General features: G+C 45.7%; 1 protein-coding gene across 1 annotated transcript; it reads right to left on the bottom strand.

The window, feature by feature from the left end:
• Positions 1 to 12,431: 12,431 nt before the first annotated feature.
• On the bottom strand, positions 12,432 to 70,851 carry ttll12 (tubulin tyrosine ligase-like family, member 12). The gene is made up of 14 exons (XM_038780762.1): positions 70,602 to 70,851; positions 61,203 to 61,363; positions 58,952 to 59,150; positions 57,976 to 58,135; positions 46,778 to 46,911; positions 45,839 to 45,915; positions 44,751 to 44,867; positions 38,458 to 38,652; positions 36,552 to 36,663; positions 33,504 to 33,658; positions 28,752 to 28,833; positions 23,853 to 23,921; positions 21,080 to 21,218; positions 12,432 to 13,745 (listed from the first exon to the last, which is right to left on the bottom strand). The coding sequence occupies exons 1-14, from the start codon at positions 70,791 to 70,793 to the stop codon at positions 13,594 to 13,596; spliced, it is 1,944 nt and encodes a 647-aa protein (XP_038636690.1). The 5' UTR covers positions 70,794 to 70,851; the 3' UTR covers positions 12,432 to 13,593.
• Between the last annotated feature and the right edge of the window lie 1,238 nt (positions 70,852 to 72,089).

The following is a 72,089-nucleotide window of genomic DNA, read 5'->3' as shown; positions in this document are numbered from 1 at the left end:
GGACAGTGACCCAGGGCCAGGATTCAAACTCGGGTCCTCAGCACCACAGTCCCAGTGCTAACCACTGTGCCACATGCCACCCTCAGTTAAGTTTATGGTCAATGAAAATTTCCTGCATGTTAATGGTAATAAGATTGAAGGTCAAGGAAAAACAGTTATATTCTCTATGATTGCAGATGACCATTGTCTGGTACTTGTGTGACTTTAGCATTAAGAAAATGGAGCTACTCAAATGAAGTTACTGTGAAAAGCCCCTAGTCACCACATTCCGGCGCCTGTTCAGGGAGGCTGGTACGGGAATTGAACCGTGCTGCTGGCCTGCCTGGGTCTGCTTTAAAAGCCAGCGATTTAGCCCTGTGCTAAACCAATCTGGTTAAGCATTCTTAACATTTAATGAAAAATCCAAACACCTGATCTTAACCAATGGAACTACGACACGGGATTTCATGCTTTTAAACAAAAACTATATTTTCCATGAAAGACTGAAACAAAGCAAGCGCTAGTAACTTAACAATATGGGTTGCAACTACTTTGTTCTGATTGCCTTCTCAATACTTCACATCTGGTTTAGCTCACCAGGCTAAATCGCTGGCTTTTAAAGCAGGCCAGCAGCAAGGTTCGATTCCCGTACCAGCCTCCCCGGAATGTGGCGACTAGGGTCTTTTCACAGTAACTTCATTGAAGCCTACTTGTGACAATGTGATTTTCATCTAATTTAGCTTTCTTTTGCTACATGATTCTGTGAGGACCACTAAGCTTCACCTGCATTCCATGCAGTGAATGATGAAGTTAGCTTTCCACTGCTTACATTGGACGTCTACTGTCATTTACTCTGGCTATCTTCTCTCAGTGAGCTGCAAACTACATATACCAGGTCGCTGAACCACGCTCAGGTTCTTTGTTCCTTGCGACTGTTGATCCCAGGTTGTCACTGACTAGTGCCTTCCGATGTCCGATTCTTGTACTCTTTCTTTGAGATAGTCCGTTTGCACGTTATCTGTTAGCCATTGGCGGTTAGCTATTTCTGCATGGTCAAGCAGTTTGTTGACCGCACTCTGGACTACTTCCTCTTGTCAGAGGTAGACATAATGTCTTATCTGCTTTCACAAGACATTACATTGTTGTCTTATGACCTGCAAGGCCAGCAGATGCCATTTTGGTTTTGTCGAGCCGGACTCAAGCTCTGAGCCTTCAACATGTTTTTGCTTCAACTGCCAACTCGCGCATGTGCAGTGGCCTTCTTCCCTGCGACGGCCCCGACACCAAATGTCGCAGGGCTACTGGAATCGGCGCAGAGGAAAGAAGGCGGGGGGCAGAGAGGCCGGCCGCCGATCAGTCGGCCCCGATCGCGGGCTGGGCTACTACGAACCCTTCCCCCCCCTTCAACGCCGAAGTCCTACCAGCTCAGAGGATGTTAGGACAGCACTGGCGGGACTCGGCTTTTTGTTGACGGCCACTCGGCCCATCTGGTCTGGAGAATCGGCGCGCCAGCCCGTGCCGGAGAGTCGGCACATACCCCACCAGCGCTGCGCCGACCATGCCGGCACTGCGGAGAATTGCAACCCAGCGTCAGGGCACCGTGGCACGATTCAGTCCCGTTAGAGATTTATGGGTTTCTATGAAATCCCTTCATTCTTCTAAACTCCAGCGAATTTATTCCTAACCGACTCAATCTCCCCTCATACTTCAGTGCCGCCATGCCAGGAATCAGTTTGGTAAACCTTCGTTGCTCTCCCTCTGTAACTAGAACATCCTTCCTCGTATAAGGAGACCAAACCTTCACACAATATTTCAGGATGAGAAAATTCCGCGAAGCCTGGGAGGGGTGAGAGCGTGTACAGATAGAACGGTCGACCTGGCTCTCCATGACAGTCACTATCCTCACCACGGATGAAGCTATGCTCTCAAATGCCTGGGCATGGCAGGATTCATGGGCTGCGGGGAGTCTGCCATACCCCATTATCCGCCGTCTTTTCCCCTGCCTCTTGTCATGAAAGCCTGGGCTTTTTTAGTGGTCAATTCCAGCCCTACTTGACCTAGAGTCGCAACACAAATAAAATAAGATGTTATTTTAAATACCCGAGGACTTTGATTGAGCCTAATAAACTGCAGTCACCTATTTTGTAACTTTAACAGCAGTAACCTTATATTATGTACAGTATTATAATTATACAGACAGGGCAGCACGGTGGCGCAGTGGGTTAGCCCTGCTGCCTCACGGCACCGAGGTCCAAGGTTCGATCCCGGCACTGGGTCACTGTCCGTGTGGAGTTTGAACATTCTCCTCGTGTTTGCGTAGGTTTCACCCCCACAACCCAAAGACGTGCAGGATAGGTGGATTGGCTAAATTGCCCCTTAATTGGAAAAAAGTTAATTGGGTACACTTAAATTTTAAAAATAAATAATTATACACAGAAAATGTAACAATCTAATACCCCTTTCCTAACATAGCCTTCCCCCCTTCATAACTACCGCCACTCTCTATATACATACATACACACAGACAAACACAGAGGGGACGGTGAGGTGGAAAGGAAAAGAAAATATAGATAAAATAAAAGGATAAAGTTATTTGATGCACTGGAGTAATATACGGTTATTATCTCTCCAACGTTTAGTTTTCAATTAAATACTTTTTCCTTCTAGGTTTGAGATAGTTTTCTCTGGCAAGGTTTTCTGTCTTCTCTGCAGACTCAATATCATTCCGAGTTCTCAGCAAAGCATGTGCTGGGCACTCATTGCTTTCAGAACAATAAAGCAGTCCTATCACTTCAGCAAGCAAGAGCGGGAGTGTTGCTTTCACTTCCAAGGTCAAAAACGCTCCTGCCCAGTTCTCTCAGAAAGCATCACGCAGGTACCAATCACTGACCGTTGTCAGGCCGAATGCTGTCGACGGCCAATCCACCAGTTGCTAGTTAACCAATCGATCAGAGTCCTTCCAAACCTGGTTCTAAGATCCACTCAGTGCCGAGGAGTCTAACTTCTCCTTTCCAAAAACAAAACCAGGGAGCAGTGTCCTGACGAGCAGCCTGCTTAAACTTTGAGTCTTCTGCTTAAAGACACATTCCAATTATAACTTAATACAAAAGAAATGGGAACAAAGGAAACAGGAAAGGCTCATACTCTGCTGCAAGTTCAACAGCCTTCTTATGGCTGTGACCATAGGCCTGAAATTCGTCTTTTGGTTCATATCTTGGCTGCAGCCTGGTCCTTGGATGGTGATGACCGGTGGTAGAGAACAAAAATAATCAGATTAAGATGCCCAGTCGAAAACTTCATATTTCATCGCACCCATCAATAGAATCCCAGTGCAGAAGGAGGCCATTCGGCCCATCAAGTTTGCACCTACTCCCCCCGACGGTTTGGCCTCAAAATGCCATATGGGACTAACACTGATTACGCATTCACTCTTCTGGCACACCTACGCACTTGCACAGTACATTATTATTTTTAATTTTTTTATTGGGTTTTTGAACCAAGTATATTTGTCGTTATGTACACAGGATATGATATATATATTAAGAAAATAAGGGCACACACACACACAAATCACAAAGGGAAAGAAAAAAAAAGAAAAAAGGTAACGCGAGAGAAATACAAAATCAATTATTTACACACATAGGTAGGCATCTGTTTGTTGGGGGGGGGAGGAGACTGGGAGGGGGTGTTGGGGGGGGAGGGGTTAGATATACATTTGGGTGCCGGAGACAATTACGGAGGGCAGTAATCGAATGGGTCTGGTGCTGGTGTTGTCGCACAGTACATTATTGATGGTCACACAAGAGACTCCCGTGACACTGGCACTTACCCTGTGCATCAGAGCAGGGCAGGTAATTGCCCAGTTTCCTGCACTGGATCCAGCTTTGGCGGGTGATGCCACGGTTGCTCACTTTCTCTGCCACCTCCGTCCAGGGCACCTTGGGTCTGGCGGGACTGCCTTCTTTTCCCTCCACCGTTTTTCCTCATGGCCTGAAGGACAATGTGCAGGGGGCATTGCTGAACTGTGCGTCTGCTCGGCCACGACACTCAGACATTTCTACTAAGATGATGCCATTCTCATCCAGTGGTGCAGTGTCCAGGCAGTGATGGACGGCCGTCAAAAAGCGTCTCCACCGCTAAATCTCTGTTCGATGTGCACACCACCAGCACTTAGAAGTTTAATTATACTCACGTGGGAAAAGGTAAAAAGGAAATGGAAGCGGTGCCCAGTTCCAGTTACCATGTCAGGAACATCAAGCTGTCGACAAAATCCAGCCAATGTCTCTTAACTGGTGTTCCAAGACGAAACGTACTGTGAGCAGTTTTGGTCCCCTTATTTGATATTATCTCACTGGAGATGGTTCACAGAAGGTTCACTAGAATGATCCCTGGCATGGAAAATTTTGCGAGGGCCATGAAGAATCCAGCACGAGTTGAAGGATAGAAAGAAATAACATTTATTTACAATAACATATACACAACTGCAGCAGCAGCAACTTCCCTTGCTGCTCACTCTCCTCTAGCTGGTTACAAACTGGCCAGCTTTATTTATGCAGGGAATCTGCTAATGATTTCTCTCCCCCCCCCCAAAAAAGATTTGGGAAGCTCATACTCCCAAAGGATTGTGGGATTGCCATTAGTCCCCAGCCAATGGTAAGCAGGCAGGTTATAACATCCCTCCCCCTCAAAGTCCAAGGAATCCACCGAAGACCCTGGCGAAGGAGGGCGTCGGACTCGTTTGGCTGCAGGCCGGACACCATTTGCACGAGGCGCTGGATCGGGCGGCGTGCAACGAGACGGAGAATGGCGCTTCCGTGATGAACGGCGTAACGGTCCGTGGGCCTGAGGATTCCCCTTCTGAGGCATCCTGTGTCTCCATCTCGGAGTCGGAGTCCGCTGCCTCCATCATCTCGGCGTCTCTATCTCCACGCGGTTCTGCAACAATCTGCGCAGGCTTTGAGTGCGGCACCAGAGGAAGATTGTGAGGAATACTTTCCACTGTGTCTGGTCTCTGTGGCTGTAGAAATGAGCTCCGTGGGCAGGGAATCTTTGGAAGGGATGGTCTTTTGGACCGAACGTGGTCTACATGCTTGCGCTGGAGATGACCCTGGGCTTGCACCTGGTAAGAGATAGGGCCCATTTGGCAAAAACGATTACGCCAGGGACCCACTGGGCACCACCAGAAAAATTCCGAACGAACACTAGGTCACCAGGCGCAAACTGCCGAATCGGCCGTGCCGAGAAAAACCATGTCCCTGCCATTCTGGTGTGCGGCGTACTTTTGCGCCAATGTCCAGGAAAACCATGCCAAGGTGGGTACAAAGTCTCCGGTCCATTAGGAGTTCTGCGGGAGCTACCCCAGTTACCGCATGTGGGGTGATCCTATATGAAAACAGAAAAGGAGCCAGTCTCGTATCCATCGACCCGGAAGACTGCTTCTTTAGTCCTCGTTTCAATGTCTACACTGTGCTCTCCGCCAACTCATTTGAAGCCGGGTGGTATGGGGCAGTGCGGATATGGCGTATGCCGTTCATCTTCTTGAACCTCGCAAACTCCTCACTTGTGAACGGAGTGCCGTTGTCCGTGACCAGGACCTCGGGGAGGCTGCCATGTGTACTGAAAGACAAACGCATCTTCTCGATTGTTGCGCAGGACGTTGTGCCTGGCATCTTATGCATCTCTAGCCATTTAGACTGGGCATTGATTAATAGAAGGAACATGGATCCTTGAAAAGGGCCAGCAAAATCCGCATGCAAGCGCGCCCAAGGCCACCCTGGCCGGAAGCTTCTGATGCTCCTGGCAAATGGAGCACTTTTGGGCCACCTTCTCAATGTCGGTGTCGAGGCCTGGCCACCACATAACTCCGGGCAAACATTTTCATTTTGGTCACACCTGGATGCCCATTGTGAAAGTCTCTCAGTATCAGCTCCTGTCCTTTTTCCGGGGCAATCACACGCGTCCCCCACAAGAGGATGCCGTCCACGCTAAATTCTGACAGCTTGGAGTAAAATGTCCGCAACTCGCCTGGGAGCTGTCTACGCTGCCCACCATACAGGACTATGTGCCGAACCTTTGACAGGACTGGCTCTGTCTGGGCCCACTCAAGGATCTGTGATGCCATGCCAGGCAAGGTGTCCATAAAATTTAGGGTTGCAACCACCTCACCAGTCGTGGGGGTCAACATGGGCCCGGTCGATAAAGGCAATCGGCTCAGTGCGTCGGCATTTGCTATCTGGGTTCCTGGCTTGTGCTTCAGAGAATACTCGTAGGCTGCGAGCAACAATGCCCAGCGCTGGATTCATGCGGAAGCAATGGGCGGTATTGGCTTATCCTCTCGGAAAAGTCCCAGCAGAGGCTTATGATCAGACACGATAGTGAAGTAGCGGCCATACACATACTAGTGGAAGCGTTTCACCGCAAAGACCACCGCCAGGCTCTCCTTCTCGATCTGTGCATACTTTTTTTCCGCTGCAGTCAATGTGCGGGAGGCGAAAGCTATCGGCTGCTCAGCCCCGTTCTCAGTCTTGTGGGACAGGACGGCCCCAATACCATACGGGGATGCATCACATGTGATGAGCAAAGGCGTTCCAGGATCATAGTGGGTTAGTAACCCAGACGATGACAATTGTAGTTTTACCCGCCGGAAAGCGGTTTCTTGCGGCTGACCCCAAACCCAGGTGTGATTCTTCTTTAGCAGAAGGTGCAACGGGGCCAGTGTAGTTCCAAGATTGGGGAGAAACGTCCCGTAATAGTTTACGAGGCCGAGAAAAGAACGAAGATGCAAAATTTTAGTCGGGGCAGGGGCCTGTTGAATTGTGCGCACTTTCTCTGTGATGGGGTGCAAGCCTTCACAGTCCACCCGATAACCCAGGTAGACTACTTCCTTCACCTAAAGACGCATTTTATGCGATGTTAACGGACTCCAGCTGCCAAAAAGCGTTGAAGGAGAGCCTCCAAATTTTCCAAATGTTCCTGCTCCGACGTCCCTGTAATCAAAGCATCATCTAAGTAGACAGCGACACGCCGTTACCTCTCAAAATGCCCTCCATGATGCGTTGAAAAATAGCGCAGGCTGAGGATACTCCAAAGGGCAACCGTGTATATTCGTAGAGGCCCCGATGTGTATTAATCGTTACATATGGCCAGGAGGCAGGGTCCAGTTCCAATTGTAGGTAGGCGTGACTCATATTTAATTTTGTGAACGAGAGTCCGCCTGCAAGCTTCACATAGAGATCCTCTGTGCGAGGCATTGGATATCGGTCGAGTCGGGAAGCCGTATTCACTGTAAGTTTATAGTTGCCGCACAAGCGAACTGTGGCATCTGGCTTCATTACAGGTACAATTGGTGCTGCCCAGTCAGCAAAACGGACGGGCCTGATAATACCCAAAGTCTCCAAACGAGTGAGCTCCCCTTCTACCTTCTCGAGCAAGACGTAAAGCACCGGGCACGCCCGGAAATAGCGCAGCGTAGCTCCTGGCTCGACTTGGATACGGGCTACGGCCCCTTTTATTTTCCCCAAACCAGGCTGGAATACATCTGGGTATCGTCCGAGCACCGGAGTCAGCCTTCCAGAAACGATAAGTTGGAAACGCCCCTCCTGGCATCCATAAACAACAGGGGTCATTGTTGTTCCTGCAATGTCCAATGGTTCCCCCGTGTAGGTGGCCAACCTGGCCTGTGTGTCGGTTAATGTAAGGGTCTGTATACCCTGCTTGATGCGGTCGAATGTCCTCTGGGCGATCACGGTGACCGCTGCGCCAGTGTCCAACTCCATTTCAAGCGGGTGACCATTGACCCGTACTGTCATCTTAATGGGGGCCACACGGGGAGCTGCCACACAATGCAGCTGCAGGCAGTCATCCTCCATCTCCACGTCCTCTGGAGTAGTCACCGCAGGTTCATCCAAATGGAAGGTCGGGCCCCTGGGCTGGACCCAGTTTCTGTCGGAACGACAGCGCCTCTGGCGCCCCCAAGACGGCGTCCGCGACGGGGTCGGCGCCCACAAGACTGACACGGACATGGCTCCTCATCCATTGGTTCTGGAGAAGGCTCCCTTTGGGGAGAAATGTCCGACGGCAACTGGCATCGATCCGGACGTCGCCTTGCCCAACGTACCGCAGGGTGCGGGGGAACGCTTTCTGACAGAAGGGGTTGCGCCCCAAGGCATGCACCTCCATTCCCTGTAGCTCCTGCACTCCCCGTTCTGCGCTCTCTCGGGACAATACTGTTTGAATGGCCAGTTGAAAAGTCAATGTTGGCTCAGGTAACAACTTACTCTGGGTGGCCGCATTGTTAATACCGCAAACCAAACGGTCGCGTCACATTTCTGACAAGGTCTCACCATAGTCACAGTACTCCGCAATCCTGTGTAGTCTGGATAGGAACTCAGCAAGGGATTCTCCTGGGGTCTTCTCAGCGGTATTAAACCGGTAGCGTTGGACTATCGTGAAGGGGTTGGATTAAAATGTTGCCCCACTATGTTCACAAGTTCATCAAACATTTTGGTGTCCGGCGCAGCTGGGAACGTAAGGCTCCTAATCACCCCAAACGTATGCAGGCCGCAGGCGGTGAGAAATATGACCACCTGGCGCTCATTTTCGGTGATGTTGTTTGCCCGGAAATAGGAACGCATCCTTTGTGCGTACTGGTTCCAGCTTTCCAGCGCAGCATCAAAAACATCCAAACGTACATACAGAGGCATGGTGTAATAGAAAACAACTTCCAACCTGTATCCAACAAAAATCCAGGGAGGTGGCTTCAGCAGTGTAGACAGCTATTCATTTTAACCCTCATCGCCAGTTTTGTGAGGGCCACGAAGAATCCAGTATGAGTTGAAGGATAGAAAGAAATAACATTTATTTACAATAACATATATATACAACAGCAGCAGCATCTTCCCTTGCTGCTCACTCTCCTCTAGCCGGTTCCAAACTGGCCAGCTTTATTTATGCAGGGAATCTGCTAATGATTTCTCTGCCCCTTCATTGGGGAAGCTCATACGCCCAAAGGATTGTGGGATTGCCATTAGTCCCCAGCCAGTGGTAAGCAGGCAGGTTACAACAGAAGGATTGTCTTCTGAGCAAAGGTTAAACAGGTTGGCATTCTATCCATTGGAATTTAGACGAATGGGAGGTGATCTCATTGGAACATTTCGGATTCATAGAATTTTCAGTGCAGAAGGAGGCCATTCAGCCCATCGAGTCTGCACCGGCTCTCTGAAAGAGCACCCTACCCAAACCCACACCTCCACCCTATCCCCATAACCCAGTAACCCCACCCAACACTAAAGGCAATTTGGATTGGATTGGATTTGTTTATTGTCACGTGTACCGAGGTACAGTGAAAAGTATTTTTCTGCAAGCAGCTCAATAGATCATTCAGTACATGGAAGAAAATGGAATTAAACAAAATTCAAGAAAATACATGAGAATACATAATAGGGCAACACAAGATATACAATGTAACTACATAAGCATTGGCATCGGTTGAAGCATACAGGGTGTAGTGTTAATGAGGTCAGTCAATAAGAGGGTCATTTAGGAGTCTGGTGACAGCGGGGAAGAAGTTGTTTTTGAGTCTGTTCGTGCGTGTTCTCAGACTTCTGAATCTCCTGCCCGATGGAAGAAGTTGGAAAAGTGAGTAAGCCGGGTGGGAGGGATCCTTGATTATGCTGCCCGCTTTCCCCCGGCAGCGGGAGGTGTAGATGGAATCAATAGATGGGAGGCAGGTTCGTGTGATGGGCTGGGCGGTATTCACGACTCTCTGAAGTTCCTTGCGGTCCTGGGCCGAGCAGTTGCCATACCAGGCTGTGATGCAGCCCGATAGGATGCTTTCTATAGTGCATCTGTAAAAGTTGGTAACGGTTAATGTGGACATGCCGAATTTCCTTAGTTTCCTGAGGAAGTATAGGCGCTATTGTGCTTTCTTGGTGATAGCGTCGACGTGAGTGGACCAGGATAGATTTTTGGTGATGTGCACCCCATGGAATTTGAAACTGCTCACCATCTCTACCTCGGCTCCGTTGATGCTGACAGGGGTGTGTATAGTACTTTGCTTCCTGAAGTCGATGGCCAGCTCTTTAGTTTTGCTGGCATTGAGGGAGAGATTGTTGTCGTTACACCACTCCACTAGGTTCTTTATCTCCCTCCTGTATTCGGACTCGTCGTTATTCGAGATCCGGCCCACTATGGTCATATTGTTAGCAAACTTGTAGCTGGAGTTGGAACCAAGTTTTGCCACGCAGTCGTGTGTGTACAGGGAGTAGAGTAGGAGGCTAAGTATGCAGCCTTGCGAGGCACCGGTATTGAGGACTATTGTGGAGGAGGTGTTGGTGTTCATTCTTACTGACTGTGGTCTGTTGGTCAGAAAGTCAAGGATCCAGTTGCAGAATGGAGAGCCAAGTCCTAGGTTTTGGAGCTTTGATATGAGCTTGGCTGGGATTATGGTGTTGAAGGCGGAGCTGTAGTCAATAAATAGGAGTCCTTGTTTTCGAGATGCTTTAGGGATGAGTGTAGGGCCAGGAAAATGGCGTCTGATGTGGACCGGTTACGACGGTATGCGAATTGAAGTGGGTCAAGGCGTTCCGGGAGTATGGAGGTGATGCGCTTCATGATCAGCCTCTCAAAGCACTTCATTACAACTGACGTCAGGGCCACCGGGCGGTAGTCATTGAGGCATGTTGCCTGGTTCTTCTTTGGTACCGGTCTGATGGTGGTCTTCTTGAAGCAGGTGGGGACCTCGGAGTGGAGTAGGGATAGGTTAAAGATGTCTGTGAATACCTCTGCCAGCTGGTATGTGCAGGCTCTGAGTGCACGACCAGGGATCCCGTCCGGGCCCATCGCCTTCCGTGGGTTCACTTTCAGGAAGGCCGATCTGACTTCGGAAATTGTGATGGTGGGTATGGGTGAATTATGGGCTGCTGGGGCACTCGACAGCGGATTGTTGGTTACCTGCTCAAACCGAGCATGGAAGGCATTAAGTTCATCGGGGAGGGGTTTTGGATAGTGTCCAAAGGGCAATTTAGCATGGCCAATCCACCTAACCTGCACATCTTTGGACTGGGAGGAAACCGGAGGAAACCCACACACACATGGGGGGAACGTGCAGACTCCGCACAGACAGTGACCCAAGCCGGGAATCGAAACTGGACCTGTGAAGCAACTGTGCTAACCACTATACTACCGTGCTGCCGTTCTTAAGAGGCTTGGCAGGGTAAACTCCGAGTGGATGCTTCCCCTTCTGGGACATTAGGACCAGAGGACATAGTCTCAGAATAAAGGGGTGCCAATTTAAGACTGAAATTAGGAAGAATTTCTTCTCTCAGAATGTTGAGTCTTTGCTACAGAAAGCTGTGGTGGCAAAGTCCTAGTTTAAAGCTGAGATAGGTAGATTCTTGATCAATAAGGAAATCGAGCATTATGGGTAAAGGGCAGGAAAGTGGAGGTGAGGAACGTCGGATCAGCCATGATCCTATTAAATGGTGGAGCAGGCTCAAGGGGCTGAACGGCCTACTCCTGTTCCTATTTCTTAGTCTATAGTATACAGTAGTTCAGAATTCATGATGAACATTTCATTATTTCTTGTTGCAGAGACTTTTAATGTCTTTTCAAATGTTTATTTTCTTGAAGTTATTCACGACAGATTGGAGACACAGAATGTGACATTGCATTTTACCCTATATTGTTAATGTTTATTGATAAGCTAGCATTGATTTCAGTGATGTGAAACTACAGTTTTTGAAAACATTTCTGCCACGTTTGTTCTAGTCAGAGAAGCAATTCCAGGTACTTTTCAAGAAAATATTCATGCTGGACACAGAACCCTTTCCAACTTCAAACAGAATTTCAGGCGTCCACATTAGATACAGCAGACGCAGCGTAAAGTGGTCACTACCCTCTGTCTCAGCCACAACCTTGGCCACACAGTCCTGCTCATAACATAATCCATCTTTTGTTTACAGTCCATCTTCTTGGTGCTTAGGCACTGTTCCGTGCATCTTTGGGCCTTAATATAGTTGTCGCTCTAGAAAATAGAGCTAGGTTTCAAGGCAGGGAGTACGACTTGTAGCAGAGTGAGGGTGTAATGATATACGAGCAATAAGCTTTATTGAGCGCTCTCATGCACAGCAGAAATTGTGCACAAGGAAAGAATGAGCATAGCTAGGCAACAAACCTTAAAATAAATCAATGACCTTAATTGCCTTCAATCAGGAATGACTCACCCCAGACTAAAAAGGCAGGGAAACAATTCAGCTGAGGAGAGATGCTCGCGAAGGAACTGAGCACGAGAAGGGCTATGCTGAAAATTAATCCTTGCTGCTGTTTGATTTGTCACTGCTTGAATAGCCAACTGCTATGGATAAATAAACCTCACCTTTTTGACCACTAAGCCTTGGTCGGCCTACTGGGTCCTGGGCGTATTTCAGATTAAAGCAGGAAAAGGCACATTTCAAAAATGAACTACACAGATTTAATTTGTGATGTAGTTCTCAAGTAGTTCTCCGCGCAGGATCATAACTGTTGATGTAAAGTTAGCGCGCATTCCTGACCCATTACAGGAGAGATTGTTTCCTGTTTCCAACACTGACCACCCGACAGTGAAATAGTGCAACTCAAAAATTAGACCTCCAAAGTAAGGTCAATTAGTACTAAATCACTTAAATGTTCTCAGGCATAAAAAGGGCTCTTTTCATGTCCATGTGGAGTTTGCACATTCTCCCAGTAGTTTGCACATTCTCCCAGTGTCTGCGTGGGTCTCACCCCCACAACCCAAAGATGTGCAGGGTAGGTGGATTGGCCACTAAAATTGCCCCTTAATTGGAAAAGGATAAAACAGGGCTCTTTTCACATTGGTCCTTTAATTACTAGAGTGACTCCATCTCCGATATTGGTGTATATGAACCCAGGTCTCAATGAGCAAAAACACTAATCACTCCATTTCTCTTACTTCTTCAAAATAATAACAATAATCGCTTATTGTCACAAATAGGCTTCAATGAAGTTACTGTGAAAAGCCCCTAGTCACCACATTCCGGCGCGTGTTCAGGGGGGCCGGTACGGAAATTGAACCCACGCTGCTGGCATTGTTCTGCCTTGCAAGCCAGCTATTTAGCCAACTGTGCTAAACCAGCACAGGAACACACTCCTGAAGAAAAACTCACCCACTCCCCTTGTTTCAGTTTGGGACCATTGGTGGCTCAGGTCTAGATTCGAGCCACCTTCTAGTCGTCTCTCATTGTCCTGAAAAGTGACTCCTTTGAGACACACTGCATGCAGAATCTGGCTTCCAATCGCATATGTGGGATGTGCTGACTCAAAGTCAACTGAATGTAAGGCTATATTTGCCTCACAAAGGAGGTCAATCTCAATTGAAAAGCAAATCACGATAGGACAAGTCAAAAGAAAATGGGGAAAAAAAAACTCTTCCTTTCAAAAACACTCAAAACAAAACGATTGTATTGTTCAGAATTTGTTTAAGAACATACAGATCCGTCAGAAATTAATGTCCAAAGTCATTCAACGTTTGCTAAGTGATCAAAGCACCTTCCTTCACCTGCAAGATTTGCAGCAACTTCAGCAAATAATCCAAACAATTACAGATGTGATTGCTTAGCATTAGCTCAACCGAGTGACAGGGCAACCAGCCACTTCATCCAAGACGAGCACTTTGAAGATGTCATTGAAGAAGCTTGGGTGATATTTGCAGGCCCTGGCACAATCTGGGTTAAAATTCACCTCCAGAATTTGGGGCTGCATGATCAGTTTTCCTGTAAAAACAAATATCAAGAAAGCATTTTAAGTGTTTGCGCAGAGGCTGAAATACAATTTGAAATCCTTCAAGGAGGGGATCATTTATTGAAACCAGCAGAGATCCGTAAAATTAATATATTTAGTGTAACAGTACTTCTTGAAATACAGGATTTCCAATTATTCCAAGACTTGACTAGAATCAAAACCTCTCCCTTTGGTAAAAGCTACATAGAGCTACCCATATGTATAAAAAGGGTCCAGCAATATAAATATTGTCAAGAGTGCGTGTGTGTGGTCTTGCGACTTGTTTATAGTCACACAATATGAGAGTCTAATTGAGAACCGTTTCCCCTCTCTCTACCCCTAACCCTCCACTCAAGAGTTCAAAATGCAGATTTACATCTGGTGGAGTCAATATTATTCCTTCAAATCTGCCACTTCATGAATGACACAGAAAGCCTTCGATGTGTAAAAACAGGACTAAGAAAACAAATGCAAACTTCGTCAAGAGGCTGGCCATGCTGCTAGCGGATTATAGTTTTTGTTCTTCACCGACATTCTGCCCCCCTCCGCCGCTCCCAATTTGCACTCACCAGAATGTTGATCAATGCCATTTTCAACAGCGACAGGAGTGTTCCCCCCACCCCCAACAGAGGTCCTCACTCTTGTATCAGATAGATCAAAAAACTGTTATACGCAGTACACTTGGCAATCAAACATTGCAAAACATTTTGTAAACTATCGAATTAATCAACTGACATCGAATAGGTGCAAACACCAAACCAATCCACTGACCAACCAGGAAAGTGTGCACAGACAAAACCTGTGTATTACCGTTGCCTATTATGAAACTTATTAATTTGTCCCAATTTGTTGACTTTCCCCCAACTCCTTGCCCCTGAACTCGCCCCCTTCACCCTAACTCCTCTCAAAAAAGGTTGACTGAATATCGCAGAATGCCCTTAAAGTATCCATTCTTCCTGGGTGTCACCTTATTCAGTTCTACTGCTGGCATCGGGGTGAGAAAATGTTTCAGCTCACCGTAATCTTGTACCCCTGAAATGACTCAAGGGAGGACATGATGGGATGAATTAAGCACATTTTTTTAGCAGCTTCCTGGAGACTAAATGGGATCGCAGTAGGTAGGGGAGGGGCCAGCAACCTGTGGCTGCGTGTGACTCATTAACAACTCACCTGCGACTCACCACCACCACCATCATGATGGTTATTAAATGGCTTGTTTTGTTTTCTTAATTTTAAAAGACATTTTACTTGTGAGAAACTATCATACCATGAACAACTTTTTGTAAAAACCTTTGAAATGTTGCTGAAATGTCTCGGTCTGCCTTGTTTTTCAGTATTGTTAGCATCCGCACATTGTGTTTTCTCGATACTGTGTTTTCGTCGAAATTTCACAAATGGTTGTTCTGGTTATTAAAGGCTACTGACCCACCCTCTATGTATTCCCCAGGCCTTCCTTCAGTCAGTTGGACATTGACTTAAGATTAACTTCCATTCTTGTACTCAGCTCTTCCCTCATGCCCCTGTCTGCTAGCTCTCCAAAATCACCTGTTTTCCCACTATTCGCACAATTTCCCCCAACCAGCACACAATCAGAACTACCGATGATATTTAAGATCTTCATCAGATCAGCCCACAACATTCTCTGCTCCCCTCAAACAGCCCCATCTCTCAAGCCTTCCTTTGCCACAGCCAACCCTCACCGTTAGTAATACTTTGAACATATCAGTTATGACCTTACAACAATTTGGCATCCTGTTTCCCCAACGCCTGCTCACAAATTCTGCAATGCTGGCATTTGACCTTTCAACCTCTGGATGTTGGCCCAGTGTCATCACCATGACAACTGGACAGCAGCGGTGTCTGCCATGGCCGCTGGTGGTCGCATTTTAGAAACTGGAGCACATAATACAGACTAATATTGTAGCGCAGTACCGAGGGGATGCTGAAATGTTGGAGGCGCCGACTTTGATGGTCTCCATTAAATGGAGACCATGTCTAACTCAAGTAGATCTACATGAGTCATGCTACTCCAAGAGAAGTTGGGGCAGTTTTCTCGGTATCCTTCATCCAACCACAATACAAATCAGATAATCTGGCAACGAATGCTTGAAGAACATTCAGAAGTACATACTTGAAATGTCCTGATATTGTAAAAGGCATATCAACGGAATCCTATTTCTTAAATATACCAATTATTTGAAAGACTGGAAGAATATTGCTCACTACAATATTCTAGGCCCACAATACTCCAGGATGCTGATTAATTGGCTAGCTTGGATAATTATGTAACCCAGGAATGGTTTAATTTAGTTCAGGGCAACCCTGTAAATTGGTAGTCAGGCCCATCTGGGCAGGTAGTGAGAAGCTAACTAGTGTTCTTTGCGAGCGGGCTGCATGGTTTCAAATTGAAACACCACAGTCATGATACCATACACACTTGGGGGCTCGCAAAGGATTTCCTTTTTATTCCCCCAAACAGCAGTAAATCTCTTTTTCTTCTGGTACTTGCTCAAGTAAAGCTCATTTTCACTGCCACATCTCCCTTCCTTAGCTAGTATCTCTGTCTCTGATTTGTTGGGGTCAGTAGGTTTGTCTGTAATAATCTCCTTAAGAAATTGTAATGTCAAAGCTGGACATCAAAGCATGATGGTTAGCTTTGTTGAAATAAGGGGCAGCATGGTGGCCTAGTGGTTAGCACAACCGCCTCACGGCGCTGAGGTCCCAGGTTCGATCCCGGCTCTGGGTCACTGTCCGTGTGGAGTTTGCACATTCTCCCCGTGTCTGCGTGGGTTTCGCCCCCACAACCCAAAAATGTGCAGAGTAGGTGGATTGGCCACGCTAAATTGCCCCTTAATTGGAAAAAATAATTGGGTAATCTAAATTTTAAAAAAAGCTTTGTTGAAATATGTCATTTTGTCGACGTTGCTCTAAGAGTGTGTATGAAATCAGCCATGATGAGAAAGAAAGGGAAAGTTATGAAGGTGGACGAAGGCGCAGATATTCATCAATATAGGGGCACGGATCATAACATATTTTACATTTGTGAAAGATAGAAAAGATGGAGACTTGCTTGCAAAAAGGCAGGAGAAGATCAAACGTGCAACTGTAGAATTACAGAAGTTGTGCTATTAACAGAAATGTGAACTTCAAAACCTTTGGAAAAAAAGGAAACAGCTGCAAGGGTTTATATGTTGAGGCAAAGGGAGCCCATGGACTATCAATGGTCTCAAATTGATCCAATTTTATTGGTCAGGGCCAACTATGCCCTAATGTGGCATCGTAAGGGCCTCTCAATGGGGGCAAAAGGGGGTTACAAGACATCGCTGGCACATCTAGAGAAAGACGACAGACTATAGTCAATAGATTGGCACCCCTTCCACAAACATTCATTCCCTCTGCCACCGGTACACAGTGGCAGCAGTGTGTACAATTTACACGTTGCACTGCAGGAACTCAACAAGGCTCCTGAGACAGCAGCTTCCAAACACACGGCCACTGCCATCTAGATGGGCAAATGCAGCAGACATGGGAACACCACCATCTGGAGGTTCCCTTCAGGTCACTTACCTTCCTGAGCCGTTCCTGCTCTGTCACTGGGCCAAAATCCAGGAACTCCCTCATTAACCAGCACTGTGGGTGTACCTACATCCCGTAGATTGCAGTGGTTCAAGGCGGCAACTCACCACCACTTTCCCAAGGGTAATTAGGGAAGGGCAATAAATGCTAGCTTAGCGAACAAAACCCACATCCAGTAAATTAAGGGAAGAGAAGACAAGGAGATAGTGCCCCAGAGAGCTCAGAAGCAGGAATCGTCAGTCTTGCTGTATATCTATTGCTTCTAAGTATTAACTTTGTATTTCTTGTGATACTTAATAAACTCTGACTTGATTAAAGAACTTGAGCCCTACCATCTATGTCAGAATTAGTCAAGAACCCCGAGTGTGCCGGATTTTGGTGTCCTATCTCACACTGATTATCCATGATATCTCAAAGACATATTCCACATGGATTCAATCTGAAACTGCAACCTTTGATTTTCACATCCACTCAAGATTAGATATTTCTAGACATTCAGCATTCCTATTCTTACTGCATCCTGAGATGCACAATGCATCGACACATGCATTCTCCGTCTCTCTTCAGCAGCAGAAACTCACTGTCTCGAGCTGTCCGAGTTTACCGTTTCATTCCATCCTTCATCACTTGGCATTTTAACAGAAAATGTTTTGTTTCCTTCCTTTCAGGTGTGAAGGATCACAAGCTTCAACAGCTCTCAAGTAGTGACAACCGCCACCCCCCCTTCCCAGGCCAGATACTCTTCCCCCTTCACTCCTCTCTGACTCCATCCCTTCTTCTAATTTTACGTCTTGCTTGTATTCACAATACTTTCTGACCTTCCCCTCTCCGACCCCGGACAATCTGTCATGAATAAAAGCCTCAGCTTCATCCCTTTATCCAGCCCCACATTTCAACATAGCACAGTGGTTAGCACTGTTGCTTCACAGCTCCAGGAACCCGGGTTTGATTCTCAACTTGGGTCATTGTCTGTGCGGAGTCTGCATGTTCTCCCTGTATCTGCGTGGGTTTCCTCCGGGTGCTCCAGTTTCCTCCCACATGTCCCGAAAGATGCGCTTGTTAGGGGAATTGGACATTCTGAATTCTCCCTCCGTGTACCCGGACAGGCGCTTGCATGTGCCGACTAGGGGATTTTCACAGTAACTTCATTGCAGTATTAATGTATGCCTACTTGTGACACTAATAAAGATGTTTTCTAATGTTCTGACATCTACTTAGCAGAGACCGAATGCAAACTCTTTGGAACAGGCAGAGGCGGATTATTCTCAGATCAGCCATGCTCGAATTAAACAGAAGAGCAGGCTTGAAGGACCAAATGGCCTACTCCTGCTCCATGTTTGTCATGTTCCTCGTACCTCCCACTGGACACCCAACCATTTGTTCCAGCACGGTCACTGATTCAATTTCCTTCCTGCATGGTTTCATAGACCTGTAACCCCAAACCACTTTTACCTACTTCCCAAAATCCGCGAAGAGGACTACCAGAGTAGACCCATCGTTTTGGCCTCTTCTTTCTTCCCAACCCGATATTTTTCTTTCTTTGTCCACTCTCTTCCCACCAACATCCGTGATGCCTCTGATGTCCTCTGTCACTTATAACTTTCCAGTTACGTGGCCCCAAAAATCACCTATTCACCATGGACATCCATTCTGTCTTCACCTGCATCCCCCACCAGGACACCGCAAGAGCTCACCCCATCTTCCTTGAATAGAGGTTCAAACAGCCCCATCCACCACCATCCTCCTTTGTCTGGCTGAACTTGTTCTCACATTGAGGAATTTCTCCTTCAAGTCCACTCACTTCCTCCAAATAATATCCATATGCAATAGATCATAAAATTTACAGTGCAGAAGGAGGCCATTTGGCCCATCGAGTCTGCACCGGCTCCTGGAAAGAGCACTCTACCCAAGGTTAACATCTCCACCCTATCCCCATAACCCAGTAACCCCACCCAACACTAAGGGCAATTTTGGACACCAAGGGCAATTTATCATGGCCAATCCACTTAATCTGCACATCTTTGGACTGTGGGAGGAAACTGGAGCACCCGGAGGAAACCCACGCGTACACGTGGAAGATGTACAGACTCCACACAGACAGTGACCCAAGCCAGAATCGAACCTGGGACCCTGGAGCTGTGAAGCGATTGTGCTATCCACAGTGCTACCGTGCTGCCATCTAGCTATGCATGGCTTTTTGTGGCATTTTTTTTTGTTTAAGTTCTATTCCAGCCCTCTTACTTATCTCTCTTACTGATATGTTGATGATCGCTTCATTTCCTGCTCTTGTCCAGAACTGGAAAATTTCATTGACTGAGCTTCCAATTTCCACCCTTTTCTTTCCTTCAAATGACTCTTCTCTCTTTTGACTTCCCCGTCCCTAATTTCTGGGAATAGGCCATCAATCAATAGCGACAGTAAGCATCGACTCTCACAGCTACCTTGATTACAATTCCTCACCTCCATTTCCTCTGAGGACTCTATTCTATATCTCCATCTGCATTGCATACTGTTTGGATGAAGCAGCTATCCATATTAGACCTCTGATACATCTTCCTTTTTCCTGAACTGAGGATTCCACCTGGCCACCATGAATGAAAGGCCCATTCCATTTCCTTCATTCCCAGAACAATCATGGGTTCATCTTTTCCTCCCCTCCCACCCCATTAGCCTCCATTTTCAACAGATCATCCTCTGCCACCTTCAGAGTGATGCTACCGTCAAACAGATCTTCCCCTTCCCTCCCAGCTTTCTTAGGGACTGATCCTGCGGTGATATCCTCGTCTCAATCACTGCTAATTGCCACCCTTTCCTGTTGCATCTTTGCATGCCCATTTGCCTCCTCCCTGCTCACCATCCTGGGCCCCAACACTCCTCCCCAGTTGAAACAGCAATTTACTAGTACTTCTTTCAATTTTGCATTCTCAGTTCACAATGTGGGGAGGCTAATGGGTGACCACTTTGCAGAACTTCTCCATTTGGTCTGCAAGCACGAACCTGAGCTTCCAGCCCCCTGTTATGTTCATACCACACCATGCTCCCACTCTGACCTTTCTGTCCTTGCCCTGCTGAAATATATTCTGATGAACAGAACCTCACTTTTCAACTGGACACTTTACAGCCTTCCGGTTTCAACAGAGTTCAACAATTTTAGATCACAACTACTATTCTATTTTGCTTTGGTAGTTTGGTTTTCCTCTCATTTCTCCCCCATTTCTTTTACTTTGCTTTTGAACAGCAGCTATTCACGATCCTGCCATTTACACCTCTCTAGAAGTATCTTTTGTTTCTTTATTTGTCCCATTACCATCCAGTTTAGCCTTGCACCATGAAACATTTTGGCATTTAATCTTTCCTGCCTTGCAATCTATCACACCTTCCTTTTTGTCCTTCTTTCCACCACCCACCCCCCCCCCTTTCATTTGATCAAAACCTATTACATTTTTAACTTGCAGTTCTAATAAAAGGTCACATCTGAAACATTAATTCTGTTTCTCTCCGCACAGACACTTAAGTTTTCCAACAGGGATTTGAAGCGAAGTCGGTGAAAAACATTGCACTTCATTTTTCAAGAAAGTGGAGTTTCACTTATGTAGATTTCTTCTTAGTTTGGAGACATAGTTATTGGTAACATAGTTCAGCTCATATCAAGATGCCCAACAAAAAATATGCCGCATCTGGTTTGACTGTTCATTTGATGGCTGTATGGATCCATGACTAACTACAAAGATCCAAGGAAAAAAACACTTACCATCACTGTCTGTGTCCCATTTTAACATGAGATCAATAGCATATATTGCTCGAGATGATGGATAATTACAGACACCAAAAGGGGCAGGTTTAGCTGTCGCCACTTGAAACAGTTCAACAAATGATTTCAGTATTTCTTCCTGGTAGCAAAAATGACAAAAGTTTTTAAGAATCGACAAAGTAAAGCCACGAGGAAAGTGACTCATCTTTGGTTTACAACGGCATAATTATTTTCTGGAAAATAGTAGGTCACTTGCTTTTGCTCATATTAAGTCAGAGGCTACTGATTTTATGACAGTCACATTGAAACGTAGAACATAATGGACTGGAATTTGTTTATCATAGAATTTACAGTGCAGAAGGAGGCCATTCAGCCCATCGAGTCTGCACCGGCTCCTGGAAAGAGCATCCTACCCAAGGTTAACACCTCCACCCTAACCCCATAACCCAACCCTAAGGGTAATTTTGGACCCTAAGGGCAATTTAGCATGGCCAATCCACCTAACCTGCACATCTTTGGACTGTGGGAGGAAACCGGAGCACCCGGAGGAAACCCACGCACACACGGGGAGGATGTGCAGACTCCACACAGACAGTGACCCAAGCTGGAATCGAACCTGGGACCCTGGAGCTGTGAAGCAATTGTGCTATCCACAATGCTACCGTGCTAGTAGAGCATTTCATAATGTGCCCACTTTATAAGACCTTTTCTGCAGCCTGTACCTCAAAGAAGTTTTGTCCTGTAAGTTGCTAGAGCTGCCAAAATAGTGAGGCAGCATGCAGACAACAGGGTATCTGGGACCTGTGGTTAACAACTGATCAACTGTGCGTCTCTTTAACGAATTAAACTAAAGAATTGGGAAATAAAAGGAGATAGGACTGAGAACTAAAATGGGTGGGGAAATTCAATGGGCTGTAACTTCTAAGCTTCAGGACATCGCAACTGTTTGGGGGGGGGGGGGGGGGGGGGGGGGGGGGGAGAAGGAGAAGAGAGAGAAAGAGATCCAAAAGATGAGCTGCCCCATCCCGCCCTCTCCCAGCCCCCTCAAGAGGACTCCAGGTAAAGACCACATGTCAATTTCCCAGACTTCTCTTGAACCTTCAATGGGAACCATCCCAAAGTACCATATAAAACACAAACCTCTGATAGTTCTCTTTGATCTTCTCGCATTAATAGGTACCCAAAAAGGTTAGAAGAATCAAAAGCACTTCTAGCCTCCGGTTAACTGCAGTACACCATCCCAGCCCTCACCCCTACTCTGATGGCTACTCCAAGGAATTATGGGACAATATCAATCAGGTCCAAGTAGAGGGATAAAGAGGAGGGTTAGAAGAGAAAAAAGGATGACAACATTTTAAAAAATTCAATACCTCATTTCCTTAAAATCTCTAACAAATTATTATTACCTGAAGGAATGAAATCACATGTTTTTAATTATTCAATATCAGGGCCAGAGGTAGACTAGAAGTCAGGAACAATCACGTACGCAAAAGGATGCGTACAGTTTTAATTATCAGATTTCACTTTCAATTACAAATTTAATCTGCAAATTCAGCAACTTTATAAACTCACAGAATAAAGTTAGGAAGTGCTTTTTCTCAGCGAGAGGGTAGCGTAAAACTGAACTTCCCCTCTCAACTTCCATCAAAAAAACACTGCTGTGGAAATATATTAACATAGAATGCACATAGGATGCAGAATAAAAGGCAGCTATTAAGCCCATCATGACTGCGATGGTGAGTCTCATTCCCCCTCCTTTTCCCTTTAGCCCTGAAAATCTTCTCTTTAGGTGCTTATTCAATACTCTATTGAAAGCCACATTTGAATCTGCCTCCATCTGTCTCCAAGAAAGACATTCTAGATCCTAACCACTGGCTGCATACAAAGGCTTCCTCTCATTTTGCCACTTGTTCTTTTGTGAATCATTTTAGAAATTCTTCACTCTTTTTGCCCATCACTCTATGCTTTTACCTCAGTCTACATTCATTCCCACAATCATTGCTCTATTTCTTGCTGAAATTTGCCTCCAAATGTGTTCCTTTAATCTCCTTCTCACTAGTTGGGGGTTTATGGTAAACGACCAGCAATATAATATCTCCTTTTCTGTTGATTAACTCTAGCCAAAATAGATTCAATCTTTGAACCATCTGGTGTATCAACCTTTGGTATAACTGTGTTAACCTTCATGAATTCTCCTGTCAATATTTTCTTTCCCTATCCCTCCCGAATATGCTGATGGTAGGAATGTTTAATTCCCATTCAAGTCCATATTTAACAAGGTCTGCATTATGGCCACCAAATCACAACCTCACCTGGCAACTTTCACCTGTAAATTGCCAGTTTGATTTGCTACATTCCACTCATTAACATACATATTTCCAACACCATGATGATGGTCGGCTTAGCTTTTTTCCTTAAACACTTTTTGCATTATTCTTGGTCCTATTGTTTGTCCCTCATCGTTTTCTCTGCACCTTGCCTCTGCTGCAGGATTCTGATACCCCTCCCCTCGTCAAATTAATTTATACCCTCATACAGCAGTATCCGAGGATATTGGACCCAGCCTTATGCAGGCATAACTGTCCAGTTTATACAGGACTTGCCCCAATGCCGCAGGAGCCTGCTATAGCTTTTCACCTCAGCATGGTGCTGATGTTTCTTACATAACCAGATTCACGGCCTAGCTGGCTGTCCCGACACAAAAATTCAATGATTACATGTTAGAAATGTTTCAGTCATGAAAACCTGAAAAGATGCAGTCACTGGAACCCACCTCTGTTTTTTTCCAAGGATACTTGGGGTACTGCTTTTCAAACATTGGAATGAACTCATTGTAGTGAACCTGTGAATAATGAACAATTTAGTCATTAAGACCAGTGTGTCACAGCCAGTGTGTTAATACAGTAAAAGTAAAGATAGCATAACACTGATACTGTGGAGAAAGCCCTTCACTTTTGTTAGAACAACAAACTGCAATGGTATCAGATTACTGCAATCCCATCACTTCTCAAATTCTTTGGCATAAAACACTCGGATAATCGTTAACCTGTCTCATATTTCCACTCTCTCTCCATGTCATTATTGAGATTGGCGAGCTGTGAACTGTTGATAGCCATGTGGTTCTTCCCAAAGTTCTACTTGTCTTTTAATAGTCAGAGGCAAAATAAAATTACTACCCAATACAAGGCTCTGATTAGATCAATGCTGCAATTAATTTTGCAACAAAATCCCAGTGTTAACACATCACTAATATGATTTGGGATAAAGCAATTCTGTATTATCTTAATAATTTCTCAACTCCCGTGCCTAAAAAGCATTTGATCAGATGCTTCACATTAAAGATCATAAGCACCCCTTTCAGTCACACATTTCTTTCAGGAACATTTAGTCGCTGAATCAGCAGGAGAAAACAGACAAGTTAATGTTTCAGGCACCGGCCCTTTTTCAGAACTGAAAAATTGGGAGGTGGAAGAGGTGTATTAATGAATGAAAGAAATAATATGTGAATGGCCAAAAAAGAACATTGGAAGGATAAACGTGCATTAAATAACGGACAAAATAGGGCAGCACAGTGCGCAGTGGTTAGCGCTGCTGCCTCACGGCGCCGAGGTTCGTTCCCGGCTCTGGGTCACTGTCCATGTGGAGTTTGCACATTTTCCCCGTGTCTGCGTGGGTTTCGCCCCCAAAATCCGCAAGATGTGCAGGGTAGGTTGATTGGCAACGCTAAACTGCCCCTTAATTGGAAAAAATAAATTGGGTACTTAAATTTATCAAAATAAATAGATAAATATCGGTCAAAATGTACAAGGTACCGAAGAAATAAAGGGTGTGCAAATAGCTAGACTAGCTTGTTTGGGAAGGTGAAAACATTTAATTTCCTGGAGCTATGGTGAATAATTAAACCAGGCTTGTAAATGAGGGTATAGCTAAAGTTTGAAGTTACTGAAATCAGTGTTCAGTGCAGGTTTGCTGATTGCGCAGGTGAAAGAATTACTGTTCTTGAAGCTTGTATCAAGCTTCGTTGGAATGAAAAGAGGCCTGATAGGGAAACAAAAGCAGGTTTAGTGAGCTAGAGATAACCTGGGGCCATTCTGGTGGCAGAACAGAGGTGTTTTGCAACGTGGGCACGTTTTCAATGATGGTTTCATGTTGTAAATGCCGATGGGCCATTTGGCGAATGTAGAGGTTGAACGTGAAAGTCAGGGCGGATTCATCACGATTAAAAGGAGGTAGAGAAGGTCATGGCGGAAACCAGAGCAGAACAAATCAAGGCTCCACTAGACGGCAAGCTCGGCTGATTAAAAAAAAGGAATTCATTTCATGAGTTCTCGTGTAGGTGACAGAATCATCAAGAAAACTTGAGCATACGAACGGCGCTTGGCTCCTCGATCGACAGTTCCAACGCGCCACAGCAAACAATTGCACCGACCTCCTCAGAAGACAAACACGGGACACAACCGACAGAGTACCCTTTTGTCGTCCAGTACTTCCCCGGAGCGGAGAAACTGCAACATCTTCTTCACAGCCTTCAACACGTCATCGATGAAGCCGAACATCTTGCCAAGGTCATCCCCACACCCCCACTCCTTGCCTTCAAACAACCGCACAACCTCAGACCATTGTTTGCAGCAAACTACCCAGCCTTCAGAACAGCGACCATGACACCACACAATCCTGCCATGGCAATCTCTGCAAGATGTGCCAGATCATCGATGAGAGTACCACCATGGGTACCAACACCCACCAGGTACGTGGTCCATTCTCGTACGACTTGGCCAATGTTGCCTACCTCATACGCTGCAGGAAAGGATGTCCTGAAGTGTGGTATATTGGCAAGACCATGCAGACGCTGCGACAACGGATGAACGGACTTGCACAACATCGTCAGGTAGGAATTTTCCCTTCCAGTCAGGGAACACTTCAGCAGTCAAGGGAATTCGGCCTCTGATCTTCGGGTAAGCGTTCTCCAAGGCGGCCTTCAGGACGCGCGACAATGCAGAATCACCGAGCAGAAACTTATAGCCAAGGTCCGCACACGAGTACGGCCTCAACCGGGACCTTGGATTATGTCGCATTACATTCATCCCCCCACCATCTGGCTGGGTTTGCGAAATCCTACCAATTTACTTGGCTTAAGACAATTCACACCTCTTTAACCTGGAATTACCCCTCTCCCCGTCTGGACCTGTAAAGACTTAATTACCTGCAAAGACTTGCATTTAAGGTATCGTCTTGCAACTGACTTTGTCTATATATATTATATATGTTTCTGGAACCCACCTCCTCATTCACCTGAGCAAGGAGCTGTGCTCCGAAAGCTATTGATTCGAAAAACAAACCTGCTGTACTTTAACCTGGTATTGTAAGATTTCATACTGTGCTCACCCGAGCCCAACGCCGGCATCTCCACACCAAGAAAACTTGACTGAGACAAAGAAACGGGGAGAACAAAATGAGAGTGTTGACAGGTAACAGGATAACAAACTCCAGCTGGTTGGGTGAATCAGTGGGTAGGCTGTAGATGTTACTGGGAGGTCGACTTGACGAGACAGAGAGTGAAGTTCAAGAATGTAGAAGAGCAATAGAATGAAATTCTCAGGATTATTATGAGAACAAGCAACACCACAGACATCGATGTGACACAGAGGAGGTCCTGGAGGAAGGGGGTCTAGGTGGAACTAGAACAAGATCGGGAGGCTGTGGCCGAGTGGTATTGTCACTCGACAAGTAATCCAAAGATCCAACGTAATACTTTGGGGGCCCAGTTCGAATTCCACCGCAGCAGATGGTGAAATTTGAATTCACTAAGGATCTGGAATGAAAAGCCTAATGATGAAATCATTGTCGATTGTCGTAAAAACCCATCTGGTTCATTAATGCCCTTTAAGGAAAGAAATCTGCCATCCTTACCCAGCCTGGCCTACATGTGATTCCAGACCAACAGCAATGTGGTTAACTGCCCTCTGAAATGTCCTAGCAAGCCATTCAGTTCAAGAGCAATTAAGGATGGGCAATAAATGCTGACCCAAGTACTGCCATCTACATCCCATCAAGTCATAGGTCATAGAATTTACAGTACAGTTCGGCCCATAAAACAAACAAGACTGACAAATTCTACAAACAACAGCATACCTGGATCTGAGTAAGAAGTTCTATTCAAAGAAAAGGTGGAGGACACACATGTGTAGGAAAAATTACCATTATGTAAACTATCTAAATGTACCAAAATGGGTTTTTAATCTTGAAAGCTGCCCAGTTAATCTGGACTCGTGTTCAACTGAATGCTGGATAATGGCAAGGTTTCCACAGTGCAATTAAACCCACAAGTTTTTTAATCTAATTAAGCTGTAAAAAGTTAATTGAAACATTATGTATTATGTACAAACAAGGCATTGCTTCCTATGGTTGTAAAGCAATTTAGAAGTCTAAGATGGAGGGGAAAATGGCCTGCAGTCATGTCCTATCCCCTCAAAACACAATGGTGGATAGGCAAGGTGTGTCATAAAATAGAGATCTACTGACTGGCTGGAATAGTCAGGTCACTATCTCAGACATTCCAGAACCTTCAGTGTTGATAAAAATAAATTTACTGAAGAGGGAACACAATCCTTCTGATACATACGTCACCCGAATGAAGTTGAGTTTCTTTGCTGCAGCTAACTTCAATAACAAGAGACAGTTTCTCTTCTGGTGGTTTAGTGCAGGAATGTTAGTGAAGCAAGACACGCATACACGCGATACTGGATTTATTTAACCTACAACTGGAACAATAAGGAGCTTGCACCAAAAGGTTATAATAGACAGATCTCCATTTGCCGCATGATTTTAAATTCAGATTTTCTAGTAACATTGACCCAATTCAATGACAATTCCAAAAACGATATGCAAGACTGACTTGACAGGTGCAGGGAGCAGAAAATTTGAAGCATTTATTAACACAAGGACGGTGTCATGTCATAAAGGTCATGTTATTTTGGAAGCATCAGGAAGGTATACATATTACAATTGGAGAGGATGAAATTGCACAGCTGGACACGTTTGCCAGAGTATGGGAGTTGTGACGAAGAAATCAAAAGGAGGATTGGATGGTGCTTTTGGAATATTAAACAATTTCTGAAAGGTGAAAATATTTTGGCAAAGCAGAGGCAGGAGTTTATGAAGTGATAGTTGTTGGAACATGAGAACATTAGGTGAGCAAAAGGTTACTGACAGTAGAGATGGGTTGGTTGCAAGAAATACTAGGGACTATTCAGAATGCAAGACTGAAGAATAATTTTGAGACTTGGACATGAAACAACACTTGCACCAAACTTCTGAGAAAGACGACTGTCACAATTCGGCAAAGAAACATTTTGCTGCGGTTTTTGCTCATCATTCCAATCCAGCAACCCCTGCTGCATGTGCTGCGGAACACAGAGGTTGAACATAGTGGTAATTAGTCAACACTCAATAGCCTGCTCACACTGAAGATCAAAGATCACACAGATTGGCAGCTGGGCCAAGGCTCAACAAGCATCTACTACCTGGGATGGGAATCGCACTCCAATGAGGAGACCAGAGAACAATCGGCATGGTGGTGGGGTGGGAGAAGAGAAAAACAAGAGGAATATAGGAATCAGCTATGTTATTAAGATTAGCATTTCCAATCAAAATCAAAAATAATTTTTCTTACCTGCTTAAGCTGGGTTTCATCAGCATAGTTCATTACTGTAAAGTGCTTCTGATAATCATCAAAATGATCTAGTGAGAAGGATCTGGAAAATTAACAAAAGATTGTTCATACTTTTAAAATATCCCTTGCAATACATGGGTCTCTTTCTGTTTCACTGTGTTGGAGAAACAATGGATGGAATGCAAACTGTTAGGCAGTGCTGGGCATCCTGCGGCCCATTGGCATTCTGAGTGCGGCCCACAAGACATTTTGTTGACTGCTGCCCACACGCAGCGTTGGCACATTCCGCCGCTTTCATACACCCAGCTTTTCCCTTCCCAGTGGTATGACTGAAATGACATGTACTTAAAGCAACAGCAAGTGAAGGTGCTTACTGACTGCACACATCGACTGTGAAAGCCCCTGCATCCAATCAAGTGAATATAATTATTTTGTTCTTACCGCTTGAAGTTGATGCCAGTTCCATTAATATATGATTAAGCATTTTCTATATCCTATGATATATTCGGCATGCATTAAATTTATTCAATCTTATCTAAGAGTCATAGTTAGTGGACACACTCAATTTTTATTTTATCTCTTTTTAAATTTACAGTACCCAATTCACTTTTTCCAATAAAGGGGCAATCTACCTACCCTGCACATCTTTGAGTTGCGGGAGTGAAACCCACGCAAACACGGGAAGAATGTGCAAACTCCACACGGACAGTGACCCAGAGCCGGGATCGAACCTGGGACCTCGGAGCCGTGAGGCAGCAATGTTAACCATTGCGCCACCGTGCTGCCTGACATGCTCAATTTAAGTCTTGCAGCCAACTGAGATGAAGGAGGGATGGCCCACTCACGAATCTAGGTTGCCCATCACTGCTGTAAGGTCTCAAATTGCATGCGGTTTATATCTGATGATGGGCACTTCAAATTGAACTGTTCTCATTTTACATCGCTACATTAAATATTGTTACAATACCCTCGAGCCAGATAACTTTTAAAAAGAGATATGAATTTCCCAGCAACCAATGTATAGAATCACGTGACAAGATTTCACGTTTTAAGACTTTTACTGTAATCAAAATCAAGATAGACTAAACATTACCTAACAGGCAACTGACACACCAAACTAAAAAGAAAAGGTATTTCTCCATTAACTAACAGAACTGAAATATTTCACATGTCATTCTCAGCAGATGTATAACGTTCCTGGAAGATTTGAGTTCCAAATTCCTTGCGGCTTGTTCAGCAGGCTGCCACTTATCACACCTAGATCTTGGTGTCTTTCTGTCGGGCAATTTGGGGCCTCACGGTAGCATGGTGGTTAGCATCAATGCTTCACAGCTCCAGGGTCCCAGGTTCGATTCCCGGCTGGGTCACTGTCTGTGTGGAGTCTGCACGTCCTCCCCGTGTGTGCGTGGGTTTCCTCCGGGTGCTCCGGTTTCCTCCCACAGTCCAAAGATGTGCGGGTTAGGTGGATTGGCCATGCTAAATTGCCCGTAGTGTAAGGTAAGTGTAAGGGGGATTGTTGGGTTACGGGTATACGGGTTACGTGGGTTTAAGTAGGGTGATCATTGCTCGGCACAACATCGAGGGCCGAAGGGCCTGTTCTGTGCTGTACTGTTCTATGTTCTATGTTCTAATTGTATGGGAATTGTTTGAAGTTGGAGTATGTTTGTATTTGGGGGGGGGGGGGGGGGAGAGAGAGAGAGAGAGAGAGAGAGAGAGAGAGAGAGAGAGAGAGAGAGAGAGAGAGAGAGAGAGAGAGAGAGAGAGAGAGAGAGAGAGAGAGAGAGAGAGAGAGAGAGAGAAGAGAGACAATGGGTGGGAGACTATCCGGCATCAGCGATAGGGGCCACCAAGCTAGCTGGACGGGCGAGCTCACAGAAACGCAGTGGGGGATGTGCATATGTTCGGTTTATTAAAGGGGTTGGGTTACAGAGTGTTGTTATTAAGGGGGGTGGGGGGGGAGAAAGGGGTTAAATGTTCTGCTGACGAGGGAGAGTCTTGGGCGAAGGGGCTACCTGGAGGAGGACTGGTGGATGCATGGAACATGGGCTGAGGCGGGCCCAAAAAGGGGGATGGCTGATCGGCGAGGGAGGGTGCGGGGGGGGGGGCCAATGAGGCCCCCCAACTAGGCTAATCACCTGGAATGTTCGAGGGTTAAATGGGCCGGTCAAGGGGGCACTTGTGTTTGCACATCTTAGGGGACTGAAGGCGGACGTGGTAATGTTGTAGCAGACGCACCTTAGAGTAACTGACCAGATTAGATTGAGGAAAGGCTGGGTCAGTCAGGTCTTTCACTCGGGACTAGACTCAAAGACTAGAGGGGTCACGATCCTGATCAATAAGCGGGTGGTGTCTGAGGCGGGTAGAATCGTCTCTGATGTGGGAGGTTGGTACATTATGGTCAGTGGGAAACTGGAGGGGGTGTAGGTGGTATTAGTAAATGTGTATGCGCCAAATTGGGATGATGTGGAGTTTATAAAGAGGATGCTGGGGAAGATACCGGACCTGGACTCGCACATGTTGGCCATGGGAGGGGACTTCAACAGTTATTAACCCTGGCTTGGGCCGGTCAAGCTCGAAAACGGGCAGGGTGCCAGCAATGGCAAAAGAACTAAAAGGGTTCATGGAGCAGATGGGCGAAGGGGGGGGGGGGGGGGGGGGAATCCATGGAGATTTGGGCAGCCGAGGGTGATGGAGTTGTTCTTCTCCTCACACGCGCATAAAGTATACTCCCGGATTGGTTTCTTTATTTTGAGCACGGGTTACTCGGCGATCACAATCTCAGACCATGCTCCACACTGAGATGACCTGCAGGTGAGTAAAGACAGAAACCAGCGCCCACAATGGAGGTTAGATGTGGGACTTTTGGCTGATGAAGGGGTGTGAGTGGCTGAGGAAATGTATTCAGAACTACCTGCAGGTCAACAACACGGGGGAAATTTCAGCAGCGGTGGTCTGGGAAGCACTGAAGGCGGTGGTTCGAGGGGAGCTGATCTCGAAAAGGGCCCAATGGGAGAAGGTGGGCAGAGTCGGACCGACTGATAAAGGAGATACTACAGATCGATAGGAGGTATGCTGAGACCCCAGAGGCATAGCTTCTAAGGGAACAGCGGAGGCTACAGGCTGAGTTTGGCTTGTTAACCACAGGGAGGGCGGTGGAGCAGCTGAGAAAGGCAAAGGGGAGATCTACGAGTATGGAGAGAAGGCCAGCAGAATGCTTGCACAGCAGCTTCTAAAGAGGGAGGCAGCCAGGGAGATGGGGAAAGTAAATGACGGAGATAGGATCCTGGTTGGAGATTCAGCAGGGGTGACTAAGGTGTTTAGGAATTTCTACAGTAGGCTGCATAGGTCGGAACCCCCTACGGGGCCGGAGGGGATCAGGCACTTCTTGGAGGGCCTGAATTTCCCAAAGGTGGAGAGTTGGTAGAAGGGCTGGGGTATCTGATCGGGTTGGAAGAGATAGTGGAGGGTCTGAAGGCCATGCAGTCGGGTAAAGCCCCGGGGCTGGACGGGTACCCAGTGGACGTTTATAAAACGTTCTGTAGGATATTGTTCATGAGGATGTTCAATGAGGCAAAGGAAAGAGGGGTGCTGCCCCCGACGATGTCACAGGCCATGATTTCGCTGATTCTGAAGCGGGACAAGAACCCTGAGCTGTGTGGGTCCTACAGGCCGATATCCCTGTTGAACGTGGATGCCAAATCGCTGGCCAAAATTTTGTCCTCCAGGATTGAGGATTGTGTTCCGGACATTATTGGGGAGGACCAGATGGGGTTTGTTAAGGGTAGGCAGGTGGTGGCCAATGTAAGAAGGTTGTTGAACGTGATCATGATGCCCCGGAACGTAGGGAGGTGGAGGTAGTGATCGCAATGAATGCAGAAAAGGCTTTTGATCAGGTAGAATGGGAATATCTGTGAGAGGTACTGGGACGGTTCAGATTTGGGTGAGGCTTTATTGACTGGATCAGGTTGCTGTATCAGGCTCCTGTGGCAAGTGTACGGACGAATAGGACAACATCGGACTATTTTAGACTGCACCCGGGGGATGAGACAGGTATGCCCCCTCTCCCCACTGTTGTTTGCGCTAGCAAGAGACGTTGGCAATTGCTCGGAGAGCCTCAAGGGGCTGGTCTGGCGAGGTGGGTGGTGGAGCACAGAGTCTCACTCTATGCAGACGACCTGCTTGTTTCTATCGGACCCAATAAAGGGGATGGAAGCAATCATGAGGATTCCAGGGGAATTTGGCCAATTTGTGGGGTATAAGCTAAATATGGGGAAAAGTGAGATATTTGTGGTCCAGGCGAGGGGACAGGAGAGGCAATTGGGGGAGCTGCCGTTTAGATTAGTAAGGGGAAGCTTCAGGTATCTAGGCATTCAAGTGGCGTGGGAATGGGACCGGCTGCATAAACTAAATCTGGCCCGACTAGTAGACCAAATGAAGGACATAAGTCACAGCCACGTGGGAATACCATTACTTGCATGTTCCCCTCTAAATCGCGTACACTCCGTCTCAGAAACATATCTGTTCCTTCAATGTCACTGGATCAAAAATCCTGGAACTGCCTCCCGAGCAGCACTGTGGGTGTTGTTACGCAGACCGCTGAGCTTCAAGAGGGCAGCTAAGTACCACCTTCTCAAAGGACACACAACAAATGCTGGCCTTGCCGGCAAAGTCCACATCCCACAAACAAATTTTAGAAACAGCAACAGTTTAAAAATGTCCAAACATAAAAAAGGTAATTTCATCTTTTCATACCTGTTGGAAAAGCGGAGCCAGAATACATTGTATGCATATAGCTGCAATGGCTGGACAGAACGGAGGAGGATAATGTATCGAATGTCAAATTTAACCAACCCTTCTACATCTCCTCTATCAAACAGCACTGGATTCTCAATGTACTTGCACACCACCTGTGAACAATACATGCTGTATCATTGGTGTGAAAGTACCAAAACAGGAACGCTCTCCCTCAATTTTGTTCATCTAGTAAATAGTTATCTCATATTGAGCTGCAGTTTCCCCATTCCGAGGTGCAGTTTCCCCATTCCGAGCTGCAGTTTCCCCAGTCCGAGCTGCAGTTTCCCCATTCCGCACTGCAGTTCCCCCATTCCGCACTGCAGTTCCCCCATTCTGAGCTGCAGTTCCCTCATTCCGAGCTGCAGTTTCCCCATTCCGAGCTGCAGTTTCCCCATTCCGAGCTGCAGTTTCCCCATTCCGCACTGCAGTTCCCCCATTCCGCACTGCAGTTCCCCCATTCCGAGCTGCAGTTCCCTCATTCCGAGCTGCAGTTTCCCCATTCTGAGCTGCAGTTCCCCCATTCCGAGCTGCAGTTCCCCCATTCCGAGCTGCAGTTTCCCCATTCCGAGGTGCAGTTTCCCCATTCCGAGGTGCAGTTTCCCCATTCCGCACTGCAGTTCCCCCATTCCGCACTGCAGTTCCCCCATTCCGAGCTGCAGTTTCCCCATTCCGAGCTGCAGTTTCCCCATTCCGCACTGCAGTTCCCCCATTCCGCACTGCAGTTTCCCCATTCCGAGCTGCAGCTTCCCCATTCCGAGCTGCAGCTTCCCCATTCCGCACTGCAGTTTCCCCATTCTGAGCTGCAGTTTCCCCATTCCGAGGTGCAGTTTCCCCATTCTGAGGTGCAGTGTCCCCATTCCGAGGTGCAGTTTCCCCATTCCGAGCTGCAGTTTCCCCATTCCGAGCTGCAGTTTCCCCACTCCGAGGTGCAGTTTCCCCATTCCGAGCTGCAGTTTCCCCATTCCGAGGTGCAGTTTCCCCATTCCGAGGTGCAGTTTCCCCATTCCGAGCTGCAGTTTCCCCATTCCGAGCTGCAGTTTCCCCATTCCGAGCTGCAGTTTCCCCATTCCGAACTGCAGTTTCCCCATTCCGAGGCGCAGTTCCCCCATTCCGAGGTGCAGTTTCCCCATTCCGAGCTGCAGTTTCCCCATTTCGCGCTGCAGTTCCCCCATTCCGAACTGCAGTTTCCCCATTCCGAGCTGCAGTTTCCCCATTCCGCACTGCAGTTCCCCCATTCCGCACTGCAGTTCCCCCATTCCGAGCTGCAGTTCCCCTATTCCGAGGTGCAGTTTCCCCATTCCGAGCTGCAGTTTCCCCATTCCGAGCTGCAGTTTCCCCATTCCGATGTGCAGTTTCCCCATTCCGATGTGCAGTTTCCCCATTCCGAGCTGCAGTTTCCCCATTCCGAGGTGCAGCTTCCCCATTCCGCGCTGCAGCTTCCCCATTCCGAGCTGCAGTTTCCCCATTCCGAGCTGCAGTTTCCCCATTCCGAGCTGCAGTTTCCCCATTCCGAGCTGCAGTTCCCCCATTCGGAGGTGCAGTTTCCCCATTCCGAGCTGCAGAATCCCCATTCAGAGCTGCAGCATCCCCATTCCGAGCTGCAGTTTCCCCATTCAGAGGTGCAGTTTCCCCATTCCGAGCTTCAGTTTCCCCATTCCGAGCTGCAGTTTCCCCATTCAGAGCGGCAGAATCCCCATTCCGAGCTGCAGCTCCCCCATTCCGAGCTGCAGTTTCCCCATTCAGAGCGGCAGAATCCCCATTCCGAGCTGCAGCTCCCCCATTCCGAGCTGCAGTTTCCCCATTCCGAGCTGCAGTTTCCCCATTCCGAGCTGCAGTTTCCCCATTCCGAGCTGCAGCTTCCCCATTCCGAGCTGCAGTTTCCCCATTCCGAGCTGCAGCTTCCCCATTCCGAGGTGCAGTTTCCCCATTCCGAGCTGCAGTTTCCCCATTCCGAGCTGCAGTTTCCCCATTCCGAGCTGCAGCTTCCCCATTCCGAGCTGCAGCTTCCCCATTCCGAGCTGCAGTTTCCCCATGCTCTCCAGTAGCTCCCCAGATTGATGTTCTGACTGACAACTGTGGAGCATATCATTAACCCGCTCCACAAGCACTCTATCCAGAACAAGTCGATGGGTGATGATCCAACAACTCGTACTGATATACTGACTTGAACGTAACAACACATCCCAAAGTGCTTCAGAGAAGCATCGTCAGACAAAATTCAACACGGAACAAATGAGGAAATTTTGGGAACCAAGGAAACACTTTGGTCAAGAGGTAGGTTTGAAGGAATGTCTTGAAAAAAGGGTAAAAGGCAGAGGGGCATTAGGGAGCGAATTTCCAGAGCTCAGGCATGAGGAGCTGAAAACATTGTCTCCAATGGTGGAGCAATTAGAAATCGGGGTTGCGCAAGCAGCCACAATTGTCCAGCCATTGGGATTTATGGTTCCCGTCAGCAGTGCATCCCTGCTCGCAGGTTTCCCAGTGGTGTGGGGTGGATCCAATGGGAAAATCCCTTTGACAAGCAGCGGAAAGAGAATCCTGTCTCCAGCGAGCCGCCAAGAAGCACGTGGCTGGAGACTGGAGAATCCAGTCCAATGCATTGCATATCATATTAAACCAATCCTTCCTCATCGCATCTACCAAACAAAGCTGGATTCTCAATACAATAGCATGTCACCTCCTGCAGAAAATGAAAGGCTAGCAGGAGAACATCAGCTGGAGGTAACAACACCCTGGATGAGGGTTTCAGCAGCAGAGGAGATGAGGCAGGGCTTGAGAAAGACAGACTATGTCAGTCTTTGTGATGGAGCAGCTATGTGAGCTGGGGGGGCGGGGGGGTGATGGAATCGGTGAGTGGTAAAGGAGGTTGCAGCAGTGGCTGGAACAATGGCTTTTGCCTTTCCAATATTTAACTAGAGGAAAATTCAGCTCATCCATGCCTGGATGACAGAGAAGCTGCAGGAACCATGGGGACTTTTCCCTTCCCTAACCCAGCATTTGACTCACCTTTGGTGTACTCTCTCTTTGACGGACGATGTAGCTGAGGTTGTTAGTAATATGTGTATCTAGACCTCGAGCAAGGTTCCAGGGTTTGCATATCCAATGATTATCCTCTCCCCTGAGAAACAGGATGAAGAAAATAGAACAAAGATGTATTGAACGGTGACTAGCGTCATGTGCAAATGCAGCAGCTACTTCAGATACAAGATCCCACAAACTGTAACGAGACGAACTACTATAATTTGGCAGTGTTGGTCAAGGTTCGAATGTTGTTCACAACAGTGTGAATAAGTGACACAGTCGGAGTTTAACAGTCAAGACATTGGGCTAGACACTCGGCCACCAGCAGCAAAGTACCCGATGCGGTGGAGAATCCCGCGTCGAGCAAAAAACAGGCTGGACGCCGATGCTCCAACCCCCCACCGGCAGTGGCAGTGAGCTGCACGCCCGTGCTGGCGAGAGGATGCAAATGGGTCATTTGAACCCATTTGCATCCGATTAGCAGGCTGGTCACCAGATTCTCTATGTCTCCGTGATGCTCCGGCCCTCTCGGTCAGGATTCAAATGCTTGTGGATTGGAGCAAATATTTTCCAGCATGGCCCTGATGCGGAGGATCTCACGGTGGGCCAAGGGCTAAGTACTTAACACATGGATAACCCCCTCCCCTGACAATGCAAATAGTCTTTTCCCCCCACCCCCCAACAGACCCCCATATCAAAGACCTCCTCTCATATCAGAGACCCCCCCTCCCTCCCACCCCACAAATCAGTCCAGGGAAACAGTGAAAAATCACAGCTTTTTCATTCACCTGTCCCTTACACCTGCTGCCTCAGACAGAGGTGTAGAAAGCAGCAGCTGTTACTTCATAGAATGCCGAATGCCAAACCCCCACCTCAAGGCTAAGGGGTTGCATAAATTAGCATGGCTAGGGAGAGTGAATCGCTCCTGGGCACCGCTGTTCATGCCAGCGCAAACCAGGAGCGATTCAGATCTAGCGGGAGAACATAGTCTCCCAAACTCCGCCCTTACTTTTCATCTATTGAATTAAAAAGAGTGCAACCATTCATTTTGATCCTCACATTAAACACAATATAGAAATGTCCTTGTTTGTCTCACAAACTAACACATGACTGTACTGTGCATTACAATTTAGTGCGGAAGTTAAGTTCGTCTTTTTCATCTGCTTCAGTTTCAAATTTGAAGACCACTGCAGGTTAGATTCTTTTTCTTTGTGGAAGGATTTTCTCCAACAAAACCTTGGGTCTTCAGTTACAGAAAGTCCTATTGGAAGTCAAACATAGCAACATAGCAACCTGCTCTAGTCAATCAATAATAATACTTTTTACTTGGACAATCATTTCTCCAACTGTTTCCACTCCTGTCCCAAAAGCAGGACATCTCTACAGACATTCTTGTGGTACCTCGTCCAAGTGATCAGGTTTTATTTGTTATGTCAGAAGAGCGGGGGGAGGGTGGGGGGGGGGGGGGGGGGGGGGGGGTCAGCAATCTATTTGATCACTGCAGGCTAGAGACAGGGATGGGTACGGGGATGCATACTTCGCAGCCCCAATCTCAGACCGGTAAACAGGAGCAGGTACCCTGGTGGTTGATTTGTTTCCTCTTCTTTAGCCCAGGGCATCAAGACCAACTTGCATTCAAATATTAACATCAATTATTCCAACATGGATCAGTGATAAAACTGGGTCTGATCACTGACTCATCAGCTCAGATTTAACAGAGGCTGCAGAGTGAACAGAACTGGAAACCTTGAAACAGCATCAATGTTTTAAGGTTAGCAGTGAGTTTTTAAAAAATTTGACTGAATACAAGTGGTGTAATTTAAGGATCAGATGACAGCTATGAGGAGTCACTAAACAAATGCAATTAAATTAAGCCCTGTGCATTGCCCACCTGTCTTCCCGTTGTTGGTAACAGCTAATGAACTGAGGTAGCTCTGTGCGAAGGTTAAAGGTAAGGGGCAGCCATTTTGGACCATTCACTCCTCCAGCTCGCCGTGCCACAGCAGCCAAGCAATCCTTCACAGTCAGCAGATTTTCACATGGAAACTGATTCACCATGACGTGGGGCCTCTGCTCACTTAGAGTCCTGCAGATAGTTAACACAAATATACAGAAAAGGTAAACGGTGAGTTCTCTAACAGTCATGTACTTCATATAGAATAAGCTCCACTTCTAAGGTTGATGTCCAAGCATGGACAACCTCCCAGATTGCAAAAGTCTTGATCACGGAATTTAAAAAAAAACAAATGTTTGCAGTTTTTAAAAAAATCCTCTGTTGTCAAGTAATTGGGGACCACATTAATTATTCTCCTCGTTATCATCATATATTTCATGATCGTTTTCTCCCCTCCATCCCTGCCTCCATTACTGGAGCACATTTCAATAGACAACTTTTGTCTTCAGGTAACTCACCCAAATGATATATCACTCATGTGATGGCTGAATGTTATGGTTAGACTGCCTGAATGGGGCATCACACCAAAAGCCAATCCTGTTTTCACTGCAGAGCTTGAAAATTAGCAATCATGAACTGTGGCTGATTTCTTTCCCCTATGGGGAGGCAGAAGAAAAAAACGAACGACGGAGATTCCACAAGAGCCAGTCTTCAAATTCACTCCCCGAGTTATCAAGAAATTGAAATCCGCTGAAATCGAGAGACTGAGAGCACTGGGCACAGCAATGGTGATGGCTTTGACAATAGCCCTGCTGTACTTTTGAAGACACGTGTTCCAGGATTAGCCATGCCCCTAGCCAAGCTGTTTCAGTACAACTACAGCACTGCCATCTACCCAACGAGTTAAATCAGCCATGAGGGGGAGAATTAAGGCAGCATGGTAGCACAGTGGTCAGCACTGTTGCTTCACAACTCCAGGGTCCCAGATTCGATTCACGACTTGGGTCACTGTCTGTGTGGAGTCTTGATGTTCTCCCCGTGTCTGCGTGGGTTTCCTCCGGGTGCTCCAGTTTACTCCCAGTCCAAACATATGAAGGTTAGGTGGATTGGCCATACTAAACTGCCCAAGGTTGGATAGGATTACAGGGTTATGGGGATAGGGTGGAGGCGTGGACTTAAGTCGGGTGCTGTTTCCAAGGACCGGTGCTGATTCGATTGGCCAAATGGCCTCCTTCTGCACTGTAAATGCTATGAAATTACCCTGGGAGGGGAGATCTCATAGAAACCTGTAACATTTTAAAGGACTAGACAGGGTAGAAGCAGGAAGGATGTTCCCGATGGTGGGTGTGTCCAGAACCAGGGGTCACAGTCTGAGGATACATTAGGATAGAGATGAGGATAAAACATCTTCACTCAGAGTGGTGAGCCTGTGGAATTTGTTACCACAGGAAGTAGCTGAGGCAAAAACATTGTCTGTTTTCAGGAGGCAGTTAGATATAGCACTTGGGACAACGGGGTCAAAGGATGTGGGGGAAAAGTGGGATTAGGCTATTGAGTTGGATGATCAGCCATGATCATAATGAATGGTGGAACGGCTTGAAGATCCAAATGGCCTCCGCCTGTTCCTATTTTCTGTGTGTCTAGTCCTGTCCACAAAAAGTAGGACAAGTGCAATCTGGCCAACTACTGCCCATCATTGTACTCTCAGCCATCAGTTAAGTGATGGACGGTGTTAATAGTGCTAGAAGTAGTGCTATGAGCAGCATGGTAGCATAGTGGTTTGCACTATAGCTTCGCACCACCAGGGTACCAGGTTTGATTCCCGGCTTGGGTCACTGTCTGTGCAGAGTGTGCACGTTCTCCCGTGTCTGCATGAGTTTCATCCGGGTGCTCCAGTTTCCTCCCATGTCCCGAAAGACATGCTCTTAGGTGAACTGGACATTCTGAATTCTCTCTCTGTGTACCCAAACAGGCGCCGGAATGTGGCGACTAGGGGATTTTCACAGTAACATCATTACAGTGTTAAGGTAAGCATAACTTGTGACAATAAAGATTATTATTATTAGAAAGGAGCACCTATTCACCAATAATCTGCTCACTGATGCCCAGTTTACAGTCTACTCCAGACTTCATTACAGCATTGATCCAAATATGGACAAAAGAGTACATTGCAGAGGTGAGATGAGAGCGATTGTGTTTGACATCAAGGCAGCATTTGATGGAATGTGAAATCAAGAAACTCATGTAAATTGACATAATGGGAATCACAGGGGGAAACTCAACTCTGGTTGGAGTCATAACTAGACAAAGAAAGACAGTTGTGGTTGTTGAAGGTTAATCATCTCAGTTCTAGGACATCGCTGAAAGAGTTCCTCAGGATAGTGTCCCGAGCCCAACCATTTTCAACTGCTTCATCATCAATTTCCTCCATCAAAAGAGCAGATGTGGGATTTTTTAAGTGTTTAGTGCCATTCATAAATCCTCTGATACTGAAGTAGTATACCCGCATATGGTTAGAACTGGACAACATTCATGCTTAGGCTCGCTGATGAGGGACATTCGTGTCATACAAGTAGCAGGCAATGGCCATTTCCAACAAGGGAGAATCTAATAATCTCTGCATGACATTCATTGGCACCACCATCGCGGAGTCTGATATCATCAACATCATGGGGGTTTCAGAAACTGAACTGGACCAGCCATAACGGGCAGTACGATAGCACAGTGGTTGGAATGTTGTTTCACAGCGCCAGGAACCCGGGTTCAATTTCCCGGCTTAGGTCACTGTCTGTACAGAGTCTGCACGTTCTCCCTGTTTCTGTGTGGGTTTCCTCCAGGCGCTCCGGTTTCCTCCCACAAGTCCTGAAAGACGTGCTTGTTAGGTGAGCTGAACATTCTGAATTCCCCCTCAGTGTACCCAAACAGGCGGCGGAAGCAGGCGACATGGGGCTTTTCTTATTAACTTCATTGCAGTGTTAATGTAAGCCTACTTGTGACACTAATAAAGATTATATGAATATTGTGGTTACAAGAGCAGGCCAGGTGTTGGGAATTCTTTGATGAGTAACTCACCTCCTGACTCCCCAAACCCTGTCCAGCATCAAATCAGGAGTGTGATGGCATACTCTCCACTTACATGGACAAGTGCAGATCCAACAACATTCAAGAAACTCAACAGTAGCCAGAAGTAAGCAGCCTGCTTGATTGGATCTTATTACCCCAGGAGATTGGGTAGATCAGCCTTAGTCAGATATGATCATTTATTGTACCACATTAAAGACAAAGAGTCACTTGGGTTGCATCTTGGACTTCACCCAAATGTGTGTATATTAATAGCTGTTGTCATCTGGGAACTTCGAGCAAGCCACTTAACTTTATCAAATTAGGAGGGCAGCACGGTGGCGCAATGGATAACATTGCTGCCTCACAGCGCCGAGTTCCCAGGTTCGATCCCGGCTCTGGGTCACTGTGCGGAGTTTGCACATTCTCCCCGTGTTTGCATGGGTTTCACCCCCACAACCCAAAGATGTGCAGGGTAGGTGGACTGGCCAGGCTAAATTGACCCTTAAATTGAAAATAATTAATTGGGTACTCTAAATTTATAAAAACACAAAACAAAACTTTGTCAAATTATCAAACTTTAAAGCCTGACATGGTTGCTAGTAATCTAGGTCAGGATCATTTTTCACATGCAAGTGCATCCGTCTCGCTTCTTAGTTCAACACTATTTTTACAATCTTCAGAAGCATGTGGCATATGCGTATCGAGGGAAAAAGAAACCTACTTCCAGTTCAATCATATTTTTCTTCTCAGAACCTACTCCACACTACAGTCTTCCCCCACCCTTTATCTCCTTGCACTTCTAGTTTTCTCATGTGTCAAATAAACTGAAGCCATGGGGTACAGATTACAACTTAACAGTTCAGACAGTAAGAGGTCACCTGGTGCCCTGACATCTCAAAACCTATAAAAGAGGTGGCTCTTCATTCTTCCTTCCACCACCCCTACCTCACACCCACACCCTCAGGAACATCATAAGTAAAGAGGGCCTATTGAAATTATTGCAAGAAATAAACTGAAATAAAGCTCTGCGTTCAGACAAAATGACTCCCTGGATATTAAAGTTAGGAGCTTATGAACTGCAAGCCGGTATTGGTAAAGTTGCCAACTGTGATTAAATGTATCGAGGCATTAGTTGGCCAACACATCCATCCTTGTGACATACTGCCTTCCTACGTTAATTGGAAAACATAAGGATTCATTCGTCAACTGGTAATGCTTGACTGGTCAGCCAAACAGCCTTTTTTCCCCATTTTCAATATTTTTATATCTGGTAAAGAAAAATGACACAAACAATTATGTCCCTATGATTTTATTCAGGGTTGCACTGGAGCTTGATCTTGAATTCCTGTAGACTCAGTCCAGGTCAATGCTGGAGGGTTGGCAACCCTAAACCTTGACCAATTTATTTCAAGTGTCAAACACCATTGATTATTTCCCAGGCCAGTGGAGGCAAGCCAACATCTGCAGCATATTCAAAAAGGGGGACAGTCAGCCAGGAAACCTCAGACTGGTATTGTTTACCAGCGTCATTTGCAAATTGCTTGAACATATTGTTCATTCTCATGTCATGAAGCAGTTTAAAACTCACAATATCCTGGTAGATACTCAGCAGTTTGATCTACTGAAACACAGCGTTTAGCCTTTACTGACTGTCGATGACCTAACTTCAGGTCATGATGGCAGTAATGGATTTACTGACAAGATACTCACACGGCAGTAATGGATTTCTCAAAAGCCTTTGGCAAGGCTGATCACGAAAGAAACTCTTGTAATAATGTTCCCTGATTCCACAGGACATTATTACATTGGCTCTGGTACATCCTTACCAACAGTCAAAGAGTGGACTGTGATGGACAATCATCCTCTCCAGGAGGTGTCCTCTCTGGAGTACCCCAGGGAACTGTGCTGGGACCTTTAATCTTATTGACATAAACAACCCTCCCAACAAGTTAAAAAGTAGGGTACAACTATTTGCAGATGACCATGTGGTTTACCCATCATGGAAAACTGAAAATTTATCAATTCACTGCAATTCAAGATGATCTTCTGCAATTGCAAATCTGCCAGGATCAATGGGAGATGGCATTAAGTGCCAGAAAATGCTGTATAATGTGCATCGCCAACAGATAGCTTAAACATTCTGAAATCACCGATCAGCAATCTTCAATGGGGATTCCATATTCCACAGATAACATGAAAAGAAAACAGGGTTCTTGTTACAACTTAACTAATACTGGTTTGTCCAATTCTGGAATATGCAAATTACGTGTGGGATCTCTTTATGGTGAGAGATATAAATAAAGTTGGAGCAATCCAAAGATGTGCTGCACCATTCTACGTGAATGAGAAATACGCCAATGGTCACCTCTCTATCAAAGATGTGGAATGAGAATCATTACGGCAAAAGGAGGCAGGAAAAATAGACTGACCACATTCTATAAATAGGGAATGGACGGGTGAGAACCGACAGCAATAAGTACCTGGAACCCTCCAGCAATGGTATAAAATAAAGTAGCCATCCACACAAACTACAAAGACAATTTGTTTCCAAGGCTGTGTATCAACATTCTTTCTTCCCAAGGACAATCCCACAAAGGGGCAAGCTGCCAAAGGAAATAGTCACAGACCAAACACTTGTAATCTTTAAGACCTTTAGATTGGTTCCATTTGCAAGTTTTCATTTGTAAGTTTACAGCAGGTCACGCCTAGTTTAACTAGCCCTAGTGTCACCCATACAAATGTTAGAACATAGAACATTACAGCGCAGCACAGGCCCTTCGGCCCTCGACCTGTGTAACCACTCTAAAGCCAATCTTGGCGGAATACAGATATTTGCTGGTGCTGCCAACACAACTAAAACAGAAGCATGCGATATAAGGTTACTACAGTATTGTGTGGAGGGATGTCCACCTTCCAAAGGTGACAATGCTTATCAGAGGTGGATAATTCCTTTTCCCTCTCTGCCCTTCTGTGAAAGTTTATGAAGGAAGGGATGGAGTGAATGGAGCAATGTACCCCAGCAAATGGAGTTGGATTCAAAGTTTTGACCAAGGGTTGTCATGACCGATGAGAAAATCCTGTGCACCTCAGTCTTTTTTAAACAGTGCATTCTGCAAGAGGCTGAACTAGTTACAGCACGCACTTTTACGCAAGGAAAATCAAATGGTTATGACATTTATCTCCCTGGAGAATGAATTGAAAATTCTCTCCGTTAATAAGCCACTGACCTGTAATCTTTGAAATGGTTGTACAAGTAAAGAATATCTGCTTCCTTTTCATTTTCTGTAAACACAAATCGCGGAGAATTCAGGTTCTTCAGTACTTGTTTAAATTCTGTATACACCCTGAACAAATAAAGTGAGAGAATGTTAAAAGTACAAAAATCAAGTGGGTCAGAGCTACTGAACTACAACCATTTTTAACAGCATGATAAACTAATCGACTTCCATGCTTCTGTTTGACTGGGCTACTGAATTTAAAATAAAAAACATATAGGACGATGCAAGCTCAAGAGAGACAATTGGTCTATATCAGACCTGGTTTGTGATCTGTAGAACATCAATCCCAAAACCCCATCCTTAGGAAAACAGGAACAGCAATAGGACACTTAACTCCTCAAGCCTGTGTCATCATTTCCTCAAAGTCAGGTTGCTCTGGAAAATAACTCAATTTGCCTCTTGGACCTATAACCCATACCATTGTCCAACAAAAATCTACCAAGTATAAAGTTAGAAAACAATTTTAGGGTGTCATCTTAACCATCGGGACACATTTTTTATATACATTTATTTTTTATAAGCTAAGCCATGCACCTAACTTTAACAATGCAGACTTTTGTGCAGTAAATACAAATGATGTGGAGGGAATTCCATGCAAATGTTGGCAGTTTTGCAGGGGCAGACTGTCTGAAAGACAGTGTCAACTGCCCAAAGGGCAGAATGACAATGAAGTTGTCTCTTGAGCAGCCTAAAAAGTGGCCTCTCAAACTGAAGTTCTGAGAAATCCAAATAGTTGTTATAATTATGGGAAAGTTCAGACAAGAGATAAACAAAAGACTCTTCAAGCTAGCAGCTGTTTCCAATTAAGGACTATAGCCAAGTGAACACAAGACTGTCAAGGACATTGATTGAATGAGCTGTGTTGTGTTATCTAGAGAGATAAATGCATGGGAGTTTTCCCAAGGCTGTCAAGGGAGGTTCTTGTTAGATAGTACTACCATTATAATGATACAAGCTGATCATAGTAAGTTCTTAAAAATCAGCTGCACCAGTATTATCACCTTACAAAATAGAGTTACAAAAATGTTTATACGTACTTGAAAATTTTATCTTTCGGATAAACTGGTGTTTCTATTGGAAGTGGTAAAACTTCTTTATTGTCGGCTAAAACAGCCTGAAATACAGAAAGTGCATCATGTTAAGATTGTGAAATGATAAACAACATGCTCTTACGACACATGTCACTGGCAGTACATTTAAAGTACATAACCAACTTCTACGCAGCAGAAAATTCTTTTAATCAGAATTATTGGAATTTTCAAGCCAGGATTGGGCTTAACTGATTAAATAACCTTCAAACAAAGGGGGCAGCACAGTAGCATGGTGGTTAGCATAAATGCTTCACAGCTCCAGGGTCCCAGGTTCGATTCCCGGCTGGGTCACCGTCTGTGTGGAGTCTGCACGTCCTCCCCGTGTGTGCGTGGGTTTCCTCCGGGTGCTCCTGTTTCCTCCCACAGTCCAAAGATGTGCGGGTTAGGTGGATTGGCCATGCTAAATTGCACTTAGTGTCCTAAAAAGTAAGGTTAAGGGGGGGGTTGTTGGGTTACGGGTATAGGGTGGATACATGGGTTTGAGTAGGGTGATCATTGCTCGGCACAACATCGAGGGCCGAAGGGCCTGTTCTGTGCTGTTCTATGTTCTAAACATCACTGGTGAGGTCCTCACATTAGCCAGCTTGACAAGGTACTAGAGTGAAAATGAGCATGAAGCTACCCGGCAAGGAACCAACACACGTTGGAAGAAATTGGGAGGAAAACTGGCAGAGGAAATCTTAAACAAAGATTTTCATGACATTTAATAATCTGTTCATGAATAGCTAAATGGTGCAGTAAACTGGAGAACTGAACTCATGTGCGAATGATCAAAAGCAGTGCCATGATTATGCAGCATTCAGTGTGACAAAACACAAAACGGTAATAGGAATATTTTCGCTATTTATCGGTTGACCAAACAATCATACCAATCGAAGCCCTTACCCTGTAATAATCCTCTGGAGGTTCACTGATACTTGCATTAACCTCCCTCAAATCAGCTGGCTCCCAAGGCAAGAGCCTACATTTCCTGATGAGTGGATTCTGTTCACCATGTGCATGATCCCATGTTACCTCCTCTGCAAGAAATGTTCAAAAGTTTCAAAAATGGTGCAACCCAAGACACGGAAAAACCGCTACAATGACAACTTACTGATATCATGTCTTTCCAAGTCTCATTTTTTTTTCAAAAAGACATTTTGTATCCAATGCTCAAGCAGCCTGAAAAAAGATGGTGTGCGAACTTTGCTCTGCATTTTAACATAGAGTGATGCGTAAAATATAATGAACATAATCCAATGCACACCATAAGACCACCAACAAAAAAAGCAAAAGGCTTCAAACAATCTTGTATATAGAACATAGAACAGTACAGCACAGAACAGGCCCTTCGGCCCTCGATGTTGTGCCGAGCAATGATCACCCTACTCAAACCCACGCATCCACCCTATACCCGTAACCCAACAACTCCCCCCCCTTAACCTTACTATTAGGACACCACGGGCAATTTAGCATGGCCAATCCACCTAACCCGCACATCTTTGGACTGTGGGAGGAAACCGGAGCACCCGGAAGAAACCCACGCACACACGGGGAGGACGTGCAGACTCCACACAGACAGTGACACACAGACATATGCTGTAAGATTCTATGACAGTCTCTTCTCATAGAATTTACAGTGCAGAAGGAGGCCATTCGGCCCATCGATTCTGCACCCGCTTTTGGAAAGAGCACACCACCCAAGGTCAACACCTCCACCCTATCCCCATAACCCAGTAACCCCACCCAACACTCAGGGCAATTTTGGACACTAAGGGCAATTTATCATGGCCAATCCACCTAACCTGCACATCTTTGGACTGTGGGAGGAAACCGGAGCACCTGGAGAAAACCCACGCACACACGGGGAGGATGTGCAGACTCCGCACAGACAGTGACCCAAGCCGGAATCGAACCTGGGACCCTGGAGCTGTGAAGTAATTGTGCTATCCACAATTCTACCGTGCATGTCCTGCATCACGTTTTGCCATTAAATGCTCAACCTTCTTTTGAAGGTGTTCTCTGATTCTGAATTATGGCCAATAACCTTTCTTCAATGGGCTTTCGACAGCAAGTGTGAACAGGTTGCTCGACAACTTAAGCGCAGGCTAGCCAACCTCGATCCTGAGTTCATCAGTGATCGTGTTCACTTTGCAACAGAAGCTAAAGTTCACAAGGCGATGATCGGTTAGGAAGGCCATTCAGTTCATTCCCCCATTCTGAAAGATCCTGACATCATCCTCCCACCCTCCCATGCCGTTTAAGTTTTTTTAAATAGTTCCAGGGCTTCCGCTTCAGCCAGCCTTTCTGGAAGAAATGGTTATGCTCTGAAGAAAGATCAGTTCTAAATTTGTTTGCTACTAATATTGCCCCAATTCCTACTAATATCCCCCAATATTGACTGGGACTCACTTAGTGTTAGGGGCATAGACGGGGCAGCGTTTGTAAGGAGCATCCAGGAGGGCTTCTTAAAACAATATGTAGACAGTCCAACTAGGGAAGTGGCTGTAATGGACCTGTTATTGGGGAATGAGCCCGGCCAGGTGGTAGAAGTTTCAGTAGGGGAGCATTTCGGGAACAGTGACCACAATTCAGTAAGTTTTAAAGTGCTGGTGGACAAGGATAAGAGTGGTCCTAGGGTGAATGTGCTAAATTGGGGGAAGGCTAATTATAACAATATTAGGCGGGAACTGAAGGACCTATATTGGGGGACGGATGTTTGAGGGTAAATCAACATCTGACATGTGGGAGGCTTTCAAGTGTCAGTTGAAAGGAATTCAGGACCGGCATGTTCCTGTGAGGAAGAAGGATAAATACAGCAAATTTCAGGAACCTTGGATAACGAGAGATGTTGTAGGCCTCGTCAAAAAAAAAAAGGCATTTGTCAGGGCTAGTGGCTGGGAACAGATGAAGCCTGTGTGGAATATAAGGAAAGTAGGAAGGAACTTAAGCAAGGAGTCAGGAGGGCTAGAAGGGGTCACGAAAATTCATTGGCAAATGGGGTTAAGGAAAATCTCTAGGTTTTTTTTACACGTACATAAAAAGCAAGAGGGTAGCCAGGGAAAGGGTTGGCCCACTGAAGGATAGGCAAGGGAATCTATGTACGGAGCCAGAGGAAATGGGCGAGGTATTAAATGAATACTTTGCATCAGTATTCACCAAAGAGAAGGAATTGGTGGATGTTAAGTCTGGAGAAGGGTGTGTAGATAGCCTGGGTCACATTGAGATCCAAAAAGACGAGGTGCTGGGCGTCTTGAAAAATATTACGGTTGATAAGTCCCCAGGGCCTGATGGGATCGACCCAAATACTAAAGGAGGCGAGAGAGGAAATTGCTGAGGCCTTGACAAAAATCTTTGGATCCTCACTGTCTTCAGGTGATGTCCTGGAGGACTGGAGAATAGCCAATGTTGTTCCTTTGTTTAAGAAGTGTAGCAAGGATAATCCAGGGAACTACAGGCCGGTGAGCCTTACGTCAGTGGTAGGGAAATTACTGGAGGGAATTCTTCGAGACAGGATCTACTCCAATTTGGAAGCAAATGGACGTATTAGTGAGAGGCAGCATGGTTTTGTGAAGGGGAGGCCGTGTCTCACGAACTTGATAGAGTTTTTCGAAAAGGTCACAAAGATGATTGATGCAGGTAGGGCAGTGGATGTTGTCTATATGGACTTCAGTAAGGCCTTTGACAAGGTCCCTCATGATAGGCTGGTACAAAAGGTGAAGTCACACGAGATCAGAGGTGAGCTGGCAAGGTGGATACAGAACTGGCTAGGTCATAGAAGGCAGAGAGTAGCAATGGAAGGGTGCTTTTCTAATTGGAGGGCTGTGACTAGTGATGTTCCGCAGGGACCTTTGCTGTTCGTAGTACATATAAATGATTTGTAGGAAAATGTAACTGGTCTGATTAGTAAGTTTGCAGACAACACAAAGGTTGGTGGAATTGTGGATAGCGATGAGGACTGTCAGAGGATATAGAAGGATTTAGATCGTTTGGAGACTTGGGCAGAGAGATGGCAGATGGGGTTTAATCCAGACAAATGTGAGGTAATGCATTTTGGAAGGTCTAATGCAGGTAGGGAATATACAGTGAATGGTAGAACCTTCAAGAGTATTGAAAGTCAGAGAGATCTAGGTGTACAGGTCCACAGGTCACTGAAAGGGGCAACACAGGTGGAGAAGGTAGTCAAGAAGGCATACGGCATACTTGCCTTCATTGGCCAGGGCATTGAGTATAAAAATTGGCAAGTCATGTTGCAGCTGTATAGAACCTTAGTGAGGCCACACTTGGGAGTATAGTGTTCAATTCTGGTCGCCACACTACCAGAAGGATGTGGAGGCTTTAGAGAGGGTGCAGAAGAAATTTACCGGGATGCTGCCTGGTATGGAGGGCATTAGCTATGAAGGGCGGTTGAATAAACTCGGTTTGTTCTCACTGGAACAACAGAGTTTGAGGGGGCGACCTGATAAAGGTCCACAAAATTATGAGGGGCATAGACAGAGTGGATCGTCAGAGGCTTTTCCCCAGGGTAGAGGGGTCAATTACTAAGGGGCATAGGTTTAAGGTGTGAGGGGCAAGGTTTAGAGTAGATGTACGAGGCAAGTTTTGTTTTACACAGAGGGTAGTGGGTGCCTGGAACTCGCTGCCGGAGGAGGTGGTGGAAGCAGGGACGATAGTGACATTTAAGGGCCATCTTGATAAAGACATGAATCGGATGGGAATGGAGGGATACGGACCCAGGAAGTGTAGAAGATTGTAGTTTAGTCGGGCAGCATAGTCGGCACGGGCTTGGAGGGCCTGTTCCTGTGCTGTACTTTTCTTTGTTCTTAGTGTTGAATTGGTGAACCTTTAATTTAATCTCAGTTTAATTTAAAGTTGTATTGCAGGTTTATTACCCCAATTACTTAAAAAAAATTTTTTTTTAAAGGACCCAATTTTGTTTCCATCAAGGGGCAATTTTAGCGTGGCCAATTCATCTACCCTGCCCATCTTTGGGTCGTGGGGGTGAGACCCACGCAGACACGGGGAGAATGTGCAAACTCCACACGGACAGTGACCCGGATTACCACAATTACTTAATTTTATGTAGCTTGAGATCACCTTTCAAAACTCTGCTTTAAAAGGTTGAAAAGTCTAACCTTTCCCCCACCTGTCCTCTTAAACTCACAGCCCTCAGAATGAAGGCGAGCCTTGTGGATCTTCTTTACCCTCTCCAACAGCATTTGAATTTCTCTGTCACTTCATGGCAAGTAAAACTGGTTGCAGTTTTCAAAGGTGGTCTGACTGAGCATAAGGTTTGATCCCAGCATGTAGTCCACTGTGCAGAGATAAGGGAGCTAATATTTCAGATCTGGATGACTCTTTGTCAAAAGCGTCAAAGAGTAATCCAGACCCGAAATGTCAGCTCTCTTCACAGATGCTGTCAGACCTGCTGAGATTGTTCAGTATTATCTGTTTTTGGTTCAAATTCCAGCATCTGCAGTTTATCTGTGGTTTACTGTCTCAGTTAAGTGGCTAAAGATTCAATTCCTTTCGTTAATTGCTACTCCGCACTAGTTGGTAGGAACAGCATCAAGTTTGCTCCCAAATTTAATTCAGCTTTATTCGTTGTGCTATTTTAAAAAATAAACTTGGGAGTACCCAATTCTTTTTTTTCCCCCAATTAAGGGGCAGTTTAGTGTGGCCAATTCACTGCCCTGCACGTCTTTGGGTTGTGGGGGTGAGACCCACCCAGACATTGGGAAAATGAGTAAACTCCACAGGGACAGTGACCCAAGGCCGGGATTAAGTCTGGGTCCTCGGCGCCGTGAGGCGGCAGTGGTAACACTGCACTACCGTGCCACCCTTCGTTGTGCTATTTTAAGACTATTCTTGGAACACATGGATAGTTTTTTTAATTTCGAGGTGCAGCACTTTTAAATATCTTCTGTTGTTGGTTCTGCTCCTTTATCTGCCTTAGCTCGCCGATTCTGTAATTAGAACTGCCTCTCCCACTGTTTCTTCAAGTACTGAATCATTTCCAAATCTGAACACTACGCACTGAGTTTCTGAATCCAGGTCACGATCATAAATTACAAACGTACGTGATTCTAATATCAAGCACTGAGGCATTCCACTCAATCACCCTGTTATGACATCCTGGGCTAGTGCATGGTCAATTCCAGCCCCTCATACCCCGGAGGCCCAACACAAGTGAATTAACCAATATATAAGGTTTGCAGAATCCTTAGCCCCTTGACTGCTCAATAAGCTATAGCCACCAAGGTTGTAAGTTGAACACAATAACTGTTTACTTATGACAGGAACAAAGTTGAACTATGATATAATTATAATGGAAAAATGGCCAACTAATCTACTACTTTTACCATCCCACCCTCTACCCAAACACACACAAGACAAACAAATACAGAGGGAGGGGGATGAAATAAGAGGGATCCAGATGAAAAGTGTTGAGTGACCTTGCTTCCAATGGTGAAGTTGTTGCGGCAGGCTGTCCTCCCAGGATGCTTAGCGATCAAAGCCACTGGTGGACTGCCCGTGGAGATCCTGTGGCAGGAACACTCGGTCAAAACTCCCAGGCTGCAGCATTCCCTCTGGGGAGTTGTCTATCTTGGCCTTCACTCAGCGGAACTGTCTCAGGCCGGTTAAATTCTTGTTTCCAACTCCGCTAAAATGCCCAACAGCCTTATTGAGATAATAACAGAGTTCCCCATACAGGTTTTTAAAAGGGGGTTTGAAAAAACTAATCCTGCTTGCAGCTAGGTGGTGGACTAGATTTCACTGAAGTTCAATCTGGTTGTGCAGAGAGAAAGGTCTTGAGAGAGAGAGCGAGCGAGAGAGAGAGAGAGAGAGAGAGATTCCAGGAATATTCAACATTCCATAGGAATATTCCAGAACGGTCAGCACCAATCAGCATTAAGTATCAGCAATTAGAACCAGCCAAGTCCATCAAGATGTGCCATCACGGAATTCCCTTAAATCTGCTGATACAACATACAAACAGCAATTTGCAAACTGCTTTGCTGGAGGTCAGAAGTCAATCCTAAGTTTACCAGCCACTCTAATTAAAGGCACAGTTCATCTTAAAGTTATAGGTGCCATCAATTGTCCAGGGACAAAAATTGAAATGGCAAAAGAACAGAAATTAAAAGGAAAGAACAAGTCAGAGACGGATTAACATAAGGATCCATACAGCCCCTATCGCTAACTCCAAAGTCAAATTCTTTTAACAAAGACTCAGTTTACTGCCTTTCAAACAATCTCTGGTCCATTTCCAAGGTATACACTGAGTTCTCATAACTGAGTTTAACTACAAAGCATTTATGGGGGACCTTGTCCAAAGCTTGACAGTCAAGAAACACTGCATCACAGAGCTTTTAAGTCTGCTTGCGCATTGAAGTTAGGATCTTCCTCGAAATCATGTGTCAATTATAACAAGGTAATTTACACAAACCCACAGTCACTGGTGGTTGTTTTGCTACCATTTCTACGTGAGGTGATTTCCAGCCCACTGCTTTCTCCCTCGTGCCTACTGATTTCCTCCTGATTGCCAGCATTTCAAAATTTCCCTCTAGTTTCAGCACTCGGGGATAAATCCACTCCTTCCGAGCCAATTTGCTGAGCCTTTTTGGGACATCCATCTCTTACATTTTACCTGGGATACATTAGTATGGGGAGTGGCATATTGTTCATGTTTTCTTTGGTCCTTCTCCCAACTTCCTTTGGAAGGAAGCAAACATTCAGATTATTTACAATTTTGTGATCATCTTAATTCTGAGTCTGTGGGCAACATACATCATTATCACCTTTTTCTTACTGTTGTGGAAATGAATTACATTTTTAGAGTCATATTTAGCTCTGATTCCTATACAGGGTGGGGGTGGGAGAGAGAAAGAGGAAACACAAGGAAAAGAAAGGATTAGGATTCAGTTTGGTTTCAGAAGGTAAGGTGCAGGTTGAAGGACCAAAATGGTGCCGCAACAGCCAATTCGGAGTGCCCCCGGGACAAAGGTGAGAACAGTGACTGGTGAGGCCATTTTGGCCTGCTCTCCAACAAAGGAAAACCCCAGAATGCAGGAGCGCGTCCACCAGGTAAGTATAGTTGATCCCGCAGGAAGGGGAGGGGAGAGAAAACTCCCCCACCAGGGTAGTCACCTGGACCGTTAAGGGGTTAAGGGACTTAACAACCCAGTGAGAAGATCCAGAGTCTTTGCCCATTTGAGAAGTTTGAAAGCCGACATAGCCTTCCTCCAAGAGATGCACCTGAGGGAGAAGGACCGACCGCATGCGGGTAAGGAAGGGCTGCATGGGACAGACGTACCATTCATGTTACAGGACGAGGGCAAGGGGGGGGAGGGGGGGTATCCATACTAATTAGTAAGAGGACGGTGTTTAAGGTGACAAGGACGGTTACGGACCCAAGGGGACGGTACATCATGGTCAGCAGTGATTCCAACATTGACGCACACCGACTGATCAATTGGGGTTGGGGTGGTCTTTAATAATGTGCAAGTCCCAATGTCATACCGATCAAACACCAGAATGGGGAAAAAGTCAGGCATGGCTCGGGAATTGGGAGCATTCATGGAGCAGATGGGGGCAGTGGACACATGGAGGTTCCTACACCATGTGAGAAGAAATTCCCATTCTTTTCGCCGGTGCACAAAGCATGCACACGTATCGATTCCCTTACAGTGGGGAAATCGGTGCTTCCTAACATAGCAAGAGCAAAATAACCCACAATAGTCATCTCCGATCACACTCCACATTGCATGTCCATGAGGTTGGAGACGAGCCATGCCCAACGCCCCACATTGAGGTTGGGCACGGACCTCTTGGCCGACAAGGTTTTCTGCCAGAAAATATCACAGGCCATAGGCGAGTACATCACTAACAACCAGAATGGGGGAGAGATTATAGCCTACAAGGCTCGTAGATATAGGGAAGAGAGGGCGGCTAGGCAACAACTGATCGACTCCATCTTGGAGGTCGACAGAAGGTACTCTGAGGCCCCGACCATAGAGATTCTGTCAGAGAGGGAAAAACTACAAATACACTTTTACCTGCTATCCAGCAGGAAGACAACTCCGCCAAACAGGGGGGTCCTTTTATGAACATGGAGAGAAGGCTAGTTATCTGTTGGCTCACCAGCTGAGAAAGCCCGCAGCCACAAGGGAAATAACCCAGGTAAAAGGATAGCAGAGGCGGACTGGTAGCTGAACCAAAAAAGGTCACCCAAGCATTTGAGGCCTTCTACTGGGGATTGTACACCTCTGAACCGCCCCCCCCCCCCCCCCCCCGCGACGGGGACTCGGGGATGAATCGGTTTCTCGATGGACTGGACATGCCAGTCATGGGGGACGGCAGGTAAGAGGAGCTGGAAGCACCTATAGGACTGGGTTCCCGGCGGACTTCTATAAACAATTTGCACCAGCTCTGGCCCTGCACCTATGGGAGATGTTTGCAGACTCGCTAGCGAGGGGCACCTTGCCTCCTAGACCAACGCAGGCCACCATATAACTGATACCCAAGAAAGGCAAAGACCCAATGGAATGCTGATCATATAGACCCATTTCACTGCTTAAATTAGAAGCAAAAATACTAGCGAAAGTTCTGGCCAAGGCACTGGAAGACAGTGTACCAGAAGGGGTCACAGAGGACCAGGCGACTTTGTCAAGGTAGACAGCAAACTGCGAATATCAGAAAGATGCTGAATGTGATACTAACCCTATTCGGGGAGAGAACACGAGAGGTGATCGTCTCACTGGACACAGAAAAGGCCTTCGACAGAGTCGACCGGAAGTACCTCATGAGGTACTAGAGCGGTTTGGTCTCGGGATGGGGGTTCACCTCATTCTGAAATTCCTGTACAACATACCAAGGCGAGCATTCGTATCAACACCACCAGCTCTGAACACTTCCAGTTGCACCGAGGAACCAGGCAGGGAAGCCCACTGTCCCCGCTCCAGAATCCCTGGTGATCGCTCTGCGAGACGCAAAAGGCTGGAACGGTATCCCAAAGAGGAGGCAGACAGCACAGAGTCTCAATCTATTGGGATGACCTGCTCCTCTACATCTTGGACACACAAAATGGCTTGAAGGAGGTTATGAGGCTCCTGGAAGAGTTTGGACCTTCTTGGGCTATAATCTCAACCAGAGCAAGAGTGAGGTATTCATGGTGAACCCGAACGGTGGAGGGATGGAGCTGGAGGGTCTAACCCTTCAAACTAACCCAAAACAAATTCCACTACCTGGGGATCGAGATAGACAACAACCCCTCCACGCCCTGGCCACGACAGCACTCCCACGTCCCGGGCAAAGTATGCACCCTGCCCAGTGGAGGGGAACTTGCAGGAGGTAAAGTTCCCACGTGACTGTTGCCCTTGTCCTTCTAGCTGATTACAGTCATGGATTTGGAAGGTGCTGTTGAAAGAAGCTTGGTGAGTTGTCACAGTGCATCAGTGTAGTTGGCACACATTGCTGCCACTGTGCAGTGGTGGTGGACAGAGTAAATGTTTAATGTGATGGATGGGGCCTCGGTCAAGCAGGCTGCTTTTGTCCTAGATGGTGTTGAACTTTCTTGAGTTGTTTTAGCAGCACTCATCTAGGCAAATTCCATCACACTCTTAACTTGAACCTTGTAAATAGTGCATAGGCTTTGGAATGTCAAACAGTGGAGTTACTTGCCGCTGAATTCCCTTTTCCTGAACAAGTGACTAGTCTCTTGGTAACTGTTTGCAGAGACTAAGTATTGATCTGCCTTTCACGTGAGGGATTTCCCTTCTTAACTACAGTTCAGCTCACAGACTCGCGGAGCCAGAAACTCTGGTTAAGGTGGCTTTATTTTCCAAGCTTGGTCAACGAGGGAGAGTGATTTGGGTCAGTGCCAAAACCAACTCTGCTTTACATCTCTTTAGGTTCAATAATTATACAACTTCCAGAAGTCCCTGCCTCAGCTGGACTGGGTCCAATCCTTGTAGCTAGAGATTATATTATACCTTGACCAATGAATTTTACTTCCAGTGGCATGGTAAATGCATGATCAGGTTATGGGGTTATCATACCATCTGTTGTTTTTCAAGACTTCTTTATCCGCTGTCTTTCTCTCTCCGCATTTCTAGTTCCCCTCATCATAATTTGGATCTTCACTGTACCACTGCCTGTCTGTGTACAGGATGTCTTGGACTGCTTATAAGAATTGCTTCCCCTGGATGTCTTTCTGCTGACCACATTGTTTGTGTGTGACTCTGTGTGGATCTGTCTTTCTCAGGAATGTGGTCAAGTTAGTAAGCTTAAATCCCACTCTACATTGCCGCCACTATACATTGCGGGCTCTTACTATTAGCAAGGGTTTAAATGCTTGTTACTATTATGTTTTAAGAATATATTATGTTTTAAGAATACATACTTATATTTTCTATAGTTAGTTTCAGTCCTCAATAAATTAACTTACATTGAGTTATTCTAGTGCTATCCTAGCTATCTAGTTGTAAGGGGTCATGCCTTAAGACCCCCTCACCGCCGCTTCAGTAACATACAAACTGTGGCTTTGTTCAGCGTAGACATGCTGGAGGAGATACAAATAAATGATAACTGCACAGTAAGCCAATCCAGAAATCAGACTTCACAGGGCGGCACGATGGCGCAGTAGTTAGCACTGCTGCATCATGGCGCCAAGGACCCAGGTTCGATCCCAGCCCCGGGTCACTGTCCGTGTGAAGTTTGCACATTCTCCCCGTGGGTCTCAGCCCCCCACAATCCAAAGATGTACAGGGTAGGTGGATTGGCCACGCTAAATTCCCCTTTAATTGGGAAAAAAAAGAACTGGGTACTTTAAATTTTTAAAAAAGGAGTTTTTAAAAAAAAATCTGCACATGGTGCAATTGGGGAAAATAATTAGAGAAAAATGGAATTGTGGAGATAGGAACAGAATGTTAGAAAACTTGCTGAGAAAACTAAATGATGATGCACGGTGAGTAACTTCTTAAAAAGAATTGGCATCAATTTATACATCAAGAATTACAACTTGCTCCCAGTGACTACTAGTAGTACTTGGGGAGTTCTATTCAATGCTGACCAGCAGGAATAACAAACAGCCAGTCACTTACCACCATGATCAAGATCTCTCAGTGGCCAGAGCAAATTGAAAGCAGTATGTCCTGGCCCGTAAAAGAATGGAGCCGTTCGAAAAGTTGGTTCATCCGAATGCTGGATTTGCGAACCAAACTCATCCATAACGTACCAAATTGGCACTTGCTCTTCAGCTGACTGTAGTCAAAAGTATAGAAAAAACAACGACAGTGAGTTTATACATCAGCACTTCTATTTGTCCATAAACATGACTGACACTAATTATAACAATAATATAACCATTTTTATTAGTGTCACGAGTAGGCTTGCATTAACACTGCACTGAGGGGACTGTGAAAATCCCCTAGTCGCCACAGTCCGGCACTTGTTCGGGTAAATTGAGGCAGAATTCAGAATGTCCAATTCACCTAAAAAAAAAAGCCGTCTTTCGGGATGTGGGAGGAAACTGGACACCCGGAGGAAACCCACACAGGCACGGGGAGAACGTGCAGACTGCGCGCAGACATGGCCCCTGCTGGGATTCGAACCCGGTCACTGGCGCTGTCAACAATGCTAACCACTATGTTATCGTGCCGCCGTACTTTCTCTGCTCTTACGATGGGAAAATCAATCTACTGTATCGTTAAGATTTTAAATGCCTTAATCCAGGATCGTGTGATAAAATGATATATGATAGCTCTCCTTCATCAAAAAAAATCAATCTTTTTAACCTATCAGCAAAAAACTGTTCCTTTAGTAGTTCAAAGTGGACAACTGGACTTTTTTACCATTACATTAAATTAGATTGTTGGTGTTACCAAATACAATTCTGCTCTATTAGCTTCCAGCATTATAATTCATTAATGGGACAATTTGATGGCAAAGTTCGCTCTGTTGTTAAAGAATCTGTTCTGCAGAAATTCAGTGAAACTGCACAGGTTCTATAACTAACTTGTCGGACATCGCTTGGCATTGCCCTGCCTCTGACGACTTTGCCTCGCGGATCTTACTTACCCCTTGCGACAGCTGGTACGTGTGGCTGAACCTCACCAACTCTGCCAGCACATCATCAATAACATCATCATCTGGTACCTCGCCATGGAATTCCACCCCAGCAAGGTTGGCCATACGGTGGAGTAAGCCAGGGACCTCCCATAACTGCTGACGAGCTTGATCCACTCGGTATGTCCAGGCATGGTCAATTAAGAAAATGCTGAGATTGAGATACCAAAAATTATGAAAAGTCTTGCAGTAAACAAAACTTTCAATGTAAAGCAGCAAAATACAAAACATGTTTCTAAAATTAATTGATCGTGTGTTTAAAAATAAAAGGAGACAATAGTCTAAAACAGAGGTTAGAAACCACATGTTTATCTATAATGGGACACCGAAAGAAATTCATTTGTTCAGGTTATGTCCTGACATTTATTTCATCCGTCATGCTCATTCTGAAAGTTAGGATTCATTAACCTTATGCTGTATCTGGGAGAGAAGCACAGTTAACGTTCAGTCCATATGCCCCTTCTTCACTTCTTCAGGCTTAAAATTCTGTTTTTAAGTTTTCAAATGCCTCTTTCACCTTATCCCTCCCCATCTCTTTAACCTGCTCCAGTCTGACAACTTTACAAGATCTGTGCTCCGCTAATTCTAGCCTCTTATCCATCTCTGATTTGAACGGCTCCACCACCGGCAGCCCTGCCCCAAGCTACTTACCTCCTAAATTCAGGAATTCTCTCCCTCCACCTTCTCGCTTCATTACCCCTTAAAGCTCATTAATTTGACCAAGCTTTCAGTGACTTGTCCTGATTATCACCCAATGTGGCTCAATAACCATAATACACCTAGAAAATACCTTGGGACATTTTACCACGTTGAAGGTGCCAGACAAATGCAAGTTGTTAAATTCTTCAACTGTGTTAGGAGGTTGGGTTGGTTGTCCTTGGGGACAGGAAGGCTAAGAGAAAATCATGAGTGAGCAGGACAAGAGTAGATAGGGAGAAACTGCACCCGCTCGTAAAAGGATCAAGAAAGAGAGGGCACAGATTTAAAGTGATTTGCAAAAAAAGCAAATGTGTGTTGTAAAAAAAAGCTTTTTCACAGGTCGGGTCTGGAATGCACTGCCTGGAAGTGTGGTGGAGGCAGGTGCAATCGAGGATTTCAGAGGGCATTAGATGATTACTTGAATGACACAATGTGCAGGGGCATGGGGTAAAGGCAGGGGAATGGCACCAAGCCATGATGCTCATTTGGAGACAGTGCAGATTTGATGGGCCAAATGGCCTCCTTCTGTGCCTCAACAATTCTGTAATGCTGGAGTCTTCACTGCACTGAGTGAACATCCTGAGCAACTTGAACCTCAAAGCAGTTTTTGTGTCAAATTATTTTTGTTCGCCATTGGAGATAACTTTTAACCAGAAAACAAAACCAAGGGCATTTCATGGAGATGTATCAAAAAGAGATCAGAGGCTGAAGGAAAAATATTAAGGGGATGACCAAAGGCTTGACACAGGAGTTGGATTTAGAAGGCATATTCAGGCATGGAATGCCAAACAAAAGCCTGGGAGTGCTCAAGCGGAATTCAAGTCTGGAATGATGGTCAGAGAGAAGGAAAATTAAGGATCAATAGCGGCAAAATATCTAAAGAGAGAATTGACAAGTGGTTTAGCCAAATGAGAAAAAGGGAAGGATTAAAAATGGAAAGGTACAAGAGGGGCCTAAAACTTAAAATGGTCATGGAAGCATGAGGTTCAGGTCCAGAGAAGGAATCATAATGTACAAGCAAATGAACACAAAGTGAATTCTGCCATTGCCATTGCAAAAATAAAACGAGATACGTATTTCCCCTAGGAGTCAGGAAGGAGACAATATAAGACAGTCCAGTGGATGGATAGAACTAAATTGACCCAAAGCTAAAAGGCAAAGCAGTTTTGGGTCAACATTATCGTAAGTGTGGGGGCACAACCAAAAGTTCATTGAATGGACTAAAGTCCAGAGTTGCAAGATGCCCATCCAATCATCATTTATGTTGGCAAAACATGCAATACAAGTCAGAGCTAAAAGAGTCCCTCTTCAGTGAAATAACCTTTGATGCAGTTCAAGGATTAGTTTATTTACATATTCTAGAATGTTTCCTTTACAGTAACAAGACGGAGCCAAATTGCCTTTCAGCACACAACAAATTAGTGCTTCTATTCTTTGCAACATTTACTGTTAAAATAGTTGACTAAGCAAAGTATTCACATTTTTCTACGAAACAGTCCCTTACCTATTGCCGTCTGAAGCCTGAAGTCCATCTTCTTTGGTGATAATGACTTTGTAAACGGGCGGTGCTCCAGGGTTAAGTGTCGTCTTTTTCTCTTCAGCATCTTCATCAATCTCATCATCTTCGACTTGCATGATCCCAAATACGTCACCCGCATCAAACACCTGAAGACGACACGTAACATTAGCTTTGCAAAACTGGAGAAAAAGGGGAAGGGATGTAAATCCTCAAGAAAATGCCATATTTCTGAGAGAAGTCTGGCAAATTGGCTTACATTTTCCAGTTTTGTGCCTGTTCAATAATAATAATCTTTACTAGTGTCACAAGTAGGCTTGTAATGCAATGAAGTTACTGTGAAACTCCTTAGTTATCACACGAGCGCCTGTGTGGGTACATGGAGGGAAAATTCAGAATGCCCAATTCACCTAACAAGTCTTTCGGGGGTTGTGGGAGGAAACCGGAGCACCCGGAGGAAACCCACGCAGACACGGGGAGAACGTGCAGACTCCGCACAGACACGTGACCCAAGCCGGAAATTGAACCCGGGTCCCTGGCAATGTGAAGCAGTAGTGCTAACCACTGTGCTACCATAAACATAAAACATCTGGAATGATCGACGGGCAAGAAAGGCACCATTTAAATGGCCTATTACTTCCTTCACAAACTTAGTTCAATAACTGATCCGGCCATCGGATGCAATAGTTTGTTTCAACGTTCATAACTGACATTCAGATTCAAAACTAACTGGCGGCTCGTTTGTTTAAATAAATGAAGTATGGAGCCCGCTTGTTCAATATTCAATTGTCCCGAACCCTGCAGAGCAGTTACATCACATAAAATCCATTTTGGTGTTTATCCTCTACGCAATTAGTGTTAATCTCACACACACCTACCCTGTTACTTTGAACCTCTTCACTCATTCACTTAACCAATCTAACCTTGCATATTGCAAATAGTTTCTGCTTCAGCCACTAACCCTGCAGTAATTCCACACCCTGACACCTCTGTGGAATGGCGTTTCTCCTGTCCTAATTCTCTTGCATTTAATCGTGTAAATATGGTCCCTTGTTCTTGACCTCTCGTTATCGAGGACCACCATTAACTTTCAAAATAAATTCTAACTCCCAGTTTCTGGTTTTAAACAAAACCTTTAGTGCACAAGACTTAAACAAAGCCAGTTCTACGAACTTAGCTATTCTTGAAACCAAAAACCTCAATGAGTCACTCTCCTGTTATATCTGCCAGTATTCCCTTATGCTTTCCAGGATCTTGAGGTTTCTTTCACTTCTCCTTGGGCCAAACCAATGTGTACCACAGCTCTCAGAAAATCACTTTTGAAATTTGTTCATGGCATCTAGGTGTCACCGACACGTCCAGCATGTATTTCCCATTCCGAAAGATGGTGGTGAGCTGCTTTCCTGAACCATGATGTAGGAACACCCACAGTGCTGTTAGGAGGGGATTTCCAGCATTTTGACCCAGCGGCACTGAAGGAACAGTGATATAATTCCAAGTCAGAACAGTGTGTGCCATGGAGGGGAACGTGCAAGTGGTGCATCTGCTGCCCTTGTCCTTCCAGGTGGTAACAGTTGCAAGTTTGGAAGGTATTGTTGAAGAAGGCTTGGTGTGTTGCCGTAGTACATCACTTTGATCCTGATATTCTCCGAGGTATAAAATCCCTTGGGGTCCTTCCACTAAGATTCAGCCCACTGATCCTCTAACTCAGGGGTGGGCAAACTACGGCCCGCGGGCCGCATGCGGCCCGCCAAAGGTCTTTATGCGGCCCACCAAGTCATTAAAAAAAAAATTTGGTTAATGGGGGGGGGGGCGGAGCTGTTGGGTTACTTACTGGTATAGGGTGGATACGTTGACTTGAGTAGGGTGATCATTGCTCGGCACAACATCGAGGGCCGAAGGGCCTGTTCTGTGCTGTACTGTTCTATGTTCTATATGAGGCGCCCAGAATCATAACCGGGTGAAGTAATTATTTTACTTAATATACTATGCGGCCCTTTAAAATTGTGAATTTCTGAATGTGGCCCTTGCATGGAAAAGTTTGCCCACCCCTGCTCTAACTCTCCTCGAGCACCCCTCCCCTGCTCCAAATCAAGCATGGATTTCACTGCCTTCTCGCTAAGTGGTCGATAGCTCCTGGCAGTTCTCTCTCTCTGCTACTTCCAGGCTGTTCCAGCTCCAAACATAACTGCTTGCATCTGTTAGAAAATCCAAAACAAGAGACTGCCACCCTGTAGTCCATCCTCATGGCAACCATGGGCTGTCCCAGATAGAGATTTCAATTAATTCACTTCATATTCCAAAACAGAAAATATAAATACTGTTAAGAACATCCCTTGTTTACCAGTTGCTTTCCAATCTTTCTTTGATCTGGGGAAATAGCATGAATAATTTATCCCTCTAATAGGGACAACTATAATCTTACCAAATCCCTTGACTCCATTAAGAAGCCAAGAGCAGATGAGTTGTGTTTATTGCTTCGCACCCCTAACTCTAGTCCTTTAAAAGTAAACATGGACCATCCTTTGAATGGCAATCATCTTAATGATGTTTAATAGTTTATCAAACCCAGTTTTTCCCCCTATTAATTTTATGTTTAATTCCTAAAACATACAAATCATGAAATTAAGCATATTCACAACATTCGGGGGGGTTTAAACTAATTCAGCAGGGGGATGGGAACCTAAATTGTAGTCCCAGTGTACAGGATGTTGAGAGTAGTGAGGTCAGGGATAGGGTTAAAAGTTCGAAAGAGGGCACCGGCAAGCAAGACGCTGGTTTGAAGTATGTCTACTTCAACGCCAGGAGCATCCGGAATAAGGTGGGTGAGCTTGCAGCATGGGTTGGTACCTGGGATCTCGATGTTGTGGCGATTTTGGAGACATGGGTAGAGCAGGGACAGGAATGGTTGTTGCAGGTTTCAGGATTTAGATGTTTCTGTAAGAACAGAGAAGATGGTAAAAGAGGGGGGGTGTGGCATTGTTAATCAAGGAAAGTATTACGGCGGTAGAAAGGACGCTTGAGGACTCGTCTTCTGAGGTAGTATGGGCTGAGGTTAGGAACAGTAGAGGAGAGGTCACCCTGTTGGGAGTTGTCTATAGACCTCCGAATAGTTCCAGAGATGTAGAGGAAAGGATTGCAAAGATGATTCTCGACAGGAGCGAGAGTAACAGGGTAGTTGTTATGGGGGACTTTAACTTTCCAAATATTGACTGGAAATACTATATTTCGAGTACTATAGATGGGTCAGTTTTTGTGCAGTGTATGCAGGAGGGTTTTCTGACACAGTATGTAGACAGGCCAACAAGGGGCGAGGCCACATTGGATTTGGTACTAGGTAATGAACCCGGCCAGGTGTTAGATTTAGATGTAGGTGAGCACTTTGGTGATAGTGATCACAACTCGGTTATGTTTACTTTAGCAATGGGCAGGGATAGGTATATACCGCAAGGCAAGAATTATAGCTGGGGGAAAGGCAATTATGATGCTATTCGGCAAGATTTAGGATGTATAGGATGGGGAAGGAAACTGCAGGGGATGGGTACAATCGAAATGTGGAGCTTTTTCAAGGAACAGCTACTGCGTGTCCTTGATAAGTATGTACCTGTCAGGCAGGGAGGAAGTTGTCGAGCAAGGGAACCGTGGTTTACTAAGGAAGTTGAAGCACTTGTCAAGAGGAAGAAGAAGGCTTATGTTAGGATGAGACATGAAGGCTCAGTTAGGGTACTTGAGAGTTACAAGTTAGCCAGGAAGGACCTAAAGGGAGAGTTAAGAAGAGCGAGGAGAGGACACGAAAAGTCGTTGGCGGATAGGATCAAGGAAAACCCTAAGGCTTTCTATAGTTATATCAGGAACAAAAGAATGACTCGAGTAAGATTAGGGCCAATCAAGGATAGTAGTGGAAAGTTGTGTGTGGAATCAGAGGAGATAGGGGAAGCGTTAAATGGATATTTTTCGTCAGTGTTTACACTGGAGAAAGACAATGTTGTCGAGGAGAACACTCGGGTTCAGTCGACCAGGCTAGATGGAATTGAGGTTCAAAAGGAGGAGGTGTTAGCAATTTTGGAAAATGTCAAAATAGATAAGTCCCCTGGGCCAGATGGGATTTATCCTAGGATTCTCTGGGAAGCCAGGGAGGAGATTGCAGAGCCTTTGTCCTTGATCTTTATGTCGTCTTTGTCGACAGGAATAGTGCCGGAAGACTGGAGGATAGCAAATGTTGCCCCCTTGTTCAAGAAGGGGAGTAGAGACAACCCTGGTAATTATAGACCTGTGAGCCTTACTTCGGTTGTGGGTAAAATGTTGGATAAGGTTATAAGAGATAGGGTTTATAATCATCTTGAAAAGAACAAGTTGATTAGCGATAGTCAACACGGTTTTGTGAAGGGTAGGTCATGCCTCACAAACCTTATTGAGTTTTTTGAGAAGGTGACCAAACAGGTGGATCAGGGTAAAGCTGTTGATGTGGTGTATATGGATTTCAGTAAGGCGTTTGATAAGGTTCCCCACGGTAGGCTATTGCAGAAAATAAGGAAGTATGGAATTGAAGGTGATTTAGCGGTTTGGATCAGTAATTGGCTAGCTGAAAGAAGACAGGTGGTTGATGGCAAATGTTCATCCTGGAGTTCAGTTACTAGTGGTGTACCGCAAGGATCTGTTTTGGGGCCACTGCTGTTTGTCATTTTTATAAATGATCTGGAAGAGGGTGTAGAAGGATGGGTTAGTAAATTTTCAGATGACACGAAGGTCGGTGGAGTTGTGGATAATGCTGAAGGATGTTATAGGATACAGAGGGACATAGATAAGCTGCAGAGCTGGGCTGAGAGGTGGCAGATGGAGTTTAATGCGGAAAAGTGTGAGGTGGTTCACTTTGGAAGGAGTAACAGGAATGCAGAGTACTGGGCTAATGGCAAGATTCTTGGTAGTGTAGATGAACAGAGAGATCTCGGCATCCAGGTACATAAATCCCTGAAAGTTGCCACCCAGGTTAATAGGGCTGTTAAGAAGGCATATGGTGTGCTAGCCTTTATAAGCAGGGGGATTGAGTTTCGGAACCACAAGGTCATGCTGCAGCTGTACATAACTCTGGTGCGGCCGCACCTGGAGTATTGCGTGCAGTTCTGGTCACCACATTATAGGAAGGATGTGGAAGCTTTGGAAAGGGTTCAGAGGAGATTTACTAGGATGTTGCCTGGTATGGAGGGAAGGTCTTACGAGGAAAGGCTCAGGGACTTGAGGTTGTTTTTGTTAGAGAGGAGAAGGCTGAGAGGTGACTTAATAGACATATAAGATAGTCAGAGGGTTAGATAGGGTGGACAGTGAGAGTCTCTTTCCCCGGATGGTGATGACCAACACGAGGGGACATAGCTTTAAATTGAGGGGTAGTAGATATAGGACAGATGTCAGAGGCAGTTTCTTTACTCAGAGAGTAGTAGGGGTGTGGAACGCCCTGCCTGCAACAGTAGTAGACTCGCCAACTTTAAGGGCATTTAAGTGGTCACTGGATAGACATATGGATGAAAATGGAATAGTGTAGGTCAAATAGGCTTCAGATGGTTTCACAGGTCGGCGCAACACCGAGGGCCAAAGGGCCCGTACTGCGCTGTAGTGTTCTATGTTCTATAACACTTCTACTGGAAACAGTTTGCTTCTACATACCCTCTTTCATCCTTTCACTATTTCTGGCATATTGCCAATATTACTTTCCTGTTAGAAAAACAATCATGTTTTCAAATTCATTCAAGAATTGCGCACCACTGGTGAGGTCAGTCTTTATTGCCCATCCCTGTTTGCCACAGAAATTGATCGGAGTCATTCACATTGGTGTGGGACTGGAGTCACATATAGGCAGACTAAGTCAGGACAGCCGGTCAAAAAGTTCTTGAACCAGTTGCGCTTTTACAATGATCCAACAGCTTCATGTCACTCATTCTGGCAATCTCAAAAGCAGCTCTGTGAATTGCAACATGACTATCATCAGGCCTTTTCCTTTAATGTCCTGAAATCGAACCATCAATTTGACATCACCCAGGTACAAACTAATTTACACTACCAAGAGACGTGATACACTATGTACTGGGACATTAACATATGTGAAGTGGAAAAATGTGGGTTCAAATCCTCCACTCCATTCAGATCTCAGTGTGGGCCACACAAAGCAATAGGTGGAAATCAAACCAAAGGGTGTGTATGCTGGGGGTGGGAACAATAAAACAGAAAACGAAAATTAGATGTATGTGTTATAATTTGCTTGTTATTATGTTAGCTTCTAACAGCTAGCCAGAGATCAGTGGCAAGAGAAGAATTGTCACCCTTTGGAGTTTTGAATCTTTCTATGACCTTGTCTCTCCCGATCTCACTAGTCCTCCAGCTTCACAACCTGGAGATCTCTGCGCTCCTCCAATTCTGGACTCTTAAACACATATTCGAATCACTCTACTACTGGTACACCTGCATTCAGCTGTCCAGTTCTAGGCCCTAAATCTCTCACCCAGTTCGCCTCCTTCAACCTGCTGCTGAAAACTTACCTCTTGACTAAGCTTTTGTCATCTGCCCTCATAGCTCCTTTGTGACTCAGTGTCACATTTTATTTGATAAGGCACCTCATCCAGGCAAGGGGAGAGTATTCTCTAACACTCCTGAGTCGTAGTAGATGATGGACAGGCTGTGGGAGTCAGATGGGGAATTACCCGCCACAGAATTCTCAGCCTCTGACCTGCTCTTGTAGCCACAGTATTCATATGGATGGTCCAGTTCAGTTTCCAATCAATGGTAACTCCAAAGTGGGGAATTCAGCAATGGAAATGCCCTTCAATGCCATGGGGAGAATTCTCTCTCGCTGAAGATGGTCACTGCCTGGCACTTGCATGGAATGTATGTTACATGCGACTTATCAGCCCAAAATTGAAGGTTGCCCAGGTCTTGCTGCATATGGGCAGAGACTGCTTCAGTATGAGGAGTCCCAAATTGTGCAATCATCTCCACTTCTGATCTTATGATGGAGCGATGGTCATTGATGAAGCAGAAGACGGTTGGGCCTAGGACACAACCCTGAGGAACTCCTGCGATGGTATCCTAGAACTGATATGACAGCTGAATGGCCCTAGCAGAACCCAAACTGAGTCAGTGAGCAGGTTATTGCTGCATAAATATTGTTTAACAGTACCGTCAAATAGCACTTTGCATCACTTTGTTGATGACAGAGAGCAGACTGATGGGGCAGTAATTAGTCGGGCAGTATCCCTGTAACAGAGGTGGCACGGTGGTGCACTGGTTAGCCCTGCTGCCTCACGGCACCAACGACCCAGGTTTGATTCCAGCCCCAGGAAGAATTTGCACATTCTCCCAGTGTCTGTATGGGTCTCACCCCCTCAATCCTAAGATATGGAGGGTAGGTAAATTGGTCTTTCTAATTTTCCTCTTAATTGGAAAAAAATAATTGGTACTTTAAATTTAAAAATAAAAAAAGTATCCCTTAAAGGGGCTGTCCTTTTAATTTGTCCCTCAGTTTATTTGATTTGCCTAAAACTGGGTCATTGGCCAGGTTGGATTTGTCTTGTTTCTTGTGTATAGGAGATGCCTGGGCAATTTTCTACATTGCCGGGTAGATGCCAGTATTGTAGCTGTACTGGAACAGCTTGAATTAGAGCTCAGCTAGTTCTAGAGCTCAAGACTTTAGTACTATTTCTGGAATATTGTGTGGGCCCAAAACCTTTCCACTATCCAGTGCTTTCAGCAGTTTCTTGATATCATGTGGAGTGAATCGAATTGGCTGAAGGCTGACATCCGTGATGCAGGGGGCCTCCAGAGGAGATCAAGCTGGATCATTCACTCAGCACTTCTGGCTCAAAATTGTTGCAAATGCTGCAGCTTCATATTTTGCGAAGACGTGCTGGTCTCCTCCATTGGTGAGAATGGGGATATTTGTAGGGCCTCCTTCTCCTTGTTAATTGTCCGTCACCATTCACTGCTGGATGTGGGAGTACTGTACAATTTAGATCTGATCCATTGGCTATGAAATTGCTTTGCTCTGGCTATCGTAAATGCTGTTTGGCTTGCAAGTAGTCCTATGTTCCAGCTTCACCAGGTTGCCACCTCATTTTTAGGTATGCAGAGTGCTGCTCCTGGCATACCTTCCTGCATTCTTCATTGAACCAGAGTTGATCTCCCAGCTTGATGGTGATGGTAGAGTGGGAGGTATGCTGGGCCAAGAGATTACAGATTGTGGTTGTAAGTAATTCTGATGCTGCTGACAAATGCCCTTGTGTATGTCCATTTGTGAGTTGCTAGATCAGTTTGAAATCTTTCCCATTTAGCATGGAGGTCAAAAACGTGTTCACATCCCTGAAAATCCACCATTACACAATTAAGAGAAAAGTATCCCATAATGACATTCGCACTAATATATATGTAACCCACTTTGGGAACCACCATATTATCAACTATATTTTTGGAGCCTTAGTCTGGTCATATTCACACCTAACCCCATCAAACTATTCATAATCTCACCTCAGTCAGGTTACCTACCCCTCAGTCTTCTCTTTGCCTCAACCAGTTCAATCGTTCCTCATAGAACTGAGAAGTAAAATCTAGCATCATTGCAGCAATTTTTTTGTTGCAACTTCTCTATAGAATTTATCATTTGGGGACCAGGATTGTTTACAGTACTCCAAATATGGTTTAACTAATGTTCTATAAAAGTTTAAATAACCTCTGCTTTTCAATATCCCTTTCGAAGCTTCGTTTGATTTTTTTTAATACATTCCATTAGTCTGTATCGCGACTTTACTTGCAGTGTTTTAGGAATCTAAAGGCCTACTATAAATGGGAGGGATAACAAAGGAACCCCACCCAGGATTCCAGCCAACGTTTACCCCTCGACTATCAGCAGCAAGAGATTAAGTAGTCATATATATCATTGCAAGGATTACCCACCAAACAAGTGACTACATTTTAAAAAGTGACTAACTGGCAATGAGCCACTTTCTGCACATGCACTGGATAAATGCAACTCGGAAGAGATCAATCCCCAAACCAGCAAAACCTAATTTGCACTAGCCGCAATTCCAGGCTAACTCTGCAAAGGAACTCTGAACTGAATTTCTCGCTGCAGCGGCCTTCCTCGGAACAAAGGTCTTTCAATCCAATTGCTGCCAGGGCTGAGATATCAGTGCAAACCGGACTTGTTAAAATAAAAAGGAAGCTATCTCTGTGCATGATCCCTTTTGGGAAAGCCTTGCAGAAATATTTAACCACTTAAAAATGGTCCGGCACCGAAACAAAAAGCAACTTGGACACCTTTCGCACAGTGCACCGGAAGGGTTTGTATCACATCCCACCCGCCGCCCCAATCGACAAATCTGCTGCTAAATTGTGAACCGGCACAACCTCCTGCGCCAGCTTGTGGTGCAAACTCTTCCAGTAAAGCGGCGGCACTCCCGACGTTTCCAGCGCTGCTCCGTGAAGGTCTGTGAAAAGCTGCAGCTCGGCTTCCTGCTCCGCGCATGGTTCCATTGTGAGAGCTGCTGGCTGGAGATATGGACACTGATTCTCCCCCAGAGCCCGGAACACACAGCGCATTCCGGCTGCTGCACCGCTCCAACCACATGGAGAAGGCGCCGCCTGCAGGCACCAAACACACAGCCGCCCACACTCCAAACCTCAGCTCCCCTTTCCCCTCCACAGAGGCTGTCAGACCCGCTGAGATTGGCCAGTGTTTTCTGTTTCGGATTCCAGCATCCGCAGTCATTTGCTCTTGTATAAAATACTGCGGCAACTGGAATCTCAGAACAAGAATGGATGACGCTGGAAATTAGGAGACAACTAGAGTTAACCTTGCGAGTCCATCTCGGAAGTCTTTGTCGGAACTGAAATCTAACAAAACACGGATGACCTGGTGTGAGAGGGCTGAAGGGGGGAAAAACACCCTGTTTTACTGTTGTTCCATTTTAAAGTATACATGACCAGTTCAGATCAGTATTCTTATTTACTGTTTTATCCTTGGGGTGTAAGTAAGAGTTTGCATTGAGGAAATACAAAGATTTTTCATAGAATTTACAGTGCAGAAGGAGGCCATTTGGCCCATCGAGTCTGCACCAGCTCTTGGAAAAAGCACCCTACCCAACCCCACACCTCCACCCAAGCCCCATAACCCAGTAACCCCACCCAACACTAAGGGCAATTTTGGACACTAAGGGCAATTTAGCATGGCCAATCCACCTAACCCGCACATCTTTGGACTGTGGGAGGAAACCAGAGCACCTGGAGGAAACCCACACACACACACACACACACGGGGAGAACATGCAGACTCTGTGAAGCAATTGTGCTAACCAATATGCTACCATGCTGCATGTATGGAATATTAAAAAAAATAGAAAGGGGGGATTTAAGATGGAGGAAAAAGGTCAACATGTTAAGTTGCCGAACTCAATGTTGAGTCCAGAGGGCTGTAAGTGGCAGCATCCAACTTGTACAACGGTTATTGCACAATAAGATGCCATTTGGCCATTTGTCCCTGCATGAGCAACTCATCTAGTGCCAAAACCCCCATCCCACCTTCACCTCCAGGATGATCCTGCAAAGTTTTTCTCTTCAGTTGTTATCGCATTCTCTATTGAAAATAATAATAATAATATTTGCTTATTGTCACAAGTAGGCTTCAATGAAGTTACTGTGATAGGCCCCTAGTTGCCACATTCCGGCGCCTGTTTGGGGAGGCTGGTACAGGAATTGAACCTGCGCTGCTGGCCTTGTTCTGCATTACAAGCCAGCTGTTTAGCACACTGTGCTGAAAACCTCGATTGAGTCTGCTGCCAATTTCAGGCAACACATTCTAGATCCCAAGAGTTGCCAACTCTCCAGGATTGCCCTGGA

Source organism: Scyliorhinus canicula, chromosome 20, assembly GCF_902713615.1.
Source record: "Scyliorhinus canicula chromosome 20, sScyCan1.1, whole genome shotgun sequence".
Taxonomy (NCBI): Eukaryota; Metazoa; Chordata; class Chondrichthyes; order Carcharhiniformes; family Scyliorhinidae; genus Scyliorhinus; species Scyliorhinus canicula.
The sequence above is the reverse complement of the archived record's forward strand: the minus strand, read 5'-3'. Positions and strand labels throughout refer to the sequence as shown.

Coding starts and splice junctions, on each gene's coding strand:
- ttll12 (XM_038780762.1), bottom strand. CDS start 70,793: ATGCGCTGTGTGTTCCGGGCTCTGGGGGAGAATCAGTGTCCATATCTC. Junction 58,136..58,951: donor CGTACCAGCTGTCGCAAGGG/GTAAGTAAGATC, acceptor TTTTGACTACAG/TCAGCTGAAGAGCAAGTGCC. Junction 38,653..44,750: donor AACCATTTCAAAGATTACAG/GTCAGTGGCTTA, acceptor AACTATCTGCAG/GACTCTAAGTGAGCAGAGGC.